The sequence below is a fragment of the Heloderma suspectum genome, chromosome 7, assembly GCF_057233095.1.
Source record: "Heloderma suspectum isolate Gila_16-S chromosome 7, 16-S_ref, whole genome shotgun sequence".
Taxonomy (NCBI): Eukaryota; Metazoa; Chordata; class Lepidosauria; order Squamata; family Helodermatidae; genus Heloderma; species Heloderma suspectum.
This window is the reverse complement of record NC_139464.1, coordinates 82,166,093-82,238,181: the sequence shown is the minus strand read 5'-3', so window position 1 is coordinate 82,238,181 and position 72,089 is coordinate 82,166,093. Positions and strand designations below refer to the sequence as shown.

General features: G+C 43.7%; 1 protein-coding gene across 2 annotated transcripts; it reads left to right on the top strand.

Annotated features, from left to right (window-relative positions):
* The first annotated feature begins 33,025 nt into the window (after nucleotides 1-33,025).
* Nucleotides 33,026-70,774, top strand: PPP1R3A (protein phosphatase 1 regulatory subunit 3A). Of its 2 annotated transcripts, XM_084811819.1 has the most exons (5): nucleotides 33,026-33,825; nucleotides 64,915-64,973; nucleotides 65,086-65,219; nucleotides 68,042-70,307; nucleotides 70,359-70,774. In XM_084811819.1, exons 1-5 carry the CDS (start codon nucleotides 33,026-33,028, stop codon nucleotides 70,772-70,774), a joined length of 3,675 nt encoding a protein of 1,224 aa, XP_084667945.1. The 2 variants fall into 2 exon arrangements, with proteins under 2 accessions (XP_084667945.1, XP_084667944.1); XM_084811818.1 differs by having other exon boundaries at nucleotides 68,042-70,774.
* The last annotated feature ends 1,315 nt before the right edge of the window (nucleotides 70,775-72,089 follow it).

The window sequence follows — 72,089 nt, the reverse complement described above, 5'->3', positions numbered from 1 at the left end:
TCAATACATCTTACCTAGATTATCAAAAGTGCTCCAGATGCTTAAGTTGCTGAATAGCATTTGTTTCAAGTAAGATGTATCTCGCATCCCTCATTTTCAAAGTGAAAGGCAGTTCAGATTTTTTTAAAAAATGATTGATTAGCTATTTGCACAGAGGCACCAATTCATATTTAATGTTTTTTTCCTGACCTTTAATTTATTAGCATTTATTAAAAGCAAAGTATAATCAATTACTTCAACCACACAATCATGGGAAATCAAGTCATATAGAACTCTTTTCATTTTCTTTCTGAAATGAAATGGCACAAAAATGCCAGTATAACGAGGGGCTATGTGAGTGAGTGCTTTGAAAAAGCAATAGTCAATGGATTGTAACAATGAGGGAACCAAATTTGGAATTCACGTTAAACCATTTCCATTGGATTTCATCTCTCAGTGATATGCTGATATATCATGTGCACACAAATTATATTTCAAGGCAACTCTAACAGGTGAATTGCCAATATATTGGACTGTGATATAGATATTCAAATGAAGGCTACTACAAACTGTTGCACCATTTTAGTTTCCGAAAGGAATACAGAGTTCAGCATGCACACACATTTGCGAGCATGAATGTTCACCTCACCTTTACAAATTCTGTATTGGAGTCACTGAGTTTGTTAGATACAAGATGTGGCTGTGTAGCCCAGAAGGGGTAGTTTATCCAGATTAGACCAGGGCTGTGTTTCCACCAGTGATTTACTCCAACCTGGCTGCGTGGTGAGGTCTCTGTGTTTCCATGACGTCATGGCCATTCAGCACCAGCTCCGCATTTTATCGCTGAAAAACTGCTTCTTCTGAGACTGCTTATAGTTCAACTTTTCCAGCTTACCTTGGCTCCATTACAGACCTGTTTCCACAATCACACTGGGTCTGGTATCATAGTCCAGCCCATGGGGCGTGTAGCCCAGCCTTTGTGGGCATGTTGCTCTGACCTCAGTGACCCAACCCTTTCCCTCCCTGTTTTCCAGAAGTTTCATTGCCGTTTTGGAGCAGGATGCAAGGGACCAACTTTTAAAACATAATTGAAAATAAGCACTAGAACACAGCCCATGACCCTAATCAAGGGGTGTTTTTTTTCCCATAGTGCTGAATGAGGCTTGCCCTCTCAATGACCACAGAAATAAGAGAAGCCCCTCAATTGACACAGCACATATCAAAGCCCAGTGCCTTAAAAATGATTAAGCATGATCTCAAGGCTTCTGTACATTGCCTTACGACGTAACTCCTTCACAGTTTCCATATAGAGATCCTATGCAGGGGCTGGTTTCGCTCTCTTTCCCACAACAAACCCATTACTGTCTTGTCAGAAGTAACTCCCATTGTGGTCAGTGAAGTCCTCTGGGTTAAAATGGGGGCTGGTTTCCCTCTTTGTGTTCTCCCCACCTTTCAGAACAAGCATATGTGTGTCTACTTGGAAGTAACTCCCATTGTCCTCAGTGAGGCTTACTCCTGAAATGCAGGTGCATCTGGACTTTCAGGGGAAAGGAGAAAGGGGGGGAGAGTGGGAAAACCTCTCTTCACAGCAAAGCTGATTCCTTTTTAAAAATCCAGTTCTCCTCCATTAGCTTTTCCTTCCATTGTCCTGGAAACACAGCCAAGGAGGCAGGAACACTGATAAGGTAATCAGACCCAACCTAGACTCCACTCAGATTCCACCCAGCCACCAAGAAAATAATTTGACTAGAGCTCAGTGGAAACAGCACAGAGACCCATGCTACAGCAATGATAAGCCAGGACTTTAAGCACTGTGGAAACTGGAGAAGGAGAAGATGCGATTGGGGAAACATCACAACAAAGTTGCAGACAAAGTGAAGCCGATAGCATGGAAACATGCCCCAGCTCTAATGTGTTGCCATATTTACTGTGGCTCTGTAGCCCAGAAGGGAGGGTTATCTAGAGATGTCACAAATACAGGCAGTGCTCAGCTGGTTTGAGAAGAAGGAATGTCAGGGTCTGACATCATCCCATCAGAGGGCATTGAGGTAACATTGATCCAATGCAGAAAGCTTTTTAAAGGCTTCCAGGTAGGATTGAGCAAATCCCCCCCCCCTTCAGTTCCTTCATTAGTCCATGAGTTCGCTGTGCCCTGTATTCCACTCATCCTGAATTATGGTTTAAGGAGAATTAATTCCAGAACTGGAGTATGCACAGTTTGATGCTTTAAGTTATTCATCTCATTTTAATACTTTAATAGTAATTGATGATACTGAGTTAGATGGAACATCAGTGTGGTGAAACTGAACCTGCAATATCAAAGGTCTATCTTAGTCCCTGCTTACCCTTTTTTCCCTTGCAATCTGTCTTTCTGATATCCTTAACCTGTTGCTAGACTTTGCCTTAGGTGTGTGTCCCTGATGTGTGTCAATGTTTTCTACTGATATTGTTGTGTTGTACCAATTGTCTTAAAACTGGACAACTGCCCTGTGCCACAGCTGCAAAGGAATAAAGACTGGCAAATTTGTACCCCACAGTCGCCATTTGTAGGGGTGCATGAAAGCCACTTACGTGGTCTCGCAGCTTTTCGCGGTGGGGGGGAGGTGCTTCGCTGCTCTCCCCCCGAAGTTCAGGCCGGGGGGGGGAGGCTTCCCGCCTCGCCCGGCCGAAATTCAGGCCGGGGGGAGGCTTCCCGCCTCGCCTGGCCGGAATTCAGGCCGGGGGGGAGGCGCCTCGCCTCGCCCGGCTGCGAAATAAAAAGTAAAAAAAAACAAAATGCCCCCGTGATAGGCTACGTTAATCGTCATGTAGCCTATCACGGGTGACTTTAAAAAAAAAAAGCGCGTACGCAAATGGCGGCCCCCATAGGGAGCCGCCATTCGCGTTCCTTATTTGATCGCCGTAGTCTACGTAATCTTTACGTAGACTACAGTGACCAAATAAGGAACGTGAATGGCGGCTCCCTATGGGGGCCACCATTAGCCGTATGCACTTTTTTTTTTTTTTAAGTCACCCGTGATAGGCTACGTGACAATTTACGTAGCCTATCACGGCTGACTTTGCAAATCTAGCCGTGATAGGCTACGTTAATCATCACGTAGCCTATCACGGGGGCGTGGTTTTTTTTTTAGTTTTATTGGAATGGCGGCAGCAGCAGCCAGTCGAAAGATTGGCTGCCGCTCCCGTCCCTGACGAAGACCCGACGAACCGCCGCCGGGACCTGCCGCTGGAGGGACATTCGGGAAAGGTAAGTCCCGTCCCGGGGGGGGTGCAGGGGGGTGCGGAGAATTTCTCCCCGAAACTTCTTCGGGGGGCCGAACACGTTGGCGCTCGGCCCCCCGAAGTTTCGGGGAGAAATTCTCCGCCAACCCTAACATTGAAGTCCCCCAACACCAATAAGTTAGGGGACTGTACATGCACATCAGAGACCACCTCAAGCACCTCGACCAGGGAGTCAGTCGTGCAGCGGGGTGGACGGTACACAAGAGAATCCCCAGACTTCCCTTTGGGCCCAACCTCCAGTACATGCACTCAGCAACCTTGGTCTCCCGGAGAGGGGGTCTGGTGAAGACGAAGGACTCTCGGTAGATAACAGCCACTCCCCCTCCCCGATCCCCAGCCCTCGGCTGCTGTGCATATGAAAATACGGCTGGACGCATGGCCGCAAGAGTTGGAGCAGCAGCCTCGGCCAGCCAGGTCTCTGTAATACATGCCAGGTCTGCACCCTCGTCCAGGATCATGTCATGGATGAGGGAGGTTTTCTGGGTAACAGACCTGGCATTGCAGAGCAGCAAACGAAGGCCAGAAGATGGAGTCACGCCTCCCCCAGCCATCCTTTGGCTCTGGACAGGCCCAGAGGAGGAGACAGATACTACACATCTCTCCCTTGTTCCCCTTACCTGGCATGGCTTGCCCCTCATGCTCCACCAGTACCTGCCGCCCAGCCTCAGTATGTTCTGGCCCCCAACACTCCCCCCACTGCCTCCATCAGGTGGACATATGCCCCCTCACTCCCACCTATCAGGCAGGCTACCCACCCTAAAAACACAACAGAATCCCCCAGAAATTAAAACAACAACTAAAAAATCCCCTTAAAAATAATGCCAGGCAGAAGTCCACAGGGAAGGTGGTGGTGGTGGTGGTGGTGGTGGTAGCAGCAGCAGCGGCGGCAGCGGCGGCGGCAGAGGCGGCAGGCCCAGCAGCAGCAGGCATGCCTCTTCCCCGGTGGCGGCAGCTTCTCCTGCAGGCCCTGGCTCTCTCAGGCCACCTCAGCCAGCCAGCTTATGTAGCCCCTCCAGGGAGGGGCAGGTGGAAGCAGCATAGCTGGCTCAGTACCTGGGGGCCTGGTCCTGCAGGGAATGGCAGTCTGCCAGGCAGAAGTCCGCAGGGAAGGCCTGGTGGTGGTGGCGGCAGCGGCGGCAGCAGCAGGCCTGGCAGTAGCAGGCCCGCCTCTTCCCCGGTGGCGGCAGCTTCTCCTGCAGGCCCTGGCTCTCCCAGGCCACCTCAGCCAGCCAGCTTATGTAGCCCCTCCAGGGAGGGGCAGGTGGAAGCAGCACAGCTGGCTCGGTACCTGGGGGCCTGGTCATGCCGGGACTGGCACTCTGTGAGGCAGAAGTCCACAGGGAAGGCCTGGTGGTAGTGGTGGTGGTGGTGGAGGCAGCGGCGGCAGCAGCAGCAGGCCCAGCAGCAGCAGGCACACCTCTTCCCCGGTGGTGGTGGCTTCTCCTGCAGGCCCTGGCTCTCCCTGGGAAAGCCAGGGCCTGCAGGATCATGTGTCTTTGTCTGTGTGTGTGCGTGTATAACTATGTGTGCACATGTGCATGTGAATGTATGTAAGCTCCAGGCCAGCTGTCAAAGCCTTGTGTGGCCCCTTGGGACCAAAAAGGTTGAGGATCAAATAAACTCTCTCATTCTACTTCTACTAGGAAAAAGAAGAAGATATCTTTAGGAAAATGTTATTCACGAAGTCTAGTTTTTCCTTTGAACATTTTTTACAAGTTCCAAAATTACTGTCTTTTTTTTTAGTGTCGCTTGTGACATGTCTTCTACTGAAAAGAATGTGAAGTATTAAGTCATGATGAAAGAGGACAATTTTTCATGAGTTTCTCTGAAAGAGATTCTGCATACCTGATCATTAATCTTCAAGAGATTCTGCATATCGGATTATTAATCTTCATTAACCGCCCCTCCGCCTCAGCAAACACAAATAAATTTCTAAATATTTAGGCCACAATCCAGCAAAGGTGAGCACATTTCAGTCCTATTGATTTCAGTGGGAATGTTAAGTGCATGCTTAATTCTCTCCTGTTGGAACCAATAGAACTAAACTCTGCCAGGATCATGCCCTTAAACTGCAAGATGGGTACTTGTTCCATATCTAGCAACAGGAAAAAGGAGACAAAATTAAATGAGGATTTCTGGTATGCTCAGAAATTGAAGTATATAACATTTTCACCATATAGATTAAATATTAAGTAAAGAAAATCCAGAAAAGCTGTTGTAAATGAGACATACAGCTTTTCTAAGCGAGGTTGTTAATCAGCTGTTAATATGCTGTATCTACTTTCGGTTTCATTGTAGAATTGAGATCCGAGCACTACATGTTTCTTTTCCTGCTTTTCCACTACATTACCTCTAGGTGGCACTTTGATACAGTGGAATATGGCAAATGCACAACAAGAAATCACAGTTTCTCTCACTTTCGCAATTAAATGCTGCATTTTCCCTGCTCTAAAAAAACCTCACCCAATGTGCTGGTTAGAAACAGAAACAAAACTGGAGGGTCACAACATCATCTACAGAACCCATAACCAACCTGAATTAGGATCATGCTGTTACACTCAAGTAACTAAGCTAATCACTCATAGCTCTGCTGTGTGTAATTAGCAGAATGTTTAGTTTAGCCCTGGTACTTAAAGGCCTGCTGCTTTAGAACCTGGCTGCAGTATATATAGCCTTCATGGCTATTAGACATTGTTAGCTTTATCTTCCTGCATTTGTCTAACCCCTTTTGAAAGCTAAGTTGGGGGCCATTACCACTTCTTGTTCATCTATGTGTATATGAAGAAGTATTTTCTCTTGTCCATCTGAATCTCCCCAGATTCCACTTCATTGAATGACTCTGGGTTCCAGTATTATGAGAGAGGGTGAAAACCTGTTCTCTATCTACTTCCTCCACACCATACATAATTTTATAAAACACTAACATGTCCTGCTTTACTCACTTTTTTCTAAATTAAAAAGGCCCAAACGTAATAACTGTTGCTTGCTCTAACCCCCTGATCATTTTGGTTGTCTCATAATTTGCATTTAAATCAAAGTAAATATTTGTTGCATATTATTTTTTGTTTTTCAATCACTTTAAAATGTCTTAAATACCTAATACTACCTATCTATTCATTTTGGTGCTCATTGTATTCATCATGCTGCTGCTAAATTGTATTCCTGATATATTAATTTAACTTAAAAACAACACTCTGATACTATATTGGCCACACATTCTGGTGATATACTGAAGGGAATTGTCACTTTCAGACAAGTAAAATCCATCACACTACTATCTATATTTGGCTTGTAGGCTTAAGGAAGTGTGATGGAAGTTATTAGCTACTCAAAGAAAATCCAGTAGTAAGATGAATTTATTTCTTGATTAATGGTGGAGATTACTCACATATTAATTTCAGATTTGTGTAATTTCACAAACTTGATGCTAATATTCTTGTTCCACCACCCTTAAAATTACTATGATTATTCTAATTGTTTCAAAGCTATTATTTGATTCTTATTTATGGAGTAATTATCAGCCAGTAGAACATCTGCCATTTCTTACTACATTTTGAAATGTGAAGTTACATCTCAATTAAAAAAAGAAGGAAAGAAAGCAAGATCTTCCACTGAAGAAGCACAGCTGAATGAATCCTAGTAAAGCTTTCAAGCATAACAGCATTTTGGTTCTGATTGATTGTGATTTGCGATGCATGCCACATAATTTATTGCATTGCATTTCAGAACTGAGTTTCTGATGTCTTGTGCAGTGCTTTCTCAAGGATGCAACAGTGAGGGATGTATACATCATTTATCAGTGCTTCTATATCCTTCTCAACATTATATTTTGGGTCTTTCTGAAGAATTAGTGTTCTTGTTAATTCTTATTCTTTATTTGTGTCAAAGGCTATAGGGATCAGCTGCATCATAGAGTATTCATCTCATCCACTGAGATGCTATAGGATAATTATCTCACACTTCCATGATCAAGTGAAGAGATAAAGGAATAAAACATCTTAGCCATTAATGCCAGGGGCACTGATATCCTCTTTGAAACTACTGCAGTTCTGATAATATAAGACCGAATTATTAACCACACAATGATAGGTTTTTGAGTGCACCTTGTCCTTCAAGGTCTGTCAATGGTCACAAAACCAATAACTTGTTTGCATGATGTATCTGAGTACATTTTATCCAGATAACTGGGTAGGAACCATAGGTTAGTGATAGAGCACATGCTTGGCTGGCAGAAGATCCCAGGTTCAATCCCTGACATTCACTTAAAAGGATCAGGAAGGAGATGATTGGAAAGACCTCTGCCTGAGACCCTGGATAGCTGTTGCTAGTTGGAGTAGACCAGGAGTCCCAACACGGCACCCGTGGGGCCCTCCAATGGCTCCCAGAAAGGGCCCCCCCAACATGGTGCAAAAGCTTTTTACCCCCTTCATTTTTAAATATATGTACATGGATTTGTATATATCCATAGCAATGAATACATATGAAATGCCTATATGTGAAACTTTCTAGCAATTATACATAACTTTGCTATTTCTCTCCACCCAATCCCTTTCCTTGCTATTATTCTACATTCCACATCCCTAGCTGCCTTCTTTCTCTCTCTTCCTATCCCCTAGCCTTGCTCTTTCTCTCCCACTCACCTCATTATCATGCTGTTTCTCTTGACTCCCAGCCTTGCTATTTCTTTTCCCCACCTCTTTACCTTGCTGTTTATCCCCCCCTAGCTTCTAGCCTTGCTCTTTCTCAACTCTCTACATCTTTGCCTTGCTATTTCCCTCTCCTTCCCAGCATCTAGCCTCATTATTTCTCTCCCCGCTCCTCTTTTGACTAGCCAGGCCCCCACGGCAGGCATTACGGCCTACACTATTGCTTTATAGCAGTATGGATGTGCTCTGATAACTGTTGGGGTACATTACATGTTTGATATACCGCTTTTGTAGTGTTACATCCTGCTTTTTATTCCACATTATCCAAAATACTGCAACAAATGTCATTGTCTGCCCTATGAGGTATAAATGCACAAGAGGTATATAGCAATGCCATGAAGGGATCTTAATGATATGACACAAGCTGTAGATCTGGCCTATGTGACAAGCCACATCCTCCATGCGAGCCCTTTCATAGTGCTGCCCACAGCAGTTTCTCAATTCCCAAATGTGCCCATGGGTCCAAAAAGGTTGGGGCACCCTGGAGAAGACAGGGCTGGACTAGGTGGACAAACAGTCTGACCTGGTATAAGGTAGTCTCCTCTGTTCCAACTCTTTAGGAAGTTCAGTTAGCAAAGCTATTTCTCCCAAATGGTTCCAGAATGTGAAATGCAGTGTGTGTTTTCTTTCCAAATATCGATATTGGGTTTTTCTAAATTCCAGGGTAGTGCTCAGTCCTTTTGTTGTCCAACATGGTGCTAACTAACTTGGACATGTAGTTCAGCAATGTGTGTGCGTGTGTGTGTGTGTGAGAGAGGGAGAGGGAGAGGGAGAGGGGGAGAGAGAGAGAGAGAAAGAATGAGCTTAGCATTTGCTTTGTGATCAGTCTGACTTGCAGCAGAGACTTGGGACTGTTTCTCCCATTGTGTGACATGTGCTCTCCAGAGGTGATACTACCTGAATGCCGCAGGGTCTTCTCTGTGTGCTTCACTGAGTGATGAGGGAACATTGTCAATAAAAGAAATGCACACACAGAACTGTGGCCTCAGTTGAAGTGAATGGTGCTCATGCAGGAGCTCTTGATGAACAGTTTTGGAATATGAACTTCTGAACAACACATAAAGGGGTCTGTGACAATGCACAGGGCTTGCTCTGCCCCTGCAATGACTCTCCTTGTTGGCAACACTCCCGAATCAATGAACCATCAGCTGCGTCTAAACAGGGGCCGCCTTCATCGTGCATAGGCTTCCCAGCATAGGAATGGAAACCCTAATTGGCCAGGGTTCCTGTCCTCATGTTGGAAAGCCTACGCACAATGAAGGCGTCCCCCCCCAACTCAGCCAAATATGAATTGGTACAGATGTGTCACCAGCACATGCAGCAGCATCAAGGAGGCAGAGCTAGCCCTTGCATTCCTGCAGGCCACACATTCAGAAGTGAACACTTGAAGAAGACTATGGATGACAACAGGGGTGTGAAACCTCAGGCTCAGAGGCCAAATCTGGCCCTGCTGGGGTTCCAGGGCAGCCCTTCAGGCTTCCCCAGATGCCTGTGCCTCTTTCCCTCTTTCACTCAATTGCTGATGGTTTCCCAGCTTCCCCCCCCCCCATTCTAAAAGGCTGAAATTCCTCTCCTAGGCTTAGTTATGAGCCATAAGACCTTTAGGGCACAATCTCATGTGATCCACCCTGGGTACTCATAAGCCTCTGAACTTGGAGGCTTACAGGTATCCTATGCAGAGCGGGAGGTGCCTGCATCTGAGCTAGAAGGGAGTTTTTGCCTGTCTAGCGGAGGCTGTGGAGAAGGGGAGACAAGGAGGCTGGAGCAGCCATAGAATTCATCATATGGCTGCCACCCTGGTCCCTGCCCCCAGGAACTCCCCCTTTTACCCACTACGAGCTTGCATTTGTGAGGTTTTATTTTATTTTATTTTATTTATTTTCTTGGGCTCCAAGATCACCGCAGACAGTGACTGCAGCCATGAAATTAAAAGACACTTGCTCCTTGGGAGGAAAGCTATGGCAAACCTAGACAGCATAGTAAGAAGCAGAGACATCACCTTGCCGACAAAGGTCCGTCTAATCAAAGCTATGGTTTTCCCAGTAGCAACGTATGGCTGTGAGAGCTGGACTATAAGGAAGGCTGAGCGCCGAAGAATCGATGCTTTCGAACTGTGGTGCTGGAGAAGACTCTTACGAGTCCCTTGGACTGCCAGGAGGTCAAATCAGTCAATCCTAAAGGAAATCAACCCTGACTGCTCATTGGAAGGACAGATACTGAAGCTGAAGCTCAAATATTTTGTCCACCTAATGAGAAGAGAAAACTCTCTGGAAAAGACCCTGATGCTGGGAAAGACTGAAGGCAAAAGGAGAAGGGGACGGCAGAGGATGAGATGGCTAGATAGCATCACCGATGCAATGAATATGGACTTGAGCACGCTCCGGGAGAGAGCGGAGGACAGGAAGGCCTGGCATGCTATGGTCCATGGGGTCACGAAGAGTCGGACACAACTTAACGACTGAACAACAACAACATGGCAGCCAGTGCTGTTCTCTCCATGCTGGCTGTGAGTGTGAGGGGCAAGGGAGGAGGTGGGGAGCATGGTTTACTGGCTCAGAGCTGGAAACCGAAATGTGTTGTGTCCCGCAGACACTTCTAGGGGGCATAGGGTTGTTCTCTTATGCTACAATACGCCATTTTGTATTTTTAAAAATAATTTTGACCCCACCTCCTTTGTCTTTGACTCCATCCACCAATGGACTGCACTCCGTGAGAGTTTCTCAGAAATTGAATTTGGCCCTTGGGCTGAAAGAGGTTCCCCACCACAAGTTGGGTGAAAATGTGCTTAGGATCAGGGTGCAACCATGTTTCTAAAATGAAAGGAAGGATATAAATTTAACAAACAGATAAATGTTTGTTCATACTGATTCTGTGATTTATCAGGTATATCATTTCAAAATGATTGAGCTACTATATTAATACTTTGACTTGTACTCAGTCCTGAAATACATTGGCTTGTATCCTGAGCTTCACTCATGGGACACTCCTGTTGGAGGAAATGGGTGGGGGAGATTTTTTTTTTCCAAGTCCTCCTTCCCTCTACAACCCCCTTGTGCCTCCCAGAAAGCTGCTCTGGGGGATTGGAGAAACCTTCTGAAACACTGTGGGATGTGGGACTGTGGGGTGCTGGCGGAAGGGAAATTGGTGAAAAGTGCATTCCTCCTTCCTCCAACAGAAGCCTCTGCCAGAATCAACCCATTATATGAAAAATGAAATGACTGGGACTTATCACACATTCTGATCGACATATTCAAAAAGATCATTTGATACAGCCATCTTGGAATGATGTCACTAAAAATACAAGTGGGAGATTGCACTGTTGGTCCCCTATGTAATAAATTCATGGAACACAGAAAATTTTCATATCAGTAGTAAGTCTACGCTAGAGAATTTTTATTTACATGGGAGAGTGTTCACATGATTCCCCACTTAAATTATGAAGTATTACAGTCACAGGAAGACTGAATCATCTGCTTTTTTTGAATATATAGATCAACTTTTACTTCCAAGTAATGTGTTTAGGATCAGGCTGCAGGTATAAGAAGAACTGAGTGAGTGGCAGGGCTTATTTATAGGAATCAACGTGACTTCATCCCAAGCTATTTATGTCAGCCACTTGGCATTTCATCTGCGCACTCCAAAAGTAGCTGTGTAGAAAAGAGAGAGAGAGAGAAACACCCTCCTGCCTTGTTTATGAGCAAGAAAAGATACATACTTGAATCAAAATGTTGGTGGGTTGGGCTTTTGGGGGGTTATATTCAGATTTCTGCCTTTGCCCAAGTTGTCAAAATAAAATATATTTTCTGCATTTTTATAGCAAACAGATTTTATTGGCAAAGAAAAATAAGGGCTTTGGCATTCTGTTTGTCGCATAATAACTCAATTAAACATAAAGGGTGCTTCCAGACTAAGCTTTTATTGCGCCATCACCCTGCCTCATTCACAGAATTGTACAGGGGATCCAGATGATGTCATCTTCCACTCTTAACCCTCCCGTATTTTCCCACCACCACAACTGTTATCGTTGAAAATCCATTAAGGAAGAACAGACAGAACAGGTGCACAATTGTCACTGCTAGGAGCACTCCATCTGAAAGCATCCTGAGATATTACAACAAAATAGGCACACACATTCAAGACAGAATTCCACATTTGAAGTTTGAACATGAGCCCAGCTCCCATGCCCATTTTTTCAAAGTGGGGAGATGCAAAATACAAATGCAATGTGACATTTGCCTTCAGCCCAGAGACATTATACTTAAACGTTGTGTCCACATTCAGAATGCCATTTTACTTTTCAGGTTTTGGGGGTGAGGGATGTAAAATAGATTGTTACGTGATATCTGGGAAAAAAAAGTCTCTCAAACACTGTGCTTTACTAGTATAATTTATATTTTCAGTTATGGTAACTGTGGGTTGCATCCAGTAGTGTAATCCCGCTGGTGAAACAGCTACTGTGAGCAGAAGCTGAAAAAGGGGCGATTCCCGCTCCATGTGCCCTCAAAATCTGCTCTGGAGGGCTGGGAAACCGCCTGGAGGAGGTTTTCAGGTGGTGCAATGGGCTGCAGAGGGGAGGAGAGAGGAAGCAAGTCCTATTGCCCTAGCAGACTTCTGCTCTTGTAACACTGTATTTAAGCCTGATTCTACACATAAGACTTTTACATCTATGATGCCAGTGGATATCTGTGTAAGCATCTTCTCTTCAATTTCTGTTTTTTCACAGACATGTCTAACGTTTCATCAGATCAGAAGTAAAGTTCTTAAGTGAAGTCTGACATCTACTTCAAAGAGGGAGTTTCAAGCACAGACACTGTGCTGTCAATTATATGATCACTGTACTGTCTCCAGGTCCATAACCAGGGCAGATCCAATGTCCCACCTACAGCAAGACCTTGTCCCTGAAACAGGGTTTTAACTTTGTGACATGGCAGCTCCCTATTTGAAGAATGAGATCTTGTTTTTAGAACAGACACATTTCTATTTTTTTTAAAAAAAACATACATATACATATACATAACGTAACTTGGGTATGGCAACACATTTATAGAAGTTGCTACTGGCTACAGGAATATTACAGATTTTACATTATTATTATTATTATTATTATTTTAAGTTCCCCTGAAATGTGGCAACCCCACCTGGTTGTAGCCCTGACTAAGGGCAGAACAGTCCTGCAGGATCAGATAGCCTGCAGGATAGCCAAAGGCCTAACTAGTACAGCATTCTGTTTCCCACAGCAGCCAACTAGATGCCTCTGGGAAGCCCACAAGCAAGACATGAGGGCAATGGTCATCCCCCTATTGGGATGACTATACCCCCGCTGTTGTTCCGCAGTGACTGGTATTCAGAGATATGCTGCCTCTGATCCGGAAGTAGCATATAGCCATCATAACTGACCTTATATTCCACAAATTCGTCTAATCCCCCTTTAAAGCCAGCCAAGCTGGTGGCCATCATGACATCATGACAAAGCAAATTCCATCATTTAAATAAGCCCCGTGGGAAGAAGTACACCCTTCTGTCTGTCCTGAATCTTCCATCATTCAGCTCCATTTGGATGACCTCTGGGTTTAGAATTATGAGAGAGGGAGAAATACTTCTCTCTGTTTACCTTTGCTGTAGTTTCTCTCCCTTACTTGTCTTTTTCTAGACTGAATAGATCCAAGCATTTTAACTGTTTGAAGGACTGTAACAATCTTTTTGTAGCTCTTAAGACTCGACATCTATTTTGCTCTATGTTCTGGTGTCTTGATAGTACGAATAAATGATTACTTAAGAATGGATGACAACACAGCATTTGGGATACAAGAAACAGATACAACAATCTCTGATATATGTGACATGCATATGACGAAGGCTTGAGTATCAAAATGTAAAAAGCTTTTCCTATAAAAGAATTTGCATGTGAAATGAGCATTCAGTAAGGTCCGATGGCAAGCGATGCTAATGAGAAAAGGAGTCCAAAATGGGTGGGAGTTTTTAAAAAAGGAAATTCTCAAGGCACAATTACAAACAATTCCAACAAGAAGAAAAGGTGGAAGACAACAGAAGAAGCCAATGTGGCTTCACAAAAAGCTTAGGGATGACCTGAAAACAAAAAGGGGCACATATAGGAAGTGGAAAGAAGGCCAAGTAACAAAGGAAGAGTACAGGCAGGTAGCACAGAATTGCAGGGATGGTGTCAGGAAGGCTAAAGCTGAGAACGAGCTGAAGTTAGTGAGGGATGCTAAAAACAACAAAAAGGCTTTCTTCAGCTACGTGCATAGTAAAAGGCAGAGGAAAGAAATGGTTGTTCAGCTATTAAATACGGATGGCAAAACGATAACAGATGACAAAGAAAAGGCAGAGGTGCTCAATTCCTACTTTGGCTCAGTCTTCTCCCAAAAGAGGGTCTATGACCCCCCTGGCAAAGGCGAAGTACAGACTGAAGGGGCAGGATTGCAGCTTGAGATCGATAGGCATATGGTCAAGGAACATATTCTAATTACTTTGAATGAGTTCAAATCTCCAGGGCCAGATGAACAGCATCCTAGAGTAATAAAGGAACTGGCAGAAGAATTCTCAGAACCACTGTCTATTCTCTTTGAGAAATCATGGAGGATGGGGGAAGTGCCAGATGACTGGAGGAGGGCTAATGTTGTCCCTATCTTCAAAAAGGGTAAAAAGGAGGAACCTGGGAACTACAGACCAGTCAGTCTGACATCAATCCCTGGGAAAATTCTGGAGCAGATTCGAAAGCAATCCATCTGGAAGCACCTTGAAAACAATGCCGTGATTACTCAAAGCCAACATGGATTTGTCAAAAACAAGTCCTGCCAGACGAATCTGATCTCATTTTCTGATCAAGTAACCTCCCTTGTGGACCATGGGAATGCTGTGGACTTTGCTCGACTTCAGCAAAGCTTTCGACAAAGTGCCCCATGATGTCCTGATGAGCAAACTAGCTCAAAGTGGGCTAGATGAAACAACGAGCCGGTGGATCCACAGTTGTCTACAGAATCGGACTCAAAGAGTGCTTATCAATGGGACCTTCTCAAACTGGGGAGAGGTAACGAGTAGGGTACTGCAGGGCTCAGTCCTGGGCCCACTGCTCTTCAACATTTTTATTAATGACTTGGAGGAGGAGGCGCAGGGAATGCTGATCAAATTTGCAGATGACACAAAATTGGGCGGGATAGCTAATACTTTGGAAGACAGAAACAAAATTCAAAGTGATAGATTGGAGCGCTGGGCAGAAAACAACAGAATGACATTTAATAGGGATAAATGCCAAGTTCTGCACCTAGGAAAAAGAAACCAAATGCACAGTTACAAGATGGGGGATACGTGGCTCAACAACATTACAAGCGAGAAGGATCTTGGAATTGTTATCGATCACAAGCGGAATATGAGCCAACAATGTGATGTGGCTGCAAAAAAGGCAAATGTTCTTTTGGGCTGCATTAATAGGGACTACTAGGGATGTACGAAAGTCACTTACCTTTTCGACGGGGTGATTCGCAGTAGGGGGGAGGCGCTCCACACCTCCCCCCGAAATCCTAATCCGTCCAGCTCCGCTCTGCGGAGATTCTGCAGAATGCCAGTGCATTTGGCCTCACTGAAATCCGTAGCGGAATTCTCCGCCATCCCTACCCTCTACTCAGCACTGGTTAGGCCTCATCTGGAGTACTGTGTCCAGTTCTGGGCACCACACTTTAAGAAGGATGCAGACAAACTGGAGAGGGTTCAGAGGAGGGCAACAAAGATGATCAGGGGACTGGAAACAAAGCCCTATGAAGAGAGACTGAAAGAACTGGGCATGTTTAGCCTTGAGAAGAGAAGACTGAGAGGAGATATGATAGAGCTCTTCAAGTACTTGAAAGGTTGTCACAGAGAATAAGGCCAGGATCTCTTCTTGATCCTCCCAGAGTGCAGGACACGGAAGAATGGGCTCAAGTTACAGGAAGCCAGATTCCGGCTGAACATCAGGAAAAACGTCCTGACTGTAAGAGCAATACGGCAATGGAACCAATGACCTGGGGAGGTGGTGGGCTCTCCCACACTGGAGGCATTCAAGACGAGGCTGGACAGCCATCTGTCAGGGATGCTCTGTCTTGGATTTCTGCATTAAGCAGGGGGTTGGACTCAATGGCCTTGTAGGCCCCTTCCAACCCTACTATTCTATGATTCTATGACCATACACATATATACCTTCTTTAAAAAGTTGATCAAATCTTATGTATTTCTCTGTCTTTTATTAAGTTAACACTTAGTTAACAGTGTTTTTGTTTGTTTATGTGATCTGAGGCAAGTTGCTACAGGAAATACCCATATTGCAACTGAAAATGTAAAAACTTTTCACATGGATTGCTGCATGCTTAAAACAGTATTTTAGAGTGCAGTATCACTGTATAGTTAGCTATTAATGGGAGACTGGCACAGCTATGACATGGAAGGTAGAATGCAGAGAAAATTAGGCAAGCTCATGTACAATTGAACTCTAAGCATTATGTACTGAGTTCTGTTTTCAAACTGCCTAAACCTTCTCTGGATTATGCAGTTCCATCCTAAGTGTCTTTACTCAGAATTAAGACCCACTAAATTAAATGGAATGTACTGCCTGGTAGGTGTGCTTAGGATTGCAACCTTAGAAATTTATAGAAGCAATAATGACTTCTAGAAAAGAAAAGTACTTTTTTGATGACATGATATGGTAAAGCCCACATCATATTGTTGTTGTTCAGTTGTTAAGTCGTGTCCGACTCTTCGTGACCCCATGGACCATAGCATACCAGGCCTTCCTGTCCTCCGCTCTCTCCTGGAGTGTGCTCATATTCATTGCATTGGTGATGCTATCTAGCCATCTCATCCTCTGCCGTCCCCTTCTCCTTTTGCCATCAATCTTTCCCAGCATCAGGGTCTTTTCCAGGGAGTATTCTCTTCGCATTAGGTGGCCAAAATATTTGAGCTTCAGCTTCAGTATCTGTCCTTCCAAGGAGCACTCAGGGTTGATTTCCTTTAGGAATGACTGATTTGACCTCCTTGCAGTCCAGAGGACTCGTAAGAGTCTTCTCCAGCACCACAGTTTGAAGGCATCAATTCTTCGGTGCTCAGCCTTCCTTATAGTCCAGCTCTCACAGCCATACGTTGCTACTGGGAAAACCATAGCTTTGAGTATATGAATCTTAGTCGGCAAGGTGCTGTCTCTGCTTCTTACTATGCTGTCTAGGTTTGCCATAGCTTTCCTCCCAAGGAGCAAGCATCTTTTAATTTCATGGCTACAGTCACCATCTGCGGTGATCTTGGAGCCCAAGAAAATAAAATCTGTCACTGCTTCCATTTCTTCCCCTTCTATATGCCAGGAAGTGACGGGGCCAGATGCCATGATCTGAGTTTTTTTAATGTTGAGTTTCAAACCAGCTTTTGCACTCTCCACTTTCACCCTCAACAAGAGGCTCTTTAGATCCTCTTTGCTTTCTGCTATTAATGTGGTATCGTCTGCATATCTGAGGTTGTTGATAATTCTCCCGGCAATCTTAATTCCAACCTGAGATTCATCCAACCCGGCGTTTCTCATGATGTACTCTGCATATAAATTAAATAAGCAGGGTGACAATATGTAGCCTTGTCGTACTCCTTTCCCAATTTTGAACCAATCGGTTGTTCCATGTCTGGTTCTTACTGTTGCTTCTTGTCCCTCATACAGGGTTCTCAGGAGACAGGTAAGGTGGTCTAGTACTCCCATCACTTTAAGAATTTTGTTGTGATCCACACAATCAAAGGCTTTAGCGTAGTCAATGAAGCAGAAATAGACGTTTTTCTGGAATTCTCTTGCTTTCTCCATGATCCAGAGAATGTTGGCGATTTGATCTCTTGTTCCTCTGCCTCTTTGAAACCCAGCTTGTACTTCCGGTAGTTCTTGGTTCACATGCTGCTGATGCCTAGCTTGTAGGATTTTGAGCATAACCTTGCTGGCATGTGAGATGAGTGCAATTATACAGTAGTTTGAACACTCTTTGGCGTTGCCCTTCTTTGGAATTGGAATGTAAACTGACCTTTTCCAGTCTTGAGGCCACTGCTGAGTGTTCCAAATTTGTTGGCATATTGAGTGCAGCACTTTAACAGCATCGTCTTTTAGGATTTTAAAGAGCTCAGCTGGAATACTGTCATCTCCGCTAGCTTTGTTGTTAGTAATGCTTCCTAAGGCCCACTTGACTTCACGCTCTAGGATGTCTGGCTCAAGTTCAGTGACCGTACTGTCATAGCTATCAGGGATATTAAGATCTTTCCTGTATAGTTCTTCTGTGTATTCTTTCCACCCCTTCTTAATCTCATCTGCTTCTGTTACATCCCTGCCTTCTTTGTCCTTGATCATGCCCGTCTTTGCACAAAACATTCCCTTGAGATCTCCGATTTTCTTGAAAAGATCTCTATTCTTTCCCATTCTATTGTTTTCCTTGATTTCTTGGCATTGTTCATTTAAGAAGGCCTTCTTGTCCCTCCTGACTATTCTCTGGAACTCTGCATTCAGTTGGATATATCTCCCCCTTTCTCCCTTGCTTTTCGCTTCCCTTCTTTCCTCAGCTACTTGTAAAGCCTCATCAGACAGCCACTTGGCTTTCTTGCATTTCTTTTTCTTTGGGATGGATTGAGTTGCTACCTCCTGAACAATGTTACAGACCTCCGTCCATAGTTCCTCAGGCACTCTGTCTATCTAGTCTAATCCCTGAAATCTATTCCTCACCTCCACTGTATATTCATAAGGGATATGATTTAGGTCATACCTGAATGGTTTAGTGGTTTTCCCTACGTTCTTCAATTTCAGCCAAAATTTTGCAACAAGAAGGTCATGATCTGATCCACAGTCAGCTCCAGATCTTGTTTTTACTGACTGTATGGAGCTTCTCCATCTTTGGCTACAAAGTACATAATCAATCTGATTTCGTTATTGACCATCTGGTGATGTCCATGTGTAGAGTCGCCTCTTGTGCTGTTGGAAAAGAGTGTTTGCTATGATCAGCGTGTTCTCTTGGCAAAACTCTATTAGCCTTTGTCCTGCTTCATTTTGTACACCAAGGCCATGCTTGCCTGTTATCCCGGTGATTTCTTGACTTCCTACTTTAGCATTCCAATCCCCTATGATGAAAAGGACATCTTTTTTTGGTGTTAGTTCTAGAAGGTGTTGTAGGTCTTCATAGCACTGATCAACCTCAGCTTCTTTGGCCTCAGTGGTTGGGGCATAGACTTGAATTACTGTGATGTTGAATGGTTTGCCTTGGATTCGTACTGAGATCATTCTATCGTTTTTGAGATTGTACCCCAGTACTGCTTTTCCCACCCTTTTGTTGACTATGAGTGCTACTCCATTTCTTCTAAGGGATTCTTGCCCACAGTAGTAGATATAATGGTCACTTGAATTAAATTCGCCCATGCTTGTCCATTTTAGTTCGTTGATTCCCAAGATGTCGATGTTCAGTCTTGCCATCTCATGTTTGACCACCTCCAGCTTACCTTGATTCATTGATCTGACATTCCAGGTTCCTAAACAATATTGTTCTTTACAGCGTCGGACTTTCTTTTCACCACCAGACACATCCACAGCTGAGTGTCCTTTCAGCTTTGGTCCAGCCGCTTCACTCTTTCTGGCGCTACTTGGAAATACCCTCTGCTCTTCCCCAGTAGTATATTGGACACCTTCCGACCTGAGGGGCTCATCTTCCGGCGTCATGCCTTTTAGCCTTGTGATGCGTTCCATGGGGTTTTCTTGGCAAGAATACTGGAGTGGTTTGCCATTTCCTTCTCCAGTGGACCACATTTTGTCAGAACTCTCCACCATGACCTGTCCCTCTTGGGTGGCCCCGTACGGCATAGCTTATGGCTTCACTGAGTTATGCAAGCTCCTTCGCCACAACAAGGCAGTGATCCATGAAGGGGACACATCATATAGTTCCACATAAATATTCTTAAAGAATACATTCATGAAATGGTATGAAAACCAATGCTTATGGTTTCTCCTTGCTAAAGCAGGAGACATGAGATCTGCCTATTCCCATTAAAATGGTTTCTTGTTAATAAATGCAATCAATGCTATAAACTTTGCATTGGCTTGGGAATTAGCAAGTGTTGACTGTCATCTTATCTGTTCAGCAATAATAATGGAATTTCAAAAACTCTGTAACAGCTGATTTATTCTTATACAATAAAGGCTATACAGCATTAGCCATCTAAAGCTTTTTAAAAGAATAGCTACTTGGGATCATTATTGTTAAAGATCAGTATCTGAGATTTGCTAAACAATTCTTGAACTATCACTCAGATGAAATGGCATGGGATTTACATGCAGCCATGTAGACTGTATTGTCTGGCTATCATTTGCAACTGTGCTTTTGGAATACAAGAATAATATTATCTCTGTAAAATATCAAAAGTTACACAGACTCTCACAAGCAACAGCTGTGCCAATAAAAGGTATTGCCTTACTGGTTTGCAACAGTCTCAAGCCTGACCTGAAGCACTTGAAAGACATTTCCATTAAAATCAATGAGACTCACTTCCAATGGAGTCCCAATATTGTTCCGTTGTCTTTTATAGTAGATACCAATATGACATCTTCTTCATTACTGCATGCATTGATCCGCAGGAGTATAATGGCCAGCTGAGTTGGTCCAGTCCAAGTGCAAGTGGCATCCTTTCAGGTTCTCACAGATATAGCTGACTGCTTCTCTGTTCTGCCAGTTGAAAGAAGAGAAAGAAAGAGAAGCAGGGAATGTCTGTTGAACATTCAGGGAAATATTCTGCTGTACAGTTGAAGCAGAGTGTAATCCACAAAACCAGTCCATGGCGTTCCAGTTTGCTTTATCAAATTGAAATGGAGATGAAAACTTTCCGTGAGAAAAGCCAAAATTAGCCTCCCACATTTGGTAAGCATTTGTAAAATATTGACCATCGGCACACAGCGTTTTCCACAAAGGATCTGAAAAGTAGGAATTTGTTTGATAAAGTGAAGTGAATGTTAAAGAGGAGCAGTTTCCCCATGGTGCAAGGTAAGTCATGCAGATATATGGCTCATAATCCTTTTGGTGTGCTTGTTTATGTGACCTGCGGTGTTGCCGAAAGTCACTGTGCACAAAATCATTTACGTTTGTCGGGTGGATGCTCCAGTAATTTCCTTTGCCATCTTCACACCTTCCCACTTTGATAAAACAGTCATTTAGTGAAAGATTGTGCCTGACGCTGTTCCTCCAAGTTTGACCTTTATTCCTATAAAAAGGGAAATTTTCTTCAATGTATCTGTAAATAGCAGCTAAGTTGAGCTTCTTTGTAGGTGAAGAGAGAATTGCCTTTGCTATCAAAGCAACATAAGGTAATGGTGGCTTTTCTGGAGTATTTTCAGGCATCCTTTTAGACAGACTTCTATCAGGATATAGAAGAGAGCCAGCTGGTTTGGGAGAAATTCCAGTAGATGGTTCTAAATTTCCTTCATATGCTTCACAGATGTTTAGAAATTCTTCACTGGTCTCAGGGTTGTGAGTCATTGAAGCCATATCAAGGTTTACTGCTCAAGTTTTGTGGTATTTTATGAGAGGTTTCTTGGTAAAAGTATTCGTTTAACACAGGTACATGCTGCCAAAGTAAATGAGGTAGACACAACCTGAATAAGTGTGCTGCTGTGACTGGTTCTCTGGTCTGTATTTTTATACTGTGTTAAGACACAGTATTGACAAGAAGAATTCAAGGTACAAATCCTTGCTGAATAGGTAAAAATGAAAGAATTATGGCAAGATAAGTATGAAGATAAGCAGACCATGGCCTTAGCTGTTCCCTTTTGTATAATCTGGGAAAACACCCTTCAGGCTGATGACTGATGCAGAAAAGAAAAGAAAAAAGAGTGGTTTGATAGCATTGTGAAAGGATTAGACCCTTCACTGATATGAAGAGCAAATTGAAACCATTGCTTGGTTCCTGTGTGCTATGCCTTGTCAAACATGTTTGTATTTGATAGAATACATGTTTGCTTTATAGAAAATACAAAATGAAATGAAATTTGTTAGGGACTCAACTGCAATTATTTTCAGTGTATTGTACTGAATTAAGACAGAAGCTTTCATCTCTACAGCCCTTCATTACAAACAGCCTTTACCAGGATCCCACCTGATTCAGACCCTGAGTTGAAGGGGACTTCTAAGGAGGAGCAGAATTCCTTGGTGACCAACAGTACACCCAGAGACCATGAAGAACCCACTTCTTCTGTGGAGCAGTTAGGCCCTGCCACCCTCAATGACAGCTCATCAGCAACACCAGAAGACACCCTTCCCCATGTCATCTGTCCAGCTGCCTGCCCCAAGTCTGCCCCTCTATCATCACCCTTGGGCCTCCAAGAGCAGAGGTTGTGACAAGATGGAAACCCAGAAGGGATGATGAAGCACCCAGGTAAATGCACAAGGTATCCCAGCCTACAGTACAACTCAAAGGAAGGGGGATGCCAATGCAGGCAGGTGACCAAGTTGGGGCCCAACTGAGAGGCAGGAAAGGGTGGAGCAGTGAGCTACTATGTAAACGCTTAGGGCTTCTCCACATGGAACTTTTCATCCTTTACGTAAATCTTTACGTAGACTACGGCGAAAATAAGGGCAACGCAAATAGCGTTGCCCTTATTTTCGCCGTGGTCTACATAATCTTTACGTAGACTACAGCGACCAAATAAGGAACGTGAATGGCGGCTCCCTATGGGGGCCGCCATTAGCCGTACGCGCTTTTTTTTTTAAAGTCACCCGTGATAGGCTACGTGACGATTTACGTAGCCTATCACGGCTGACTTTGCAAATCTAGCCGTGATAGGCTACATTAATCGTCACGGAGCCTATCATGGGGGCGTTTTTTTTTCTTTTTAGTTTTATTGGAATGGCGGCGGCGGCAGCTGGTTGAAAGATCGGCTGCCGCCCCCGCCCCTGACAAAGACCCGACGAACCGCTGCCGGGAGGGACATTCGGGAAAGGTAAGTCCCGTCCCGGGGGGGGGTGCGGGGGCGGAGAATTTCTCCCCGAAACTTCTTCGGGGGGCCGAACACGTTGGCGCTCGGCCCCCCGAAGTTTCAGGGAGAAATTCTCCGCCAACCCTACATGTTATCTGAGAATGGGGAAAAGCCAGCATTTTCTATGCTTGCAAATTAAATTGCCATTTCCCCCTTGTGTATGTCCCCTTTAGCACTTTGTCCTGCTTTGTGTGGGTGTGTGCTGGGGGTGTTGCTGGGCAGTGTTGGATAACATTGTCATGACAACAAATCGGTGGGAGTGGGGGCAGGTCACTGATCGCCCTTCCAGTGACCATTTCTGCCGCTCTCCCATTCCACTAGGTGCACTTGAACTGTAATGGGGTTAACCATCCCAAATGCTTCTCTGAGATCCCCCTGAACACAGCAATGCTTACTTTTGAGTAAACTCATTGGTTGTAAGGCTTTCCTTTCCTGGGAGTAAGTGCCATTGACATCTGTGTGGCTTGCTTCTGAGTGGGGATGCATAAGAGTGCATTGTCAGTCTACTTACAGTAGCAGTCTTAAGGTCTCCCATCCCCTACAATGCATGGATTTGGAACCTCCCCCATTGACTTCATTGACTGCTTCTTCCTTTTGCTCACCAGATTGATGGGCTTTTTTCCTCCCAGGGTGATTGGGGGAAGTCTCCCTTCTCAGCCACACAGGAGAAAGGCTTGACAGTTAGGATTTCAGTGGGTATTAAAAGTGCCTTTTCTCCTCCCCTGAATAAATTCAACATGAAGAGCTTGGAATGGTCATTTTCAATGGTTTCTTTTTTGTGTGTGGAGTTGTTTTAGATAAGGCAGGAGTGCTGAGGTGGTTTTCCATAGTACTCCCTCCCACCTAGCCAGCCACTATCTTTTCTCCTAGCCCACCTTGCAAGGTCATTGGGAAGCCAGAATAAGGGGGAAGAGCAACAACAGTGCAGGGTGGGCTGCCATTGCGTCCGCACCAGCCCGTCCGTGGCCAGAAATCTGGCTGCGGACGGCCCTGGCCGGCTGCTCCACAGCCTGGCTGCGGAGCGGAGCCGGCCATCAAGGATTCCGGGGGGGGGAGGACCGGATCGCCTCCCCCCCCCGTCGAGGATTCCAGGGGGAGGGACGGAGTGCCTCCCCCCCCAGTGGATGCCCCAACCGGAACAGGTAAGTGATATGTACATCCCTAAAAGGATCTGGAATCAAAAGGACTGGTTTGTAGTGGGATAAAATGCCAGGTGTGAAGAGAGCTGTTTAAAGGGAATCTGACATGATCCTGCATTTAAAATGGAAGCAGAAATCCCCATTTTAAATGCGGGATTTTAGACTGGTGTAGAGATGCTCTTAGCCTTGGTCTACTGATGCTTTTAAGGAAAGTATGATCTGCAAATTGCTTGTCATTGGGATAGATCCAAAAGTGCCCTTACAGTCATGAAGGAGCCCTTCCAGAAACACAAAGGGCTTGGATCCAGCAGAGACTTCTACATATGCCAGTGGAGAGAGGTGATCAGATGTTCTTCCTGATGAAAAAGATTGAGAGTGTGTAATACTCTGTTGATGCTTCCATGGTAATGGAGAAAATAATGTAACCATGACTTCCTGATGTGTTTGAACTTAGCAACATTCCGTTGACTGAATTGCTAAATTTAATTTTATAAAGAAGGAATATATATCCAATAGTATTTTATGGTATCACGACAGGAGGAATAAATCTGAAGCTTATACTGTCAATTATGGACTATCTATATGGTATAAGTTTAAAAATCCTTTGAGTCCAAGTCTTTCTCCGTTTACATCCATTTTCTCCTTTTACATTCACTCTGCTCAGCCTGTTAGGAGATGTCACTTTTTGGTATGATTATAATCTGTATTTAAGTTAAAAATTCATATGTGATAGGTACCCTCTATCCCTTCAAGATGTTCTTAATAAAATGGGTGGCAATAGGCCATCCACTGTTTCAATATTTTCAAATAAGGAATATTATGAATGAGGAGTAAAGATCCCTCAGTTTGGAAAAAAGCATTTGAAACATTAATTACATCTGTTAACTCAAAAAATTTAGTTGGGAAATGGTTTTTGTTGTCAGATTTAGATATGTCAGAGTGTACTTTTATGTGAAAATGGAAAAGAGACACTGGAATTATTATTCTATAAGAACAATGGGCCTGAATATGCAATGTTGTTCAAAACTTGATCAGTGTTAGCTGAGAGAAAACTTGTATAAAAACACAGTTTTAATGGCATCTATTGGAGGTACTGTTCTCATCATACTGAATTTTTTCCCATATTTTGTCCATGTACTGTGATACAAAGTTTTTGGAAATAGGTACTGGGAGAAAGATATTAGATGACAGAATATGCTATAAGGCACCATCTAAAAAGTGTCCTTTTTGGCTATTTAAAGGACTCTGTTGCTACAGAACACCCTGAATTGGAGATACACTTGTTAACTACAGCAAAAGTCCATGCATATTGCTTTTTGTTAATTTGTTATTTTCTCACGTGAACACACGACCAATCTGGGAGAGTGCAAGCTTAGCAAGTTGCAATACATTCAGCTGTCCACTGCCACCACCTCAAATGACTGAGGTACCAGCAACCACAACATATGGTTGTGGTTGCTGGTGCCAGCTCTTTCTGGTACCATGTGCTTTCCACAACTATAAAGTCTTCAGGAACTCTCCAACTGACATTTGAAGCTGGAGGGATACTGGAGAAGAGAGTTGGCTGGTTTGCTGGTATGTTCAAAGTTTTTTTTCAGAGCCATTACAAGACAATGCTTGATCTGCCCTTGGCTTTTGATTCATGGCGGACTGGTTGTATAATTAGAAAGGACAAGGGATTTGTTTGCTGTAAATGAGGCTGCCTTGGCTTAATGAGACCTAGTCAGTTACGCAGCACATCTGATCTAAACACACCCATGGGAGAGATCAGATCAGATTAATATTCTGATTTAATAATATCATTACCTATACTGATACACAAGAAGACCAATTCTTGATGTTCATATTCCAGACCATGCCGGTTTGCAAATAGATACGTATTGTTTAGGTTAAAGACTATATCAATCAATTACTTAATTAAGAACAATTCTGCTCTGCATTTTGGTTGGGGAACCTCCAAGGCTGCTTACATTCAAAGAATTTAAAACTAGCTCAAATGTAACTACCTAAAAAAAAATAAGATTTTAAAGAATAACATTTAAAATAATAAAATAATACACAAAGCCCAAGCAGACTGAAAGCTTCAGCTTAGAAAGGGCCAAACACTTGCTGAAAAAGGTTTTTTTTTTCTGCATGCCCATGTAAATGTATTTAAGGCTGCCATCCTAGTATACACACTTGCCCAGGGCTAAGTCCCATTGACCTCAATGGAGCTTACTTCTGCTAGACATGTGTAGTATTGCACAGTTAGTATATGAAAATTAGCCTGAAAAATATTCAGTAAAAAACATAAATGTATAAAACAGCAAATATGCTGTGACAATAAACCAGAGGTAAGTGGCATGGATTCTGTTAGAGCTTCACGTGGTGCCACCAAGTCATAGAGTTATTTCACCTAAGAATGCACATTCACCTTTTTGCAGTGCTTAGCTTGTTATTGTTGAGGCAGTGAAGAGGGACTGAGAGGAAAGCTTTTTAAGAAGTATTGTGTGACAGCTGCAGAAAAAAGGCAAATTGCATGCTAGGGATCATGAAGAAAAGGACTGAAAATAAAGGAACTGGCATTGTCATACCCTTATACAAATCTATGCTGTCATCACATTTGCAGTACTGTGTGCAGTTCTGGTCATAAGGATACATTGTGCTGGGAAAGGTGCAGAAAAGGGAAGCCAAAGTATCTTCTGTTTAAGAAAAGGCTAATGTGCTTGAGGCCCTTTCCTTGTTTTCTTTCTTTCTTTTTTTAAGATGACTACGGGCAAGGCCGGCCCAAGATATTGTGCTGCCTGAAGCGAAGGACAAGATGGTGCCCTCCATTTCATGTAGGGATGTATGGAAGTCACTTACCTTTTCGATGGGGTGATTCGCGGTGGGGGGAAGGCGCTCTGCACCTCCCCCCAAAATCCTAACCCGGCCGGCTCCGCCCGCAGCCAGACATCCGGCCGCTGTGCAGCCTGCAGGCCAAAAAAACCCCCCAGCGTACACAAATGGCGGCGGCTACGGTGGCCACCATTTGCGTTCCCCTTTTTTCAATTTTAGCCTACGTAAATATTTACATAAGCTATTATGGCGAAAAAAAAGGGGGACTGCAAATAGCATAGCGGGCGCCATTCGCGTTCTTTTTTTCCTTTCTGTTTTAGCCTACGTAAATATTTACATAAGCTATTACGGCGGGGGAAAAAAGGAACGCAAATAGCGCCCACTACGCTATTTGTGTTCCCCTTTTTTTTGCCGTAATAGCTTACGTAAATATTCACGTAGGCTAAAACAGCGAAAAAAAGGGAACGCAAATGGCGGCCGCCGTAGCCACCGCCATTTGTGTACGCTGTTATTAATTTTTTTAGCTTGCCGTGATAGGCTACGTAAATACTTACGTAGTGTATCACGGCCTCTGCAGGGATGCAAATGGCGTCCCTGCGTTAGCCATGATAGGCTATGTAATTATTTACATAGCCTATCACAGCTATGATGAGGAAGAGAATGGCGGCTGCAGCGCGGCCGCCATTCGCAAGTCAGAGCAGACAGCAGCAGGTAAGTGCTCCGTTTCGCGTGCCTTTCATGGGAGGGGGGCCTTCGTTCCGCCATGGATTTCGGCCTCACCGAGTTCCGTGGCGGAATTCTCTGACATCCCTAATTTCATGTACAGAAGCCGACTGTACTGGACTAGCCACTTGAATCTTACTTCAGCACTGGCAGTCAATAGCGTCCTGAGGGAGCTAGCTCAGGGGACAGACGCTGAGTAGCAAATGGAGCTCTGTCCTCCAACACCTCACTGTGATTCCTGGCCCGCAGCATCTGTTGCCTGAGCGAGCACTTCACTCTGCCTTATGAAGATCATGGATGAGGGAGCTCTTATTATGCACCAATCTGGCATTTGATTTCAGGCATCTCTGCACCAGCCTAAAATCCTGCATTTAAAATAGGAGTGCACGAAAGCCACTTACCTGGTCTCGCAGCTTTTCGCGGTGGGGGGGAGGCGCTTCGCTGCTCTCCTCCCGAAGTTCAGGCCGGCGGGGGGAGGCTTCCCGCCTCGCCCGGCCGAAATTCAGGCCGGGGAGGAGGCGCCTCGCCTCGTCCGGCCGCGAAATTAAAAGTTTAAAAAACAAAACAAAATGCCCCCGTGATAGGCTACGTGATGATTAACGTAGCCTATCACGGCTAGATCTGCAAAGTCAGCCGCGATGGGCTACGTCAATCGTCACGTAGCCTATCACGGCTGACTTAAAAAAAAAAAAAAAGCGCGTACGCAAATGGCGTCCCACATAGGGAGCCGCCATTCGCGTTCCTTATTTGGTCGCCGTAGTCTATGTAAATCTTTACGTAGACTACAGCGACCAAATAAGGAACGTGAATGGCGGCTCCCTATGGGGGCTGCCATTAGCCGTATGCGCTGTTTTTGTTTTTTTTTAAAGTCACCCGTGATAGGCTACGTGACGATTTACGTAGCCTATCACGGCTGACTTTGCAAATCTAGCTGTGATAGGCTACGTGAATCATCACATAGCCTATCACGGGGGCGTTTTTTTTTTTTTTAGTTTTATTTCTTTCTTTCTTTATTTATTGCATTTATACCCTGCCTTTTTTCCTCTTGCAAGGAACCCAAGGCGGCTGACATTATCCTCCTCCTCCCCATTTTATCCTCACAACAACAACCCTGATTTTATTGGAATGGCGGCGGCAGCAGCCGGTCGAAAGATCGGCTGCCGCCCCCGCCCCGACGAAGACCCGACGAACCGCCGCCAGGACCCGCCGCCAGGAGGGACATTCGGGAAAGGTAAGTCCTGTCCCGGGGGGGGTGCGGGGTGCGGGGGGGTGCGGAGAATTTCTCCCTGAAACTTCTTCGGGGGGCCGAACACGTTGGTGCTCAGCCCCCCCAAAGTTTTGGGGAGAAATTCTCCGCCAACCCTAATTTAAAACAGGGATTTCTGCTTCCATTTTAAATGCAGGATCACCGCTGACTCCCTTTACATGCGCTTCCTTCCCCTTGCCCCTTCTCCCTGTATCCAAGTCTTCCATTATCTGGCATTGATCCCATGCCTCTTCTTGCTGCTTTAACCCTTTTGATGGAGGAAACTGAAGCGGAACACAATGGGGTAATTTGATAGCTCATTATCTGCGATCTATTTAAAAACAGAACAAAGTGCATTTAGTGCAGCAGGGTCACGGCAGGGTCACAGCGTCATGTGAAGAGCCCGCAAACTTTCATGAAGGATCAATCTCAATCTCAGGATAAAAGCCCAGTGTGAAGGAGCCCGAAGAGTTGCATCTGAAGACTCAAGGGCAGGCTGATAGAGCAACCATCAAACCGCCAGGTGGGAGGAAAGCTGGAGCATGGTACAGCCATTAACTATCTGGTCCATTTTCCCCTTACCTGGCCCTCCTCTCAAAGCCATACCTCCCCCTACCCATCACCACAATAATTGCTTCCCCCAGGTGCCCCCACTTGGCCTCATCCTCTTTCCCAGGCACATGATCAAGCCCTGAGAAGAAAGCAAGTCCCCTGCCAAATGCTCTGATTGGACAGGTGTTAGTGGGTGGCCCTTGCCCTTGCATCCCTTGCAAAGGGGGGACTCCTCCTTTGGTGTCACCCCTTTGGTGGAATGTCACAATATACAATCCGTCATTCAGATATCACTGAAGAGATGAAATCAATGTATTGGCATCCTATAACTGCTATGTTGCCAAGGAATCAGACTTTCTCCTGACATTTTGACTGTTTCCCCAATACAGTATTTCAAAAGGTTTCTATTTGACCCGTGAAGGTGATCTAATATAGGATTGATCACCAAAGGCGGAATGGGTTGCAAGTGTACACTGGCTTTCCTCTACTGGCAGGACGTGGAGGATCATTTGCCACCCTCTGTTCAGCAGGCATGGAACCTCCAGAATGTGCTAATGTCTACACTCACTGCCAAGTTTCTAATCTAATCAAGTCACATGGCACATCTATTGATTGGCTACTTATAGCTCTGAGAGGGAGAGAATACCATGTGGGAAGCACTGTGAAACCTACTGAGAGAACAATCCCATGAATGCCTTAGCATCCATGAAGAGGAGGAGCCCATACCTCTAAACGTGTATATGAAACCTTTTATGCACATTGTACATTTTTGCACCCAACTCCCTAAGGAGGAGATAATCCCACTGTAGCCAATTCAAGGAAAGTAACCCTCTCACAAACCTCTCTTCTCCTTTTAAAGACAACTGTCTTTCTCTTCCCAGGACCATTCCCCCTCTTTGGTAAGGTCCTTCACACCCAAGTGCCTAGCACACCAGAGCTCTTTCTCAGTCTCTCAGCATTCCTGAGCCACACTTCTCCCCCCCATTCCCTTATTTCCTTGAGTCTTCCCCTTTCTTCTCCAAGTTCATGGGTTCCAGGTTGCTTTCTGCCTTGCGTTCTGAGATCATCACCCCCTTCTCCTGCATTCAGCCAGTTGAAGAGGGCCTCGGTCACATTGGGAAGAGTATTCCTCAAGCACACCGTCTGCACTAAATTTCTCCAAGCATTCATCTTCCAGAAAGTTTATTCCTTTAACATGGCAAAATCGATTGTAGATGTATTTAGAGACACATGTAGGGATGTCAGAGAATTTCACAACGAATCTCGGGGAGGCCGAATGCCAGCGCATTCGGGCCCCCGAAATCGGTGGCGGAACGGTCTGCCCCCCCCGCCCCCCCGGGATGGGACTTACCTTGGGAGGATCTTCCTGGCGGTGGCGGCGGCTCTGGCGGCGGCGCGGTGGCGGCGCAGCGGCGGTGGCTGCGGCGGCCGGTCTTCTGACCAGCTGCCGCCGCCGCCATTTCCAGTTAAAAAAAAAAAAATGTGATCGGCTACGTAAAGATTTACGTATCCTATCACGGCTAGATTTTTAAAAAACACTGTGATAGGCTATGTAAATGTTTACGTAGCCTATCACGACTGATTTAAAAGAAAAAGAAAAAAACGTGCGTATGCAAATGGCGGCGCCCATGAGTGCCGCCATTTGCGTTCCTTATTTTGGCATGTCTTAGTCTACGTAAACATTTACGTAGACTAAGACGACAAAAATAAGGGGAACGCAAATAGCGTAGCGTCTATGCTATTTGCGTTCCCCTTATTTTCGCCGTCTTAGTCTACGTAAATGTTTACATAGACTAAGATGTGCCAAAATAAGGAATGCAAATGGCGGCGCCCATGGGCGCCGCCATTTGCGTATGCACATTTTTTTCTTTCTTTTAAATCAGCCGTGATAGGCTACGTAAACATTTACGTAGCCTATCATGGCTGACTGCAGGACGCAAACGGCGGCAGCTACGGCCGCCGCCATTTGCATCCCTCCTAGCTAGCGGCCAGATGTCCGGCCGCTGGCGGAGCCGGCCGGCGGCTCCGCAGAATCCCTGCGGAGCAGAGCTGGCCGGCCAGGATTTCAGGAGGAGGGACGGAGTGCCTCCCCCCCCCACGAATGTCACCCTTCGAAAAGGTAAGTGACTTTCGTACATCCCTAGACCCATGCCCTGAGCAAGCATGGTAAGAGCAACACTGCGACACTGGCAAAGAAATGTCTGGACTGGATGTAAAAACTGCTGTACCAGTGCAAAGTCACAACTGTGGCAGAGCATTAGGATATATCCATGCTGGGCAGGGCTTAATGCTACTGCACAACTGATAGGCGCCTTCAAATGCTGACCCACAAAGCTGTTCTCTGTATAGAAATGGGTGGAGAAAAGATATTGTAGGGGCTGGTCAGAAGACGACTGCCATAATGCCTGAGAGCAACCTGATACATTGTAGTACACAGATGTAATGGGATTATAACTGACAGGCAGCAGGACCGATTTGCCACAGTTACATCACACAGGACGCATCTGTGCTGCTAGCTGATAGCATTCAGTGATCATAATCCTGTATTAAAATCCTATACCATCCCTCTCTCTTTCTCTCTCTCCCCAGCACTTTTACAGCCCCTTTGAACTGAGGCATTTTCATCCTTTGTTTCAAGCATAAGAGCTAGAACCTTATCTTTAAAAAGGCGTTCAAGACGCAAGTATCATGCATTTTTAGGACACAATAAATTAACACTCAGGGGAAAGAACTATATAGAAAGGATATGAAAGAAAGCTAGACAGCTCACACAGCTGATACAGGAATGACAGGGAGAAGGGTTAGCAATTCAAAGGAATAGAATCAGTGCCATTGTCCTTTGCCCCAAGTGTGGATTATAATTTATATCGATTTGTAGTAGATATCCAAAATGCTAGATCAGGAAAAGTTGGATTTTAGCAGTTAACTACAGGTTACTGCAGATTTGAATCGGGGCTGTGAAGCTCTCTAAAATACTATATAAATTCTATATTATTATTATTATTATTATTATTATTACATGTATCCTCAATTATGTCTGTTCAGTGTTCATTAAAATGATTCACTGATAACAGACAGAGGCTCTCTGCTCTAAAAACAAATGCACATATGCATAGGAGACCAAATGGCATATTCTGTGTCCATTGCATTTTGGCACATTTACACAGGGATATCATGCAATACAGAAATCATTAACAAGACATAATAATAAATAACGTGGGAATCTATGGGTCTACATTTGTGCTACTTGTTTTCTATCTGCTCAATGTAAGCTTGCTGTATTACTAATAACTACTATTTCATGATGCTTTAATTATGACAAAGGCTCAGATTTTCAAGTTGTTAAGTGTAGGCAGTACCTTCAAATGGGAAATTTGCACAGCAATACTATCAGACTGAAGGTCTTTGGAGAACAGACTAACATAGTTAACAAGCCATTGCTCCTATTAATAGGACAGGTTCCCTTTTGCAATGTCAACTGTAATATTAATCCTTGTTTCAAATCACAGGATCTCAAATATCAGCTGCCACTACTCAGACGGGTCTCTTTCAGTTTATATCAGAGAACCCAATGGAGTCTTTTGAAGAACCTGGTCACATTCGTAGGGAGAACTTATTAGAAGTTCCTACTTTAAACGATTCTCTCTCAGAAGATGAAGATGTTAAAGCTACACACCAGCATCGATTCTCCCCCAGCCCCCGAAGGCGGAATTCAGATTCTTCTGAAGAAATGGAGCCAGAAGCCCCATCAACCATTGCAAGAAAAGTTTCATTTGCTGATGCATTTGGTTTTGATCTGGTATCTGTTAAGGAGTTTGATACCTGGGATGTGCCAATTACATTACCAAATGATGATTTAGAAGATGAAGTTGTGCCTGTGGAGGAATTCTATTTGGCTCCACTGTTTACACCACCCACCACACAAGAAGAGCTTTTGCAAAAAGTGCATGCACAGAAAGTATGGCTTGAATCCATCGAGTTTCTACCGGGAATAACATGTATGAAGGGCATCATTCGTGTCCTGAATGTATCCTTTGAAAAGTTGGTCTACGTTCGGATGTCTCTGGACAACTGGGTGACTTATTATGACATCTTGGGAGAGTATGTACCTAATTCTTGTGATGGTGAAACTGACCAGTTCTTGTTCAAGATTTCATTGGTTCCTCCTTACCAGAGAGATGGTGCGAGGGTTGAATTTTGTATACGTTATGAGACATCGGTGGGAATATTTTGGGCAAACAACGACAACCGTAATTATATTTTGATCTGCCACAAAAAGGAAATTGCACCATCACTGTCAGGGGATAATCAGCCCCAGGAAGAAATTACAGATAAAAATATCAAAGGCTGTTTAAAGGCAGCAGCAAGCAGGTGAGGCTGTGTCTATTGCTTACCTCTGCCTGCCTGCCTACCTGCCTGCCTGCCTGCCTGCCTGCCTGCCTGCCTGTCTGTCTGTCTGTCTATAAAACAAAGCTTCTTTCAGTTATAATTTCCAAAGAGAAGTTTCCTATCTCCCCAAAGGAGAAGATACTTTTAATAACTTTTCAATATCTGTCATTGTGGTTAATTTTGCTTCCCAGACTATGCTGTCACTGGTGGCTTTACCATTAAAAGGACTTTCTTGCTTCTGTTCCAGTTTAAATAAAATGTATTTAATTACAGTGTATTATTCGGAGAAGTTAGCTTTTGAGGCAATGTAATTAGTCTAAAGGGGTGGATGGAAGGTAGATCTCCAGATGTTTTGGACTTCCACTCCCAGAAGTCCCTGCCAGCATGGCCAATGGTCAGGAATGCTGGGAGTTGAAGTCCAAGACATCTAGAGACCTACTTTCTGCCAACCCCTGGTCTAGTGTAGAATATTACCAAGTTGACTATTACCAAAAGGGCATGAAAGCCATACAGGTATGTGTCTGCCACTGAATCAGTTCACTAATAGCCCTGTGCAGAAGTTCAAAAGTCTAAGCATGGAGAAACCACAGGTCTATTTCCATGAGTGATTTACTCTGAACTGGCTGTGTATTAGGGTTACCTGACATTGTGGCCATCCAGCAGCCACCCTGGAGCTTATTGTGGAAAACCTGGATTTTCTGAGACTGCTTAAAGTCCAATTCTTTTCCTTGTCAGGTTCTCCCCAGTATAGCTGCTGTGTGCCCCTGCCCCGACATTGACCTCAGGTATGCTAGCCCTGCCCAAGGGTGTGCCTTTCATCGTGACCCTGCTCAAGGGGTGTTTCCTGTGTGTTTCCCATCCCTGCTAAAACCAATTTGTGTCTACTCAGAAGTAACTCCTCTTGTGGTCAATGAGGCTTGCCCTCTGAATGCCCACAGAACTTATAGAGATGCCCCTCAATTGACATGGCACAGTTTAAAGTCCAATTCCCTAAGTGTGGTAAAGCGTGATCTCGAAACTCTGATTCTCCTTTGTTTAGTTTATTGCCTTAGGAAGAAACCACTTTGACTCTTTGTTATAGAGATCCTGCAGGTTAAAATGGGGGCTGGTTTCCGTCTTTGTGTTCTCCCACCCCTTTCCCAGCACAAGCAGATGTGTGTCTACTCAGAAGCAACTCCCATTGTGCTCAATAAGGCTTGCTTCTGAAATGCAGGTGCATCTGGACATCCAGGGGAAAGGAGAAAGGAGGGGAGAGGGGGGAAGCCTCTCTTATTGGTTGAGCAGCCCCTGCCAGTCTGATGACATTCACACCAGCCCCTCCCCCCCCAGAAATATGTTATATGAAGCAATTTTTACTGCTGCAGAGAACCTGCTCATGGAGCCCTGCATGGACCAAAGTGCAGCAAAGCTGATTTCTTTTTTAAAAAAATATCCGGTACTCCTCCGTTAGCTTCTCCTTCCATTGTCATGGAAACATGGCCCACGTGTGCCAGGTCACTTCCTCCTCCCTTGACCTTCCCATATGGGAAGCACTGAAGGAAGATTGTAACTGTGTTCAGTTGAATGCAGCTACAGTTCTCCCCACAACTGGGGACCCTAATTGTGCAGAGTTCCCGAGAATTATAATCACATTCAGTAGAACATGGCTACGATATCACTTTCCCGCTCAATGCAGAAAAGTTGGTGGGTGGAGGGGTGGGGCCATGGTGCATGAATGTTTGCAAAGGGCTAATGGCTGCTTAAAATGTGGAACCTGTTTAGATTTTAATCTCAGTCTCACACAATTTCATTTCATTTTAGACCTTTGGCTATAAACCCTGCATTGTTAATTGTCCTGAGGATATAAATGTGTTCTGATTATAGGTCAGAAACACCTGAAATTTAGGATTTTTACATATTTCAGCAGCAAAGAAAATTCATGATATAAATAACTTGATACAAGTTTCGTTTGCTCCAAGAAAGGCAAGAACCGAGGATATATATTTTTTAATCACCATATGGATCATGTTCATTCCTACTCATTACTGGTTGATGTTTTGATGGGAAGTCTAGAAAATACATTAATACAGATGAAATAGAGTCCCCAGTAGTATAAATATCTCCATACCTCAACGAAGTCAGTAGCATTTTTGCACTGTTGTAAAGCCAGGTGCCATCTTCCTCATGTACTAGAACCTACTTTGTTTAAATCATAGAGGCTTTGCAATAAAACAACATAAAATAATATACAGACCTGCTTTCTCAGTTGCACCATTGGTAGGCCTTGGTCCCACCAGCCTTCTGGGATGTGTAGAAGTAGTCGTGTGGTTCTTGGGATCCCAGCCCAAATCTCCAAGGGGATAACGCCGATGCTGCCTTTTGTCATCTGTTAGACCTCTGTGTTGCATCCTGATCAGTGCTGGCATCCTGAGCAGGGCTGCCATCAAGGTTAGGCATGGTTGGGCACCTGCCAAGGGCCCACAGCCCAGCTGGGTCCCACTGACAAGTGCCCCCTGGAATTCCTCCTCCTCACCATTGCAACCTGCCTGTTCACCTGCCTCTCGCTCTGGCCCAGACAGTGCTGGTGGTGAGAAGCAGGAGCAGTAGATGCCACGGCCTACTTGCTCACTGGCTCTCTGCCTGTCAAGCAAGTGAGCGGGAGCAATGATGAGAAGCGGAAGAGGAGCAAGAGCAGCTGAGGACAACAGCGGTGAGGGAGCAGACCCACTGAAGGAAGGGGCCCGTTGAGGGACCTCAAACACCTGTAGCCGGCATTGATCATAAGGGTCTTGCACACGCTGAACTGAACTCAGGAAATGGCACCTGCTGAGCTCCCCATACACATGGGCATGATTCGAAGGCCAAATAGAAGCCTGGAAATTGGCATCCCAAGTGAAGAACTCCTTAAGGCTCAAACTAGACAGGATAGCAGCAGACATTTTTTGCACATGTCTGCGCCACTCCCTTGAAAAGCAAGTGTTGGGGTGCAGTGGGCGGGTCCAACCTAACAGTAAAAGAAGCACACAAGACAGGAATGCTGAAATCAGCCTGGCATTTTTCTCTGTTTGTGGCTCACATCTGGCGTCAGAGTTGGGAAGGGGGGGGGGGAATGCTTGCAGCACCTCTCCCAAATTCTGCTCTGCAATATTAAAGCAATTTAACTCCTTGCTGCCAGAAGACACTAACTGCTTGTGGACCAGGAACATGGTAGCAATCAGTACAGTTAAGACCAATGGGGCTTGTCGTCAAGAATCGTGTTTCAGACTGAGGTGCCTCTCTGTCAGCTGACATGAGCCTTCTGTCCTCAGTAAGTGAAATGGTTTTTCCTGGATGTAGGACATCTGGGTTCATTTCCTTCTTTGGCCATGAAGTGAGATGGTGTTGTGCAAGTCTCTCTCTCTCCCCCCCCCTTAATGTTTCTTACATTATTGTTGTGAACATAGACAAAACAATATTGCATTGTGTTCTGGAAAAATCCCCCCAAACAATAACATTCAAAAATACTACTATTACTCCTACTACTACTACTAGCATCCACTCACAGTGCACCATCCCATACCCTGGCTATGCATCCCTGAAGAGCCAGCTTGTCACAGCTGTTTCCAATGGCATCCAGAAGTGACATCAGCCATGGATGCTGGCAGACTGTTTGCTGAGCAGAACCTGGGGACTGAGCTGGGGAGTTAGCAGTTGGGGAGTCAGTGCTCCCCTGTGCCTTCAAACGTGGCTTAGACTTTGCCAAGGAAGGGAGGAGGAGGAGGAGGGGCGGGCAGGAATGACTGTAGGCTACTGCAACCTCTATAGGTCATAGGGGTGTCGATGCCTCAGGTCTCAAAGGAGTCCAAGGAGGGGTGGCAGCAGCAACATCTTGAGCAGTCCAGAGGTATCAGAGGCTGGGAAGGGGTCCTGCTCAGCTGCCACCCCACACGATAGCAGCCTGGGACATTGCCTGCAACTGCCCTAGAGTTGAATCCACTTAGTCTAAGTATGTAAGTTTAAGTAAGTTTAAGTCCCACTAAAATCAATATGATTTAAGTTAGTCATGACTAATTTAGGTCCCACTGATTACAATGGGTTTAAGTATGGCCAAATCTGGATCCAGCCCCTGGAGTGGGAAGATGCTTACCTATTTTACCTATCAGGACTACTCATTTGTACTCTGTACGTAATAAAATGTACAGCTGTACCTTTGCTGGGTTTGTCACATCATATGGGGCCCAATGGAAGCAGAGGAGCAGCCCCAGATCACAGCTATGTATTATCAGTTACCCTATAGCATGATTTTGCAATATTCTCTCTTTCAAAGAAAGGGGTATGCAGCTATTTTCTTAATTGTTGCTGTTTCAGATCGTCAGCTATCAGTTATTTCATTATTTGAGGTCCAAGTTGGTACATCTGCAATGTTTGTGCAGCAGGTGGGGAGAGATTTAGCAGAGAGAAAGGAGGACATTTGTGGTGTAGAGTGAGATCCTTTCCATCATGGGTTTAAGCAGGTATATGAGGAACAAATACTTTAAGTTTGTGCACCTCTAACACAAGGGGCCACAGTCTGATAGCTTATACATGTAAGAGTGGCTGTTGCCTTTTGCAGTTCTCTGTGTGGAGAATTCTATATCAGAATCTGGACACTGATGTAGGATGATGATTGCTTTCATTGAAAAAAAAACACAAATCTGTTTCAAGTCCATGTGGTTGTGTAGATGTTTAGAAATGTGAAGGCAGGGTCTGCAAAAGCCTTGGTTCCAATCCATACACTCGGCAAAGTTGCAGGGTACAGTCATCACAGGATTATATCATGTCAGAATGCATGTGGACCTTCACATATCTGAGTTTACATCGTCGTCATCATCATCATCGTCATCGTTATCATCATTGTCACCACCATCATCATCATTATCCCATTGCACTAGATGCTGTATAATAAAGGAAAATAGCACAGCCTTGCCCATAGTTTATATCTAAATACATATATAAACCAAATATTAAAATTTGCCTGCATATGTACATTGCAGAAGGAATATTTTAGCCCCGGCTTTTCTGTGGCACACTTGTTTTACGCATACAGGGAGACTGACAGTGCAATACTATGCATCTTTATTGAAAAGCAAGTCCCATTTAGTTCAATGGAGCTTATTCCCAGGAAAATGGGTATAGGATTGCAGCCTTAAGACCTTCAAGTGTACTTTGCCAAAGCCTTAATCTGACAAGGCGAACAGCTGCTGATCAGCTTTCTGAGAAAATATGTGTTGCCTTGCATTTCCCTTTACATTATTGTTCTTTATCAATTAACAACTTGATTAGTCAAAAGAAAAACATGAGTCAAAAAGGTCTGCTTCTTTGCATCATAGCAAGACAGTTGCTAGCTACAAGCCCTAAACTGAAAGATCGCCCTGCAGTCCATCTGTGGATTTGTCCAAAGCCTTTTGCTATTATTAGCAAGTGATGATGCCCATGGTCTTTGCCAGCAGAGCAGCTGTTCCCTGCTACTGTGAGGGTGGGCTTTGCATTTGCAGGGGGACAACTGAAAAAACAACACTTGTGCTGCTGTCAGGTCCTCTTTAATAATATCCTTTACACCAAACCAATAGCTACTGCTAAGAGCGTTTCTGTGGGAACCTGGGGAATCTTGAAAGTTTGAGTACTTTTACCAGCAAAACTGTAAAAATATGTTATCTTTTCTGAGTTGTTTGAAGCCAATACAAAAACAATACCCCACGAGACACCTATAGGCAAAGCACTGGCTGATTAGCTCAGCGTCAAGATGCTGTTCAGCCAACCATCCCATGGATTATTTCACCCTTCCACATTTATCCAGCTGCTCCAGCCCTCTGGTCTGTTTTCTTGCTTCCATCCTGTCCCTAGGTTTTAAGTGACATTTACCGAGCAATCCTGGGTGGGGTGGATGGTCTTCCACTTCCAAAGCCCCAACAGCTCACTGTGGCCAGGGCAGGAGGTATGTGTTTGTGGGGGCTTTCTCCCCCCCTTTTAAACCAATGGATATTATTCCTCCCATTGAAAACAATGGAAGGGAAAATTACTACACCAGCCTCAGGCTGGGTTAATTCCTGGGCCTGAACTGGGGTCATGTTGGGGGAATGAGGGGATTTGGGTGCAGTGGATCCAAGGCTGCCCCCCCTTCCAGCACACACCTGGAATGCCCCATGTAGGTTTTTAATGATAGCAGGAACACTGTAGGTGGTACTCCAATGTCAGCAGAGCTTTTCACCAGTGTTCCAGGGGCTTCTTCTTGGGTGCATGTGCCATCGCACCAGCAGAGCTCCTCTCCACCAGCAGAGGGGCCCTTCTGCCCCATCCTAACTTGCCCCATCCATCCATCCATCCATCCATTGAGTTAGGATTGCTCTGCCCATCTCATCTAAACTGATTTGCACTGATGGTCAATTGCCACCAGCATCTCTGTGTACAGTTAACATTTTTGTGTACATTTTCTTAACATTACCGCATCTCAGCTAATGATTGGGGCGGTGGTGGTGGTGAGGATTGGAGAGGTTAACAAGCAGGTAATAACATTCTTAGCCCAATAAGCTGATAAAATACTAAGGCTTTTCTGTAAATAACATGACTGTGGAAAAGAAAAGACACAGAGCAACAGCATGGTTCACTGTGGCATCTCACTTCATCAGCTGTGTATCTTCCTGCTTTAAAAAAAAACTTGTGGGCTCTTTCAGTGTTGCTCCACATGGCTAATAGTGCACTCCTACTCATGAGTACTGCATTCAGTGGGACTTACTTCCTAGTTAGTTTAGGATTGCACTGTACTGCCCAATAATATGCACGTTTAGTTCAAGTAAGTGTGCATAGGGTTGCCACTTTAGGAATTTATTTGGACTCACTGCTAACTAAGCATGCATAGGATCTGAATGTAAGCATAGCATGCAAACCCAAGACCAAATAAATTCAGATATATAAGACAAAATGTTCTGAAGACACAGGTATCAAATCTAATATTTTTTTGCATCAGCTGGAACTTGAAAAGGAAAAGCTTTGGTACAGGGAGTAATGCAGTAATGCAGCATGATACCTGGTCATACAATTGTTGAGAAAAAATTACTCCATGTCTTTAAAAATCCTGCTCATATACTGCCTGCACCTAGAAAGGGAAGGGTTTCTTGTTTTTTTTCTTCTTGACCATCATTCATAGAGAACAGTGTCAGAAGCAATGGACAACAGCAAGACACAGGACATTTCTCTTTCCACAAAACGTTAGGCTTAGAGCTTCACTTAGCTGTGTAATCAGAAGGTAAAATGTGCATTTGGCCACAATGCTCCTTTGCATTACAAAGGTCATTCCTCCACTTTCTCATCCATACCAGAACAATGATCAGACACTGAAATAAACAGCAAGAGAGAAGTTCAAAGGCAAATTTAAATATGTGTGTGTGGCATGTGGGGTGTGGGTAGAGTGCCCAAGAGTGGGCTTGTTGATGCCATCTGAAAGGCTGGCTCTGTTAGCATTCAATGATGTGTAATTGGCTCCAGTTAGGAGGGTGGAATCCTCACGGCAATGGGTTTAGTTCACTCTCCACTTTGTTGAGCTTTTTTACTGGAGTCGAATGTGCTCTGTCTGGAGACACACAGGGCTTGAAAATCCAGATTATCCCAAAGATAGCCTGGGGCTCTGGGCAGGTCACATGGCAGTTTACTGCGAATTGTTGGGGTAGCTACTGGGTGACGTCTCATCCACATCATCATTTAGAGAGCCTGGTCCCTACCTCCCACTCCCTCCCACTCTCACCTTGTTCCACCCTTTCTGCTTTCTCTGGCCAGTGTGTGTGTTAGATCCTGCCTCCCCAACCTATGCCCAACTCCCATCATCATCATCATCATCATCATCATCATCATCATCATCATCATTATTATTATTATTTTCCTTCTAAAATCACAATAGCAACAGGAATAAATGTGCAGAACCTTGTTTTCATTTAACTTGGGGTGGTGGAACCATTGGGTGGAGTGGTTCCTTCCTGGGGGGCTTTGCTCTGCCTCTGTAGTTGTGTTTGTGCCTTTCAAAGAACTTTAGAAGGTGTGCCTAAAGCACGGTTTTGCTTAGCCGCAACTGCGATTAGCACTATTCAGTGTTCTGCTGATGGTGTGGTGTGATTTTGCTGTAGTACTATAGCAAGCATATGTATTGCACTATTCAAATAACTTTTAAATGTGCAATTGCAGAGTCCTGCAGTAACTACTCCGGAACTGTGATTTGGCTGAGTATATGTATTCCTCAAGGTGCTTTTACCAGTGTAAGCCTTAGCCCCGGCTGAAACCGTCTGTACTAGCTTGCCCAATAAATAAGCTTTAGCCTGCTCCTGCAGTAACAACTTTAAATGTCCAAGATCAATACACTATGCAGTCCACAGGCAGCTGTGGTTGGTGAACCTGGAGCGGTTACTTCGGGTTCATGATGTAGCACTAATGTGCTATTTCAACATTGTGCTTTTATGCCTTAGTTTTTTTAAAAGTTAGAGGCTGCCTGGCAGAGCACACCTATATTTTGTGGGGATGGAGTTTAGTGGTAGGCAAGGTGAGGTAAAGTGGCTCAGAACTCCTGAAATGCCAGCTGCAAAATGGCGGAAACACTGGGGAAACATGGACAGGGAAACACTGGGGTCAGTGAAGTGATGGCCAGGTGAAAGACACACCCCTGGGCAGGGCTATCATGCCAAAGTAAATGCGGAGGGTTGGTGCACACCGTGACAAAAGAGCAGACAAGCTGAATTAAGGAAAATACTTAGACTAAAAGTCTTCTCAGAAAAACCAGTTTTTTAGAGCAAAACTCCAGGATGATGTCATGTGCCCCAAATGACCTCAAATGCAGCACCCTCGCTGTGGGGATAATCCCCAGGCCAGAGCTTTATCAGACCAGCACAACCGTACACAACCAATAATGCTCTTCATTTACCAAGCTGCCAGTTTTGCAGCCAGCCACACCCCAGTGATATTATTTATTCTTTCTTACTTAAACAGTAATACATAGCAGGGACTTGCTGTGATGAATTTGCAAAATACTTTGCTGATAAAATTGCCTGCATCCACTCTGACTTGTACTCCCGGTTGAGAGTGGGCCTTGGGGTGGTGACTGAGGCAGCCATTTGTTCAGTTTTGATGGATGAGTTTGATAGTGTTCAACCTGAGGAGGTGGCCAAGTTGCTTGCAGAGACCAACCACTTGTTTGTGAGACTCATTTCCATCCTGGCTGATCAAAGCAGCCAAAGGGGAATTGGCTAATTGGGTGGTAGAGATTGTAAATACTTCTTTGAAGGAAGGTTATGTTCCATCTCCTCTAAAAATAAAGCTGTTGTAAGATCACTGTTGAAGGAACCATCATTGGATCACACCACCCTAGATAATTATTGGTCATTTTTCCCCCAATCTTCCTTTATTAATAAGGTCCAAGAATAGATAGTGGCAAAGTAATTCTAGGCTTTTTTTGGATGAAGCTGATTATCTGGATCCTTTCCAGTCTAGTGCAGGCCCAGTTTGGGGACAGAAACATCCTGGTGGATGACCTATGTCAAGAACTGGACAGGGAGAATACATATCTGTTGCTTTGATACCATATACCATGGTACATTAGGCTAATATGAGACTTGGGGCACCACCATATTTCAGTGGTTCTGGTCCTATCTGGTTGAATGTTCCTAGAAGGTGGTAATAGAATCATAGAAGCATAGAATAGTAGGGTTGGAAGGGGCCTACAAGGCCATCGAGTCCAACCCCCTGCTCAATGCAGGAATCCAAGTCAGAGCATCCCTGGCAGATGGCTGTCCAGCCTTGTTTTGAATGCCTCCAGTGTGGGAGAGCCCACCACCTCCCTAGGTAATTGGTTCCATTGTCCTATTGCTCTAACAGTCAGGAAGCTTTTCCTGCTGTTCAGCCAGAATCTGGCTTCCTGTAACTTGAGCCCATTATTCCGTGTCCTGCACTCTGTGATGATCAAGAAGAGATCCTGGCCTTCCTTTCTGTGGCAACCTTGCAAGTACTTGAAGATCGCTATCATATCTCCCCTCAGTCTCCTCTTCTCAAGGCTCAACATGCCCAGTTCTTTCAGTCTCTCTTCATAGGGCTTTGTTTCCAGTCCCCTGATCATCAGTGGTTAGATGGCTGCTTTGGCCAGGAGTGCCTTTGCTTAGCTTTGGCTGGTGTGGTACCTGTGCCCTTCCTGGAAAAGGTGAAACTGGCCTCAATGATCCATACCATAAGAATGATCACTTCATTTATACTACTGCAGTGTGCTCTACGAGGGGCTGTCCTTGAAGATTGTTTGGGATGCCACCTGGAGCAAAATGTGACAGCCAGAAATGTACAGTCTTCATGAGAAGCCCTATTCTACATTGCACCACCAAGAGAGGGTATGCTTGTGGCAACATGAGACAAGGCCTTTTCTAGAGCAACGCCCCAACTGTGAAACTCCCTCCCTTGGGAGTCTCGATGGGCTCCATCTGTGCTTAGCTTTAGGCAGCCTGTAAAAACTGTTCTCTTCTGCCAGGTTTTTGATGGTTTGAAACCAGGGGTGTTGAACTGTTGAGCATTTGGAGATTTCTCAGCTTTTGCATGGGTTTTCCCCTATTCGAAAGGTCGAAATGCCACTTCTATGGTTTAGTATTGGCAATAAGAGCTGTAATCTAAAGTATGCTGGTATTTTTGGTATTTTGGCCCCACCCCCTTTGCCTTTGGCCCCGCCTACCCCCGGAATGCAGCCCCCGAGAGTTTCTCCAAAATGGAATTCAGCCTTTAGGCTGAACCCCTCTAGAACCCCTGTTCTCTGATTTGTTTTTTGTTTTTAAATATTGTTTGTATTCGGCTTTTAACTGGTGGTTTTGATGTGTATTATTGTTTTTTTTTAATTGTATATTGCCTTGTGGTTTGAAAGGCAAAGGCAATGTTCAGTAGTTTAAATAAATAAATAAATAAACAAACAAATAAAATAGTTGAAACAAACAAACAATATGTATATAAATAACTATTGTGTTTCTTCCCCCACCCCCCAAGTAACTTTCTATGACTCATGATACAAAGGAAAATGTTTTCAGATGTGACCATGGTGTTTTCTAAGCCACCAGATACCCCCCCCCCACACACACACACACCTTTCTCTCTCTCTCCCTGGAGCAAATATACTCAATAGAATTATGATACATACAGAGCATAGTTACACTATGGAGTTCACTTTCACAATATGTTGTGTGATAGCCACCAATTTGTATGGCTTTAAAAGGAGACTGGACAAATTCATGGAGGAGAAGGCAATCCATGGCTACTAGTCCTGATGGCCACATGCTACCTCCAGTATCAGTGGCAGTATGCCTATGCACATACTGTACATGCTGGGGAACATGGGTGGGAGAGTGCTGTTGCACTTGTGTCCTGCTTGTGGGTGGGCAGCTGATTGGCCACTGTGTGAACAGAATGCTGGACTAGATGGACCCTTGGCCTGATCCAACATGGCTCTTCTTATGTTGTTAATGCATATGGGAAAGAAGCTGCACACTGCAAGTCCTTGTGGGACAAGACCTACTTGCCTTCCATTACAGATAGTGCTGAACCCTGGGCTTAGAAGTTGTTAGAGTGTTTAGAAAATGGCCAGTATCTCTGGAAATATTCAATAGAATAATCAGATCTGGGAAAATGATTAAGCAGGCTGAAGGATAGGGCCCAAGCAGAGCAAGAGCTGGAACAGAAGGAGTCTGGCTTGACAGCATGTATGCCCAGCCTTGGCAGGCTGGATTAGTCAGCCCACTGCATCATTTCCCCATTCCATTCTCAGGCTAGGAACCAGGGGTAAAGTTTGCTTTGGGTAATGGGAATTTAGCAGAGCACACATTTTAGGAGGAAATGAATTCTCGCTCAGTAGCAAATTGGTGTGTCTAACAACGCTGCCCGGAACCAATGGGTGTAAGTAAGCACGCTGCACACAATGACATGGAAGTTATGTTTTAAGGGCAAGACATGCAGGCCTGCATAGCAAGCCAGTACAAGGGATATTTGGCATCTTAAAAAAATAAAAACATTAACATGATAAAATATTTGAAAAAATCTGTAGTAGCAGTTAACGTTATGGAGATTGGGGATTGAGCTGTATGGCAAGCGTTAGGCCTGCTTTTTATACATAATAAATTACATTTGGCTTCTTTTATAATTTAATAGTGAGGGAAATGACATAAATTAGATTCAAAAACTAGCTGGCTCATAGTATTATTGATATGTAAGAAATAATTACATATATTTATTATTGTTTGAAACACTGGAGCTTTTGGGGTAAGAAACAATATGAAAAGATCATTTTAAAAAATTTGCTTACTTCGACTTTGTTGGCTGTAATTTTACTTACTGTGTTGGCTGTACTCTCTTTTTATACATATAATCAGAATATAAAGGCCCACTGGAAGCCTTTTCAGATTCAATATGTTCATTGTTCAGAATTTAGCAAACACCCCAATTAATTTTTCTGCTACAGCTTGAGGGCTAGAATGATGTTCTTTTCAATGAAACCTGAGGTTCTAAGGATTGCAATCACGTGCCCAATCATCATGCTTGAAAGTCAGATTCCACAATTCACAGCATGAATGTGTGTATTTTTACAACCTCCAGCTATGACTACCAGTTAATTAGTGCATGTCTATAGTCATAGCAAAGAAATAAATACAGAGTACTGTGTGAAAGGTTGTCCTGGACCCTTTCTGACTGGAGTATAAAAATAGTTTGGAACCATATTTCCCTTGGAAATGTCAGACACATTGTGAAATGTGTAGTTTTAAAGTTGTAGCTATCTTGTGACAGGATTTCTATATTACATTCATTCACTACTATATCCATTGTGCCACACAGTTATTCTTTATATCTACTGGAATGGCTCAGAAATCTATCAGTACTGAGTGACAGCAACATATCTAACCATTAACACAGAACATAGGACGCTTCCTCATACTGAGTCAGACGACTGGTCCATCTAGTTCAGTATTATCTATACTGACTGGCGGTAGCTTTCCAGGGCCATGTTTCCATGACAACAGAAGGAGAAGCTAATGGAGGAGTGACAGATTTTTTTAAAAAAGGAATCACCTTTGCATCTTTGCTAGCAGGGCTCCACGAGCAGGTTCCCCACAGCAGTAAAAATTGCTTCACAGAACATACTTACTGGTGGGGGTGGGAGTTGAAGTAAATGCCATCCGACTGGCAGGGGCTGCTCAACCAATAAGAGAGGCATCCCCCCTCTCCCCACTTTGTCCTTTCCTCTGAAAGTCCAGATGCACCTGCATTTCAGGAGCAAGCCTCACTGAGCACTATGGGAGTTGCTTCCGAATAGACACACATCTGCTTGTGCTGGGAAAGAGGGGAGGGGGAGAACTCAAAGACGGAAACCAGCCCCCATCTTAACCTCCAGGATCTCTATAACAAAGGGTGGAAGTCGTTTCTTCCTAATGCAGTAAACCAAACAAAGGAAAATCAGAGCCTTGAGATTGTGCTTTACCACACTTAGGCAACTGGGCTTTGTGTGTGGAAAGGGAAGGGCTGTGCCCTTGATATTTTATCTTTCAATAAAAAAATACTTAATATAGACTATTATTACTGTGTTGCTCCTAGAGGCTAGTTGCAACTAGGCCTGGATGATAAATTGAACATGCACACACACATGAAAAACAAGGGCTCTGAACTGGATCCCACCCCCACCCCCCAACTGCAATTTCTAAAAAATTAAAACAAGCCTGGATGAGATGCTCATCTGTAAATTAATTGTCTAGTTCCAATCCAAATCCCAGTGAAACCAGTGGAAGAAGTTAGTTGCAGTAACTCAATAGGACACATGTCTAAATTTATCTGGACTGCAGCCTTAGTGTAGATTTTGAAACTTGTGTTACATTCCTGGAGCTCCAGGCTTAAAGTAGGGCGTAATCTGAAGGTGTGTGTGTGTGTGTGTGTAGACAGATGCAGAGAAAGAGAGAGAGAGAGAGAGAGAGAGGTTGGTGTTAAGTGGCACAACAGCAAAGCAACAAGGAGGCTCTGGATTTCTTAATAGCACGGCTACTGATCAGGGCGGAAACTGAAGTGTGTGTGAGTTTGTGTGTATTGAGAGAATCTTCCTCCCCAAACTCCTTCAGCAGCAATCATTCTGTTAAGTAAGATTGACATAGCAGGGTTTTAAATTTTTTTGATCATCTAAGGACAGATCAAGGACAGTCTGTAACTCTTCTTCACTTGACTGCCATATAGCATTGCTATTTCACCTGCCATCTCTTTACATAAGTTGCTTGGTATTCACCAGCTAGGCAGTAAGACGTTACACTACAGAAAGCAAGAACTTGTGTGTTAGCAATGGGGTCCAGACTCCAGGCCTTCCCTGGTGCTGCAAGAACAGGACTCCACTGTAGCTTGCCACACTAATATTTAATTTAAAGTTCAGCCATTGCTCTTTTCGAGGGCAAAGGGCATTTTAAGCAAACCATACCCAAATCATTTTTTGAGTCAGTATACTTTCCTAAAATTGTGAAAGGGGATCCCTGTGTTGCTGCACAAAATAAAAATAGCATTACTAAACTTTGTGACCCAGTCGCAGTCCTTGTTCTGTTCTACCAGCCTCGGTTGTCATGCTTATTTCATGACTTCACAGACTGGTTAATTCTGTGAGTTACCTGAGTGTGCCACAAAACTGAGTAATAGGTCTGTCTAGGTTTTCCTTGTCCTTGCTTGCAGATGTTTCCTATGCCCTTACATCCTCCAAGACTCTAAAGGCACAATCCTATGCAAGTTTAGTTGTGGCTGGGGCATGCTGGGACTTGTAGGACTTTTTTCTGTCTAAAGATGCATAGGACTGTGCCCTAAGAAGAGATGCAGGTACTACTTTCCTACCTCATTCCTCTGCCTTCTGCGACTAGCAGAATTCTAGTTTTTCTGCACAGCAGGCAGAAGAGAAGGTAGATGCAGGGATTGTGGAAGGGCAGAGAGGGAGGTTCGGTGCTTGCACTGAAAGATTTGAAGGTTTAGGCCCCATCTCTGATCAAGCATCTTGCAAACCTTAACAAACCTATTACTCAGTTCTGGGCAAGCAGAAAACGATAGAATTCATTTCAGGTTCCTCTCCCTGTCCCTATGATGGAGACCCCTTTTTAAGATACATTTCAATAGCCCAGTAGTCTGTATAATTTTTTTAAAAAACTGCCTCTCAAGATTCCAGGAGAACATGCCAGTTCAATCACCTTCTGGGGAACAGCATAAGTGCCCCAGGGAATTTTTCTCCCATCCATTGTCACTTCAAACCCCCAGAACTTATTATAAGACTACTTAAGGGTGTTCCCGCAAAGATGGGGACCCCTGGAGGAGTACCTCAACTAATTTCATCACCACGGAATGTGATAGCAAGAGTACAATATGTCATCTTAATTTTCTGCAGCTATGGTCCCATTTTAGGATCCGGATTTGGCTCATTGTGCCTATTCTAGAGTCAGAATGGAAAAAAAAAATGTGGCTGCTAGATATGGATGTAAAGTAATGGCTGCTTGGGTTCCCAGTGGCTGCTCCCAGGCTCTGAAACTCCTTGCTGAGAGAAGCTAGGTTGGATCTCTCTTTGTTGTCCTTCCAGGCAAAAAATATTTGTATTCAGGGCAGGCAGACCTTTGGCATGTAAACTGGTCTATTGCTGAAAGGGGTTCTTAACTAGTTGGGTGCTGTTCATTTCTTTTCACTGTTGTATTTTTAATTGATTTCTTTGTATGGTTTGATCAAAATTCTGCTCTTTATTATTATTAGCTGCCTTAAGCACCATTTTTGGTGGAAAGGTGGGAAATGAATGAATGGATGAATAATATATGCAGTGTGATTCCAGAACAGATCCTAAACAATATTCTGTGTTGGGGGTCTTCTGTCCTATGGCTATGCAATAATGAGACCTGAAAAGGTTCAGAGTGCTGATGTACATGGTACATGAGGACACCAGGGTCAATCATGCTTCAGAGTAAATCAAACACCACCATTATTAAAGGTGTGGTCCAAGTCCTTTGGCATTAATAATATATTTCCATTGGCTTCTCTGTGGCTTTGGACCAGAATACACCCATATTGAGAATTACTGTGTCAGGGAATACTATGAAAACACAGAAAGATAAAAGAAAGCACCCACCGTGTAAAAGGGATGTGATGCTGTTAGGGTAATCTGGAAGACAAGAATGAAAAGAAGCTTTGGGACAGAAATGTCAAGTCGTCTGCGACACCCCAGTCAGTCCTAACAAAAAGGTCCAGGCGAAGTACATATGTGGTGTGTGTGTGTATGTGATTCAAGATTATTCATTGCATTGATTTCATGATTTTTAAGTCGTTGCAAAACTAGACTAGGCATTCAGTAGTGGTGGTGGAAGAGGCAGTATTAAGACTCTAAGGGCGCAATCCTATGCACGTTTAGGCAGAAAAAAGTCCTGCAACACCCAGCATTCCCCAGCCAGCCAGGAGGGCATCTGGAGAGCAACAACTTGGGGAAGGCTGATCTAAGTGAATGTTTTGCTCCATCCTCTTTCCCTAAGTGATGATAGTGCAAGCACTTTTTTCAGGGTCATCAGTTTACTTTGATGAATAGAACACAGCTGACTTTTGAGGAAGTTTGTTAAAGCTCTGTTTGTTAAAATAATAAATAATTTAAACAGCTAAAAACATATTAAACCATTAAACAAGTTAATACTAATTAAAATCTAAAACAATAAAACAGTTAAAAGAGTGTGCTACTTTAGGGAATGGATTTAGCCCTTCAAGGCTTTGGTAAAAAGCCATGTTTTTACTTGGTGCCAAAATGAGACCAATGTCTGCCCCAATTGGGCCTCCAAGGGGAGAGCATTCCACAACCGGCGTGCCACAGCAGAGAAGGCCTTCTCCCACGTCCTACCATAGTGCATGTCTCACACTGGTGGGATGCAGAGGAGGGCCCCTGCAACCAATCTCGATCCTTGGGCAGTTTGAAAGGCCACTGCCCATGGACCCTTGCCCACTTAAGGTGCAATCCTATGTATGTTTAGATGGAAAGAAGCCCTACAATGCCCATTATTTTGCAGCTGCCATGGCTGACTGGGGAATCCTGGGAGTTGTAGGACTCTTGTCTAAATATGCATAGGCTTGTATCCTTAATCAATCTGAATTTCTTGGAGAGGAGATCCTGGAAGAAGCCTCTGCCATGCCATTCATTAGGCCATCTCATATAATCCAGTATATCGGTAACTACTAACCGGCAACAGTAACCTCTCAGTGCCATTCTGATAGTAAAAATAGGTATTTAATAGATATCACCTGAGTCCTAGTAAGGGTTTTTTTTTTTAATAGGCAGTGGGAGAGGTGGGGCAGAGGGGATATATTCAGTTACATTCCCACACAATCATTCCTATGATCAATTGACTCTCTTGATACTATTTATATTATTTTGGATCTTTCGTATATAGATCATTGTCTTAGGGCCAAACTACTCATTACATAACCCCCACCACCCCTGTGTGCATGTGTGTGTGTGAAATATCAACACGGCAGTGACTGGTGTGGGGAGAGTTTAAACCTCCCCTCCCTGTGCACAGCGGTCCTGATCGAGATTGGACTCCACATAATGAATTGTGAGAGGTCACAGTGCAGCTGCATGCAACAAATTTAGCATAAGGTGTGGTTTTGCCCCTGTGAAATCACATTTGGTGTGTGGTTACATGTCTGTGAATGGATGTGCATGTGTGTGTTTTTTGGGAGGGGGTTCAGAGAGAAAGAATGTGGCTGTGTGTGTGTGTGCATTGGCAGTGTGTGTGTGTGTGTGGGTGCAGTGTGTGTGTCTGTGTGTTTGGGGGGAAATGAATTGAGGGTGATTTTCCTATTTTGGGTAAATTAATTTTGGGGGAATTAAATTTTATAAGAACTTATTTAGAGGTGATTTGGAAAAATTGGCTTGCCTTTCTGTGAAATCTGTTTTCTGTTGGAACTTGGATCAGAAAACTTCAAAGGAGTGTGTTTCTCTTCTGGCCTCACCAGTTTGCCTTTCTATGAAATGAGTGTTCTGCTGCTTTCATACATTTTGTGATTGCCCATATCCCATAGCAACCATTTTGTCACTCCCTCCCCCCATTCTGTGACAGTGCCCAAAAAACACTATATCAAAAATCCAAATAAAAAAAGTTGGAGATCCAAGGTCTACTATATGTTTTAACCCGGCACTAGGATGCTTGAAGAACTCAGTCTTTGCAAATTCTGATGAGAACCGACCTGATCCACACCTGCTTGACTAATGTGCAGATCACAACTTAGCCACCTATCGGATTTCTCTGAATGTTGTGATGCAGTCCTCAGCTCAAATAACATAACAAAATGTATTTTAAAATGTGTATTTTGAGATAAAATAGGTGGGATCAAGTGTTACATTTGTGTAACAGAGCTGGTGGAAGTGGATGTCTTCACTTTCCACTCCATAGAGCAGCCCCCCATTTCCAAAAATGTTGAACAGAGGGTCAGGGGACCTTAATTCATTGGACGGGCTGTAGAGCAGGTGGTTTAAGGGGAAAGGAGGATCCCCCAAACCAGGTGGAGGCACTTTCCATGAGCAGAGCCTCCACCCAATTTTCAGGGACCTCCCCTTTCTCTCTCAGCCTCCCCCCCCACATCCCACCCCATTCAGTAGTATCCCCCAACCCTCTGACCAGGTTCGCCTGATCATGGAGGGGAAAATAAGCCATTGTGGTGTGCCGGTCACATGTTGGGGGATTTGCATAATTACCCTCACCAGCGTGGATTGCCATCTTGTATGAATCCAGTGAGGGTGGCTTGTTGCTGTGGCAAACAAGCTGTCCAGAATCCATGGAAAGTGTTCTCGGGTGGGCAGAATTGTTAACCATGACAACAAGCCACCTCACTGAGCTTGCTTGGCACAGCAGGCTGTGCTGGCGAGGGTAATTATGCAAATCCCCCTGGCATGTGATCTGCATGTGCAGCAGGTAGGGATGTATGAAACTCTTACCTGGCTCTGCACCAGGCAATCCGCGGTGGGGGGGAGGCGCTCCAGCCAGGGCTGCCCGCAGCCGGACATCCAGCCACTGGGCTGCACAGAGACACAAATGGCAGCCGCCATAGCCACCGCCATTTGCGTCCGTGTCTTTAGCTGTGATAGGCTACGTATATATTTACGTAGCCTATCATGGCTAAAGACACAGATGCAAATGGCGGTGACTACGGCGCCCGCCATTTGCATTCCTTCCTATTGCCATGATAGGCTACGTATATATTTACGTAGCCTATCACGGCAAAAGACAGGGGCGCAAATAGCGGCAGCTACACCATTTGTGCCCCTGTCTTTTGCCATGATAGGCTACGTAAGTATATACATAGCCTATCATGGCTAAAGACATGGACGCAAATGGTGGCGGCTATGGTGGCCGCCATTTGCGTTCCTTCCTATTGCCATGATAGGCTACGTATATATTTACATAGCCTATCACAGCCTCTGCAGGGACGCAAATGGCATTAGCCGTGATAGGCTACGTAAATGATTAAGTATTTACGTAGCCTATCACGGCCTTTCGAAAGAGGCGAATGGCGGCCACAGATGCGGCCGTCATTCAAGGAGCACTGGAACGGCTGACATAGGTTGGCTCCATTCTGGGTCCATTTAGCGGGGTGGTGGGGTGGGTGGCTTCATTCCACCATGGATTCAAGGGGGCCAAATGCGCTGGCATTCGGCCTCTCTGGAATCCATGGCGGAATTCTCCAGCATCCCTAGCAGCAGGGGAAATAAGCCACTGTGCTTATTTCTGCCTTTGTGAGTGTGCGAAGAGGCCCTCTGTGTAGCATTTCCAGGGGGCTGCCATGGGGAGAGTCAGGGAAGTCCGCTGCCACAAGCCCCATTAGGCACATGTAACTCTGGATCAGCCCGTTATGTTTAGATATGTGTATTTGAGAGAAAATAGCCTAGAAATGTGTATTCTGAGAAAAAAAATAGTTTAGAAATATGGATTCAAATAATATTTAATTCCACCTTTTGTGCAAATTAAAAAAGCACACAGCTTGATATGGAAACAGGACAGGACAGACTTAAAAGTGAATACATGTGAAAGTGGCATGGGCCAGAAACAGGCTGCTCTAGTCATCACTTTTTCTCTTTCATGCAAGTACTATGGGTGGGAGATCTAAGATCAGTTATTTTTTGGAGTTCCCCATATCATAGAAGAAGTTGCCACATTCTATTCTCTTCACACACAACACTGCTCACAGAAGCAGGCTGCTCACAGGGGTTGAAAATGAGAAATAAGTGGCAGAATATAATGGGAGAATTGGCCTTCATGTTTGCTGCTTTTTTTTTTTTTGCAGGGGATTGAAGTTAAGGTTTACAGAATGTATGTTATCATGGTGAAAAATGAGGGTTTACTCCATCTGACTGAGAGGGAGGGATGAATCCATCAATTTCAGTTTCTCTCAGTTTCTCATTTTTCCAATCTTAAGTTCAGTTTATCCCAAATTTTGAGGTACTTTTAAAAGTTTGCATTAAAATGTGTATGCATTTCTCTAACACATGCATTTTGGTATGTAATTTTACCCAATATACACATGTTTGCAAGCAATTTTGCTAATATAATGCATTTTGAATGTAATTTTTGTGAATATAAATGCTTTTTTATGCACTTTCCCCTTATATATATATATATATATTTGTATGCGTATTTGGAGAACTCCACTGCAAAATTCAGAGAAGTGCGAATTTTGAAGGACAATTGAGTTCCAGTTCACATACTAGTTTGAAAGTATGAAATTAAGTTTGCATGAAAATGATACCATTTCTCCCATCCTTAGTGACTGTATGAGGGAGTTTGACCTTGGACTTCTGGTTTAAAGTTTAGTTCAGGAGATGGAGCTTTTGGGTGGCTTTGAGGAAGTATGTCAGGGTGTTTTCCATTCTGTCAAAATGGCAACCATAAAGACATGGTTATGGTGAGGATATTGAAATATTACAGGAATGAACAATTATGGACTCTGATGAGCTAATGCTCCAAAGATTTCATTTCCTTTTGCCATGGCAAACTACCTGATGGAATTGCAGACAGAAGTGAAAGACATGACTCCTGTCACAGGGTGGCCCCTTAACTTGTGGTATGCCCTCCCCAGGATTGGCCCCCTCACTGTCCTGCCTTAAATGAGCCCCTAAGACCTTTTAATGTAAGTTCACCTTCAAACGTGAGGGGTTTTAGTCTTTTATCCTGAAATTTTACCTTCAATCTGCTTGGCGTTTGACTTGACCTTTGAATTGATTTTGGAGGGTGAATATTGTAAACGTCAATGTGTAATTAATTGACAGCATTGCTCTACTGAATGTAATACTTTGTTATATTGATAGACAGATAGATAGATATAGATTTGTAAGCCACTTAAAATATACATATTTGGAAATGTGGCCTAGAAGTAGATGAAATAAATAATAAATAGACCCAATGGCATAATCAACTAGGAGCTTCTCCTGCCCAACTCTACTGAAATGAATGGGAGCTATACAAGAGCTCTTGCATGGACAACACTAAAGATGTGAAAGTCCAGAAACAAAAACTGGGGGAAATGGGGGGGTGAGGAAAAATTTACCCTCCAAATTTTCAAAAATCGCTGGGAAAAAAATGGATTTTTTCCCTTTAAATTTCTCTGATCTTGTTCCAGGCCTTCACATCTCTAGACAATACTCCCCCTGTTCATTTCACTGGAGTAATTCAGGAGAATAACATGTTAGGACACAATCCTATGCATGTTCAGACAGAAAAGAAGTCCTACAACTCCCAGCATGGCTGGCTGGGGAATGCTGGAAGCTGCAGGATTTTTTTCTGTCTGAACACGCATAGGATTGCGCCCAGAGGGAGCAATCCTATGGCTGCTAGACAGCGGCTAGATGGCCATAGGATATCTGGTCTTCTGGGAACTGACCTCAGAGCCTGCACTCCAAGGTTGGTTCCCGGAGAACCTAACTCCCCCCACTTCCACACTGCCTCAGAGGCAGCGCAGAACAGCCCCGTCCTCCGTGTTCGCAAGAGGAGCACCTAGCGGCCGAAAAGGGGCGTTCTGGGGCAGGGAGGGTGGAAATGCCTGTATGACACATCCAATGTGTTGTACAGCAGCCTTCTTCCCTGCTCAGCCCTTCTGCGGCTAGACAGCCGCAATTGGCTGTCTAGCTGAAAATGCAGGGCAGGAGAATCGCGGAGGGAATTATCCCCTCCGTGCTTCTCCTGCCCTGCTTTGGATAGGTGGTCACCCCCGAGTTCAGAGGTGGCCACCTATCTGAATAGGATTGCGCCTTTAATATCTCGCAAATTAGAATGTTTTCCATTAGTGTTTAACCCTTAATGTTTAAGTACAGAAATTACCTTTAATTATGCTTTTTGTCCTATAATCGGTAGAAAGGGGTATGTCCTGAGATACATTTAAATATTTGAAAACTGGCAACCTACTCTTCCAGGCAGAAATATTTGCAAGTGTCAAGTGAACCGAAGCAGCTCCTTGCACAGCTCCTGCAAAGCCACAAGGCGACTGTGCCAATCCCTGCTAGTCCAAGCCAATTAGCACTGATCGCACTGTCATGCTACTGCCAGATGCTGCCTATGAGAAGGAACGAAGCAAGAGCTCCCAGCCACTGCTGCGAGCAATAGTGACAGTGAAAGAAATGCATCCTGCACAGTCACCTTTTAAATCCATTTTTTCACATTAATTTGGATTGGTGGCAAATTTGTGTTGAGCTGAGTAATAAATGTAACACAGGCTTACTGAGGATCTGAGCTGGTGATGAATCTTTTAGATGACCTTGTCACTAGCAGCAAAGCCCTAAATTGTCTTGACCTACATGCCAAAATGGTTATGAGAACTGGCTGTCACTTGATACAATGAAATTACTACCCAGGAATAAGGTCATGCTTCTAAGCATGAAGAAGCCTCCATTTCCTACCCTGCGGCTTTGGCACCCTGACCCTGAATATATGCATAGGGAGGATGAGGCAGGGGCAGGCAGGCAGACTTTAGGCTTGCAGAGTCTACTCTGTTTTTTCACTCAAACCCTGAGGTCCACCCACTGGAGCCAGGTGCAAAATAGTGGTGCATGAAGGCAGCTCCCAATGGATTAAGGATCCCAATGGATTACATTGAACTGCAGAAGAAGGTGCCTCCAAGCACGTGTTCAGTAGGGATGGCGAAGAATTCCGCCACGGACTCCAGTGAGGCGGGATTCTAAAGAACCTGGCCCCCCAGAGTCCGTGGTGGAACGGAAGACTTACCCCCACCTCCACGCGGAATCCTCTTCTCCTCGATCCTCCGGCTCTGGATTGCCAGCGATACAGCTGCCATGCCATATCGCTGGCTGAAGGGGACTGACTGCGGACGCAAATGGACGCAAACTTTAAAACAGCTTTGCAGAATTGCCGCAGAGTGGAGCTGGCTAAAGAGGATTCTGGGGGGAAGAACGGATCACCTCCCCCCCAGAGCCCGCCCACCCCCCGGACTGGCAGGTAGGGGATTCGTACATCTCTAGTGTTCAGACCAAGAGTTTGTTTTCAGTGTCATAACAGGAACTTGCACACAAATCTACTCCTGTTTTCTCCAAACTTTTCTTGAATTCAGAAGGCTAGCTTATCAGGAAAAGGGGGTTTTGTTATTGCTATTCATAATCCACTGGGAGCTGGAAACCCTTGCTGATCTACTGCAAATTACCCAGAGATCTACTAGTAGGTCCAGATCTACCTTCTACCTGCCCTCATAAAGGCACAGACTAGTACTCTACCTTAGTGATACCCTATTCAAGGTTAGAAGGCATTGTTGTTATTGTTATTGTTATTAAATTTGTTAGTTGCCTTTCTCAAAAATAAAAGACTCAAGGTGACTTACAACAACATTAAAACACACAAAAAGTTAAAAGACTTTAAAACAGCTCAAAACAATGATCAATAAGATACCATGACTCCATAAAACAACTAAAACATCAGTGACAACCATAAACAATTCAACTGATGCCACCACCTGTGCTTCTGGAACTGTACATAGCTGGGTTAATTTCACTCTGCTTCCATCTTTGTCCATACAACATCTGTCTATGATACCACAACATGGCATTTGGGGATGGTTGCTGTCCCTTTATGTAGTATGCACCCACCTGGTTGAGACAGCATATCCTGAGTAGGATCATCGTGTCAAGCAAGATGGATAATCATAGCATTGTGATGGTACAATTGTTATTGTACAATTGTGTACAATACTCACTTACTGGATTAGTGGCTCATACGACCAGGGCTTAAGATGCACTTTATTCTAAGAAGTTAAAACAGCAGTGCTCATCAAAGCACCTTAAGAAGTCTTGAAGAGTCTAAAACCGGAGTGCCATCTGTTACAACTGGAGGATCATTGCCAAAGAATGCAGGATTCCCCCCCCCCTTTTTTTCAGGTGGCAACAAGCACTCTTGAGGATACTTAAGGGAACAGGAGGAACCACAACCAACTAGAGTACTGTACCATATTGATAAGGATCATTCCTCAGCCATTTCACACACTTCAAGATTGGCTGTTTTGTTTCAGCTATATTTCATCTGGATATTTGTTTTGCCATGCTTTCATTGATGAGCATGGTGAGTGCTTACACATTTCTTTCAATATATGTATTCTCATGACTTTTAACCCTCTAGTCTTGAGCCACATGTTGTTATCAAACCCACAATATCTCAGGGAGTTGGGCTCGATGGTCTTATAAGCCCCTTCCAACCCTATTGTTCTATGATTCTGTGATCTCATGTGACCTTGAGAAAATATGCATGCGTGAGAATAATGACAGGTGCTTTGTGCTCTGTCCTGCCCCAGCAAAGTTTTGATCCTGCAATATGCTAAACAAGGCCTAGTATAGACTGTGGCTTGAGACCAGGTGAAGTAAGAGATATCCAGGTTCCAAGTGGGTCAGGCTGTGTAAAGGTGACTCAGCATAAGCAACACCTGAGACAACAAATGGGGATGATGCCCAGCAACAACGATGTGGCTTTGACAAAGGTCTGAGCTCAGCTGAGCACTAAAATTATGACACAGCCCCACTGAGTGCCAAGGCCTCACCCTTTGCTGCAAGGTTAGCAAGAATGTACAGGGCAGTGCTGTGGCTGGGAACCTGGTGCTCTGGGGTTGCTGGACGGCTTCCAGTTGCACCTGTTGTCTTCGCTGTGGGGGAAAGAGGGGCCTCAGGCAACTGGCGACAGGCCTGGCCCAAGTCATCTTGCTGCCTGAGGTAAAGGACAAGATGCCTCCTGCCCATTCCAAATACAGAAGCTGACAGGACTGGAAGTTGAATTTTACTTCAACACTGGTGATGGGACAACATCCTCCACTGCACCTGAAGGCAGCAGGTTAGCTTAGGGGACACAGGACCGGCTGTGTGACACACACCACTCTGTCTTTCGACACCTTGACTCTGTCCCCCAGCATCTGCCACCTGAGGTGGCTTCCTCGGTCTGCCTACTGGTAGGGCTGGCCCTGACTGGAGACGACAGGAAGCTGTGGATTCTAGTTCCTTGGCTGAGGATTCTGAATCTCCTGCAGCAGAGGAAGAGCCAGGTGTTGATTTCTCTTCCACCTGGTTGCCTGTAGAGTGCTCTTCTTCCAACTGGACCTTGGGCTGCTGACCTCTGCATCAAAATCCCTGACCAGGACATCAGGAGTCTGGGATATGACCATTTATATAGCTTAAAGACCATAAAGCTCATGATGCAAGGTGATGCAGGGCAAAATATGGGTAAAAGATTGACTCTCTCTGTACGTCTTAATGAACTGTACAATGCATTGGCCCATGAACAAAAATAAATGTCTAGGAAATCAAGAGGGGGGATCAAAGTGAAGAATTGATATAGTATTGAAAGAATAGACATGACTGGAACCACCTAACATTCAAACAGGAACATGGATTTCCTGTGGGAAGTCACTACATGGCGCCAGGAAATTGGAAATATAGTTCCTTTTTTGGTTTCCACATATTACTACATGGAACTCTTGTCCATTGCAGAGATGTTGTTAAATGACAGAGCCACAAATACAATATTTGTTCAAAATTACTATTCCACTGTGAATAAGATATCCATGTGTTGAAGAAAGAAGTGGAAGCTAGATTATAAATAAAAAGATGGTGACAGGTCATGAAGACTGTTGTAGCCAAGTATAAATTTAGCAAGCTGCTGCTGCTGCATATTTTGGGGGGAGAATTATATCAGTTTGCCTGTAAGATGTTTGAATAAAATGGAAAATGGAAAGATGCATAATTCATTATAACACCCAAATCTTCCATAATGGTAACACATATCACCCCAAAGTGGGCAAATAGATAGGGAGAAATAGATTGTAATTATATAGGGTGCAATCAACCAGCCACCTGTCTTTTACAGATGATCCATTGAACTGAATGGGGCACCATTTAATTTAAATGGGCCTCATGTAGGAGATGTTTCTGATGGGCTGAACCTAGTTGGAAAGGAGCTGAAGGTTGTTCAGTCCAAACGAGAATGTTTTCATTTGCAAAGATGTCTAGTGAGTCTGCCTGTGATTTCAGATTATAGTGTGCAAGAAGGCCATAGAAGGAACAAGGGCATGTGGTGAGTAGCTGCTGATAGGCAGTCATGTATGCTAGGGAGGGGCCGTACCTCAATAGTATAGCCCCTGCTGTGCATGCAGAAGGTCCCAGGTTCAATCCCGGCTTCTCCAGGTGGGCTACAAAAGAATCCTGCCTGAGACCTTGGAGACCTACCACCTGTGAAGGTGGTCTGACTCAGTATAAGGCAGTGTCCTATGTGATTCTATGTGACGTTCTTGATCCTCATTGCCATTGGGTGGCATAAGACGTAAATGCTACATAGAAAAAGTGCACTGAGGCCCCTTACTTATTTATTTTAGAACTTTCTATTTTGCCGTTCTAATGTTGCATGCAAATCACTTTGGGCAGTTTACAAAAGTTAAAACAAACAATACAGTACAATAGTGCTCCATAAAGTAACAATATAAAATACAAGCTCTGTTCTCTAGTTGTAACATACACCCAACTATCTAAAGCAAAATTAGCACTTGGTACTAGGGATGGGAGAACCAGCGATTTTCAAGCTCACCTAAATTCTCGAAAATCACTTCAAAGTTCACTCCCTTTTTCATCGTTGACCTGTTTTTCGGCTTGTTCAAATGGGAGAAGTGCATATTTTGAACAGGAAAAATCCATGTTTTTGTGTGTTTCTCAAAAGTGTGTAATTTCCCCTCATTGACTAAAGCATTGAAAATACTTTTTTTAATTGGCATTTCAAAGTGTGCATTTTAAAAATTATGCTTTTTTTTTTTTAATACGATAGCAGTTTCAGGAATTTGCAGATATTTCTTGAAAAAAAGTGAGTTTCTGCTAGCGCTCGGGATTGCAAACAGGACATGTTCACATGATTCACATGAGGGCAGAATCCTATGGCCGCTAGACATCAGCCAGATGGCCATAGGATTGGCCAGTTTCTGGGAATCAACCTTGGAGCCTGCGCTCTGAGGTTGGTTCCAAGAGAACCACCTCCCCAGCCCTCCCACACCACCTTGTAGGTAGCACAGATTGTCCCCGTGCTCTGTAGTGGTAAGAGCAAGTGCGGAGCAGGGGGAAACGGGACCTTCCCAGGGGCAGGGCAGGGCAGGGCAGGGAGTTCATAAATGCCAGTATGACACTTCCTATGTGTTGTCCAGCCTCCCCCACACACACTTTGATGTCCTGTGGCTAGAAAGCTGAAATCGGCCATCTAGCCGCAAATGTAAGGCAGCTGGAGCACAGAGGAGAGGATTCCCTTTGCACTCCTCCCGCTACGCATTGGATAGGTGGTTACCTCCGAGTTCAGAGGCAGCCATCTATCTGCATAGGATTGCTCCCTAAGCCTTCTACATCACTAGGGTGCTTAGAATAAAAAAGGGTCTAGACTACAGGGAGTGGGATAAGCAAAGTTCTACTTTATCTTAAAATGATGGTCACAAATGGTATTTCTGTTATTATTCTGTGACATATGCTGCTGTGGCTGTTAATGTTATTGCTAACTATGAAGTGATGTATGTGGAACTTTAGCAGATTAACAAATTCATAAGCCAAAAAGACAGGCTCCTGCTCCAAATAGTTTACAATATAAATTATTTGTTCCTAGTTGGATGCAGGAATAATTTCCCTACATGTTTGTTTTAAAAATGACTTTCATAAGCTCATCATCCATCAATATTAGGTATTCAGTACCTCTCTCTTTTAACAGTTCAGATAACTTCACAGAATTTACCCTCATTAAAAAATGTTCAGTGATGTAAGCAGGAATGAAATTTAGGGAGGGTGCTATTGCCCTCCTGTCCTGCTTGTGGGTGTTCCATAGGCATCTGGTTTGCCACTGTGGCAACAGAATTCTGGACTAGATAGGATTTTGGTTAGGTCCAACATGGCTCTTCATATGTTTGCCAATGTGATTAATACAGAATGTGGTACAGTAATAAATTTTTATTTATATGTCATTATAATGTTATGGACTTGTGCTTTCTTCAGCAGCATGTATACTAAATTAATGGAGAAAGCAGTCCTATGGATCCTGAGAGAGTACCCCAGGGACCATAGGATTTTTCAGAGTCCCCCTCCCAAGTCACTAGACACTGCTATGACTTCAAGAGGGAGACTCTTGAGATCCAATCCCCCTCCCCTGCCCCCTTTCAGCCGCCATGGAAAGAACTGTGCTGGCTGCTTCCTGAGGTCACAAATGCAACCTTGGAGGTAGGGAAAAGGGGGCATTCCAGGGGTGGGGAGAGGAGGGGACAGGAGAGTGAAGTATCCTGTGAAGTATCCTGTGGCCTCTCCATCCTTGCCCTCCCCCCTTAGCTGCGCGACTCCACTAGATGGTCTCATAGGCCTGTCTAGAGGAAAATAAAACAAAAGGAGGATGGAGAGATGAAAGTCATCTCTTTTGTTCCCCCCGCCCTGCTGGCAGGAGCCCAGCAGGGCATTGGATACTTGGAAGCCTCCGAGATTGGAGGCTTCCTTCTAAGGGGAGTGCAGTCCTTAGGATTGTGCTCTTGCTTATTTTTACCCCTCCTTTCTTCCATCATGGAGCTCAAGGTGGCTTATATGGGCGTTTCCAAGCATGCTTCCCTTCCAGGGGCTGACCCTTAGCTTCAGCAGATGAGGCTGCACCATGCCTCCTCAGAGCAAATACCACTTACATGATTATCTGAGCAGATGGTCAGAAAGGCAAGGCTCTGTTTCAGCAGAGATGTAGAAAAATCCCCATTGATATAATCAGTGAACAAATGACCTTAGGGTCACAATAGGCTCTCCCACTCCATATCAGGTCCTTGGGTGACGCCTACAATAAAACTGTCATTTTATACTCAAGACAAGAAAAACCTACTTCAGATAAAATCAGTAGTTATGATGGAGAGGACCCAAAGTAGTTCAGAGTTTATCTTTGATTGCCTCAGATGAAGCCTATGTTGATAGGCTTTTGAGCTGAACAAAGCCGGAGGCCTCACCAGCAGTGGTATAAGAAAAGGCATCATTGGAAGCATTTGCGGTTCCATGGGTTGGCCCCAGTGGTGTCGCTCAGCTGCTGGAAGGCTCTTTTATATAGTAGAAGCCTCTGTTGGTGGAATAGGGAGGGAGGCCATTTTTGCTGATTCACCCTCCCCCTGCAACCTCAACACCACCTCCCCAGTGTTCTGAAAGGCCTGCCAACCATCTGGAAGAGATGTGGGGAGGGGACATGAGAGGCTAGAAGGAAAGGGGGAATCAGCAAAAATGGCTTCTCTTCCTGTTCCACTGCCAGAAGCAAAGTTGCAGCTAGGGTGGGACCTTGGGGCCAAAATCCAGAGCCCCACAATCCAGACAGCAAACCCCAAATTACCTCCCAGAATGCTGCATCAGCAAGCTGGCCTGGCATCAACACCCGAGCCACCATGGAGGCCAATGCTGCTCATCTCAGCATCCTTTCTTTCTTATTTTAAAGCCATTTTATAGTTAGGGGCAGCCAGTCAGGCATGTACCTGGTTACAGATGTTTATTTCATTAGTTTTACTTTAAAATATATGATCCTTTTCTACAACAAAATAGTGCTTATTTCCAAGTAAATGCGTTTAATATCAGGGCAGCAGAAGCAAACTCCATTTTATTCCTGTAGTCATAATGGTGCTAAGATTTAAGTGAATTTTAAATGCAAAACTGCTCATGCTCAAAGTATTTCTTTGTTTTTTCAATCAGGTTTGGCAAAGAGCCCCCCCCCCCATAACATATCAGGAATGTAGAAGCTGTTGTAAAGCATGGGATGGCAGTGGTGGTGGTGGTGGGGAAGAATAGTTAGTTGTGTGCTTCACAATTGAGGTAATACAAAATGGCTGTCTAAAGGGCCCCACCATAAAACTATTAAGTCCAGGGTCTAAAATTACCTAGCTGCACCACTGGCCAGAAGCTTCTACTGGATCAAAGAGCCTTCTGTCATTGGAGGGACACCACTGGATACAACCCTTTCCTTTTTTTGGAACCATCATAGCAAACATTCTCTGTTTTTAATATATTTTTTAATTCTTTCAATAATGAAGGGCAAACCCGAGGTCATTTCAAATCAGGGTTCTCAAGCAGTACCAAAGCAGTTTCCTCAAGGTAAAAGAAACACTCTTTGAGGGTCTGGTGGTAATAATAATAATAATAATAATAATACAATAATAGATGGCCTATTTGTTCTTGTCGTCAGCCTCAGAACATGCGAATTAATATGAAAACAGAAGAAGTGTAGTTGCACAAGAGCACAGTATGCTTGAAGGCATCCACAGAAGGACTCAAGTGAATAAAAAATAATGTGCAGTAGACCATTGACTCATGGATAAAGGCTCAATAAGCAATTCATGACATGGGATAACTGCAATTGCCAACAACTTTCTAGGTGGCCTCACATTATAATAATTTTAGCTTCATGAGAAAACTGATATTTAAACTTATGTTTATGCAAAATGTCTAATGGCTTATTTTGCCTCATTAACTTTGATGTCATTAGGTTTACAGTTAAAAGGATTTCAAACTAGGATTTTGGAGAGTATCACTAAGTTTCCTTTCTCATTTAACAGTAAAGAAGAAATATTGGCAATGGCTGATGAAGACATATGGAATAATTCCAGGACTACAGGTATAAAACCCCGTTCAATTAGTTCTTCCTTACTGCACATGTTAATTAAAAAAAGAAGAAGTAACAAAACATCCTGCTGGATATTATTCAAGTATTTTTGTTAACTCTTCAGAGTCAGACATCCCCCAAATCCTTTATTCGCATGTGGATGATAATGAAATTGAACAAAAGAAAGAAAATGTAGAAGCTAAAAATGTGGGACATAATGAAGATGATAATGAAAATGAAAAAGAATTAGAGCTGCTGGTAAGTGTTGTGCATTTATATGAACTGTTAGATAATATAACCCATTTATTCCCCAAAGAGAGTGGGATCTTTCCCAACTTCAACACTGCTGATAGGGATGTGAAGTAATCTGCCAATGCTACACCAACATCAGAGTTTTGATTGCATCTCTAGCATGAACTGTGGTATAAGATGCTATGATTCAGTCTATTTTATGATAATTAATTTAATAACTTATCTCTTTTCTTTCTTTTTTTATCACAGGATATAAGTGACAATTTGAAAGCATTAGAAGAATAATATTTGAAAGTCCTGTCTTTCTGGTCTCTGTGATCAGTATTCATTTACGTATACATTTTTTTGTTCAGTACATTTTTTTTGTTGTTCTATATTTAGGTTGCCTTATGACTGAGATGACTGTTTGCCTGGCAATGGCTGCTTGTAAGCTCATCAAAGAGCCACAGAAATTATGTAGGGTGCTAGTTATTGTAGAATCTGGCCACTGAGTAAGGTGAATTTTACTGTGTACCACTACTCCGTGCCATTAATTAAGGATGAGAGCTTCCTCTTTTCTCCCTGTCCAGCAGTTTGGGGCCTGGACAGCAGCAATGGTAGGTAGGGTCTTATGATCCTCTTTAAACCAAATGTTTCTCATGGATCTTGGCCAGAAATATCACCTGTCAACTGTAAAATACACATTCCTAGCATTTCATAGTCCACATTGACTTTACAAACCAATATTTGTATTTATTTATTTATTTATTTATTTATTTAAAGTATGTATAGTCTGCTTACTATCCAAGATCTCAAAGCAGTTTACAAATGAATAAAACAAAATAGACATCACAATGAATACAAATTAAACATTAAAAATACTTAAAATCCAAGGCAATAGGATCCAGCATTTTGTGATTAGTAAACGCCCAAGAAAATGTAAGTTTTTAATAGGCACATAACTGTTAGCACCTCCTGCATTTGAGAAGGTAGGTGCTACCACAGAGAAAGGCCATTTCTACTGTGCCACTAGATGATAAACTATGAGGAATGGATCCAGAATAGCAGGGCCTGCTCTGAAGATTTAAGTGCTTATGTGCTTGTGAATATCCATATCAAATATTCATTTTCTCCTAAATGCCACCTAGGGTGAGCATTTATTCTGTGTGCATTTTACAAAATGGGTTGCCTTGCATTTCATGGGAAGAAATGGCACAGCCATCACTTTAGAGCTCATATCGTTTGTATACATAGCTAAATAATTATGGAGTATAATGGTCTTTGCTTGTGGACACATGAAAGCTGAAACACATGAGGGAATACATGTCCAACATGAGCATCATACAGCCCATTTTGGACAGTGAGAAAGACAGACACACACACTTCTTTACACAGAAGCACAAAACCTCCCTGGCTCTAACTTTAGGAAAGTTCAGAGTTGTCACCCAGTGTGGGAGCTTTCACTGCCTGAATAATCAGCATCTCTCAGTATTATTATTTTTTTGTTAAGAAAGAGAGAGCAATAAGAAGCTATGAAAAAGCACAGTATACTCTTAGTATCCCCCAATACGAGTAGATTCAAATTTAACATTAAAAAAAATCAAAGTGATCATCTGTACAATAAATGAGAAGCGTATATATGTATGTCATTCAGATTTTAATTTACCTTATGTGCTGTGTAATGAATTAAACAATGGAGGGCTATAATAAATGGAAATGCAACCAAATCTTTGAAACCCATAGGCAGTGGCTCACAAGACAGCTCGGCAGTTGACAAGTAACATGAGCCTTATGTGAGAAGAAGGGGGAAATCGTAAGATTTGCATATAATTATTGAGATCATGCAAATGTCAGTTATGAGGCGGGAGAAAGAGCGGGGGGGGGGGAGGAAACAGGCATCTCAGTATTAATTCCTGACAGTTGGCATCACTGAAGAGCTCAGATACATTTGAGCGCCAGTTGGCAGAGGGTCATTAAAACAGAATTTGCAGAAACATTAGTTCCTTCACTTTTCTTTGAGTGACGTTTTACTATTAATAGTTTGCAGAGGCTTTGCAAAAAACATATTAATAAGAGACACTGCAATGGGGGTACCTGCAGCAAGTAATAAGAGGTGCCCAAGAAGCAATCCTCTAATTGATTGGTATAGAACCATCAGTCTGAGTATTTGAAAGCAAGGAAAGAATGCCATGACAAGCAAATGCAGCTGAATGATATAATTAAAAATTGAGGAGAGAGGGAAGAAACTTATTCATTTCTGGCCTTGGCTTTGCTAACTCACTTTGCACTTTCTAGGGACTCTAAAACATTTCGCTCTGAAGCCTGTAAAAGGGTTCTGAGAGGAATGAAGAAAAGATAATCCTTATAGTATTTGTCAGTGTGCAAATGTGTCTTTATTTTACCGGACAATACTGTACATTCTCTAGCTTTGATGTACTGTGTCAATGCACTCACTTTAAAATAAAACATGCCTGAGTGGAATGTGCTCTGTGAATGAATTAGCTCCCCTTGTAGAGAATATTCTCTTTAGGATTCATTTGTTTGAAATGGACTTGCAGCTTACTGAGCTCATGAATAAAGAGGGTAAGATGGAGGGGATGTGAGAAAGAGAGGTGGAGGAATGAATGCTATTTTTTCTCTCTTTTTATGCAGGCTTCTAATACTGTTTATGAGGGTGTTTTTTTAAAGCAACATACATTTTTGAAATGGTTTGGAAACATGTTTTCCTAAAATCTTCCTTACTGAAAACAAAACATTCCTTAAACCCTCCCTCATAGATATATATGTGTACACGCACACAAACACACATGCACATATTCTGACCATTCTTTGTGATTCTGTTGTTTCAGCTAAGCCAGCACTTCAGTAGAGCCAGAGGTTCTTCCAGGGATGAAAGGAGTTTATACTCAACTGAGCCAGTTAGATTTGAGCCACAAGAACTGAGGGACAAGTTAGACTCTGGCTTGCTTAGGCAACCTCTGCCTCTAAGCTCTTCATCCGAACATGCTTTACAAGACAAAGAACTGCACAAGAACCAAATGTATTCCATAGGAAAAGATTATAGTCAGTTACCCCCAGAAAACATTACTGCAGTAGACTCTGTAAACAGTAGCGCACAGACTTCAGAATATTTTAGTACTACTGAAACTCCTTTATCACCAGAGTATTGGTCTAGAACAAAGGAAAATGAGACTGTCCATATTACAGATGTTATCTCAAGCAAACATGGAATGTGTCATGCAAATGTTCAAAAAGATGAACCCGAGAATGCCCCAGGAAGTAAAATGATGAAGAGCTTGTTCATCAGTGAGGATGATGATCACCGCAAAACAGTATGGGAAACAAGACCCAAAACAGTTCCCTTAGAGCATGAAGAAGAAGGAATCCGGTTAAAAGGAAAAGTACTAGAAGGCCTGGATGACATTGCCAAGCCTATTAAGGGACAACACATGCAGGAAACGTCTTGCCGAACTCATGAGTCAGTTTTGGAAAGCACTGTAGGAGATGAATCCAAAGGGGAGAGCAAAAATCAGGTATATGTAAGAGGAGTGTTAAATACCAATACCTTTGCTGATGTTGGTGTCACAATAAGTTCTTTCAGATGTTCTCATACAAAAGATGACATTGTAAAAGAAAAGTATAAGACTGAGTACAGTGTTGATAAGGGGAAAGAAATCAGGTTGAGCCTCTTAGAACAATCTCCAGAAGAGGACCAAGTATATCCCACCAATGGACATAGAAAATATGTTACACCAGAGAAGGATGAAGTCAGCACAATAGATAAGTTACCCCTGGGAGAAAAAGTGATGATTTCCAGTGTGATAGATGAAGAAAAGAGTGAGGAAATTCATGAATCAATAGAGTTACCACATCTAAATGAGAGAGGAAGCTCTTGCAAAAGTAATAAAGAACAAGAAAGCAGAGCTTCTGTTGTAGGTGAATTAAGTCAGGATTTGAAGAGAATGGAAAGTAGATACCAAGAAGACATGCAGAATACAAGTAGGTTTTGCATGAATTACCCAGATGTTGAAAGACCAGCTGATGAAAGGAGCACTACACATTCTGCATCAGTAAATCTAGAAGATGCATTTGATACTAGAGGGAAGTTAGACAAAGGGAAGCATAGTCAGAACTATGGCCCAGCAAGCAGATATATCTTGGAGACAGAGCCATGCCAAAGTGAACCTGACAGGGTTATTTCTGATGATCAGAGCAGTCAGGTCAGGTGGGGGAATCAAAGTTGGAGTGCCTTAGAAAGTCAACTGGCAGAAAAAGAAATGGAAGGAAATAAAAGAGTGCAGATGAAAGAGCGAACAGGTGACGAAGCCATGTGGGGAATTAGAGATAATACAAGATGTCTGAATGTAACTCCCACAGATGAATTGTTTACCTGCCAAGACCCAGTGAGATATGAAGAGTCTGCAGTAGCTAAGCATGATAGTACAGGGGAAGCAGAGGCAGTTACAGCCGCTGATATAATTAAAATGACATCAGAAAGTACTCCAGAAAAAATGTCTGCTGGTGAAAAAGCAGTAATTGTTAAGCTACCTCAAGAGACTGCACTAAGTGACAGGCCCACAGAAGAAAAGGAAACAGTGTTTGATATACATGAAGGGAGAAATGATGGTTCACATTATCCTCTTTGTCAATGCAATACAGTGGGTGTACTATATGACACCAAATTTGAAAAGGAATCAGTTTCAGATATTTATAATGTACGAGTACATGAAATGGTGCAAGGAGAAATGATTTCAGTATGCAATACAAGTGAAAGGCTCGCTAGAGCAGAACATAACACTGGAAATGTTTCACCATCAGGTGAAATATTATGGACTTCTTCTGCAGAAGGAAAAGCCATTCCTGAGCAGGATTTACATTTGGAAACATCTCTGAAAGTTTCACAGTGTCTTCCGCAAGACCTGTACACTGAAGGGGCTGAAGAGGGAAGCATGTGGAGAACATTTCCCCATGCATATGCTAAAACTGAGAATAAAACTTCCCCTTCTGAAGTGGGAGGCTTTCCTGAAAGTTCTTCCATGTCATCTTCTGGGGGCTCCATGGGAGCTAGTACTGTTGAGGAAGGGAAAGTGTTGCATCCATTCACAGATGCTTTGTGTAAAATTGCAGATGAATCAGGATGCAACTTCAGTCCAGCAACTGACATAGGTCATGTTACTCCAAATATTTCTATGGAGGCTAAACTCCAAGAACTTCCTTCTAGTGAGAAAGGAGAAAGAAGCATAGGTCAGTTTCCCCATCAACCAGAGCTTGAGCAAGGGAAGCTATTAGGGCCAACCATTTTAATTAGTGAACCTACTGGAGAAAGAGAAGAGACAAGCTTAGAATCTGAAGGCTTAATAATGGAAGAAAAAATGAATACTGGAAGGCATGATAAGTTACCTTCAGAGTGTCTCATTTTAAAGCATATTGGTTACAAAATACTCTATTTCCTTTTGTTCCTTGTGTTTTGTGTAACATTGTACCACTATGATTTAATTGTTTGCTTCGCACTCTACTTATTTTCCTTGTATTGGCTGTATTGTGAGAGCAGGAGAAGCAAAGAATCAGTCAAGAAGGAGTAGTGTAAAGGTTCCCATTGTCTAAATAAAGTACTTGACAACTAATATCAGTCTGTCCCAAAGGGCTACAACGTCCACTTTTAGAACCAATGCCAGCTTCCCCCCTTCCCTTGAAACATGGCTTAAAACTTTAAAAAGAATGCACATGGTTTGCTCCTTCATATAAGTAATTATTCTGCATAGGACCATTATGTTTGGATCATTAAATACCTATATGAATATGAGTTCTGAAGCACGTCAAGGTAAAATTAAATACAGATGCTGCTCCTTATCAGGTTATGAAGATGTGAAGCTTCACTCCCTTCAGATTTTATTGCTTTCATTTGTTTTGTAGTATAGTTTCATTTTCTGAGAGTTTTTTTAAATGGTTTTATATAGCAAGTCAATAAAGAGGGAATGGCATTATGACATTGAGCTTTTCTACACGAGGCTGTTAATTGGCTGTTAATCCTCCCTATCTACTATTTGTTTTGTCACAGAATTGAGATCTGAATACTACACAAAGAGTCTTCTTCCCTGCTTTTCTGCTACATAACTTCTAGGTGGCACTGTGGTATAGTTAAATACACAAGTGAAACTGGAAGGTCACAATGTTGTCTAAAGAACCTGTAAACAACTATGAGTGGGGAATGATGAGCACACAATAAATGCTTCATGTAGAAAAGCCCTAACTCAGTAATAGGGCATGTCCAGGCAGAAGTGTCCTGTCCTGTATATTTGGCACATTAGCACTAAAATGGAACTATGAGAAAAAGCACCCCCACCATAAATAAGATAATGTGTTGCTTAGGAGTTTTGCACACCATTCCTCTGTGTGGACTGTGCCCCCTGTGCTCATCCCATTATTGTCCTATTCTGCCAGGTGAATTCTAGCGAAGTTGCCATTTGGTTTTCAAAGATCTGATGCACTGAATCAGAGCCCTCCTCCCCCTTCAAACAATGCCATGTGGACATGCCCTTCTTGTATTACTACTGACCATGAGCACAATCCACTGTGAAGTTGGCCTGTGCGTGCACCACTGAAGTGAATGGGAGCTGTGAAAGAGCAGAAGGATTGTGCCCTGTGCATTGCATCCTCTACTGCTAGAATTAACCGACATATTTTAGTAGAAAAATGCAGTTTATGGGTCAAATAGGATGTTTTTTTTATATAATGAGTTGTATGATTATGATGTAACTTTGTACATGTAAAAAAAATAACAAATATAAAAGAGATGAGCAGAAGAATCAAGCTCTCAGTCCCACCGCAGAGCTGATATGGGCTGATATGGGCTGATATGGGCTGATATGGGCTGATATAGACTGAACGATACAAACT

Bases quoted from the DNA above. Each gene is read 5' to 3' on its own strand.
- PPP1R3A (XM_084811818.1), top strand. From the start codon at position 33,026: ATGGAGTCTTTTGAAGAACCTGGTCACATTCGTAGGGAGAACTTATTA. The intron at 33,826-64,914 runs GTGAGGCTGTGT...CTCATTTAACAG, and splicing joins TTAAAGGCAGCAGCAAGCAG to TAAAGAAGAAATATTGGCAA. The intron at 64,974-65,085 runs GTATAAAACCCC...TTAACTCTTCAG, and splicing joins GAATAATTCCAGGACTACAG to AGTCAGACATCCCCCAAATC.